Source organism: Periplaneta americana, chromosome 13 (genome assembly GCF_040183065.1).
Source record: "Periplaneta americana isolate PAMFEO1 chromosome 13, P.americana_PAMFEO1_priV1, whole genome shotgun sequence".
NCBI classification, from domain to species: domain Eukaryota; kingdom Metazoa; phylum Arthropoda; class Insecta; order Blattodea; family Blattidae; genus Periplaneta; species Periplaneta americana.
Genome location: NC_091129.1, coordinates 46,238,891 through 46,299,838, shown reverse-complemented (window position 1 = coordinate 46,299,838; position 60,948 = coordinate 46,238,891). Strand labels below are relative to the sequence as shown.

At 32.0% G+C, this 60,948-nt stretch overlaps 1 protein-coding gene and 1 non-coding gene across 2 annotated transcripts; both read left to right on the top strand.

Annotated features, from left to right (window-relative positions):
* Positions 1-4,073: 4,073 nt before the first annotated feature.
* Positions 4,074-45,838, top strand: LOC138711845 (uncharacterized). Its single transcript, XM_069843106.1, has 3 exons — positions 4,074-4,330; positions 23,650-23,693; positions 39,620-45,838. The coding sequence occupies exons 1-3, from the start codon at positions 4,276-4,278 to the stop codon at positions 40,784-40,786; spliced, it is 1,266 nt and encodes a 421-aa protein (XP_069699207.1). The 5' UTR covers positions 4,074-4,275; the 3' UTR covers positions 40,787-45,838.
* TRNAT-CGU (transfer RNA threonine (anticodon CGU)) lies at positions 23,139-23,210 on the top strand. Its single transcript has one exon. It is a non-coding gene; the product is annotated as a tRNA-Thr (tRNA).
* Positions 45,839-60,948: the final 15,110 nt, after the last annotated feature.

The following is a 60,948-nucleotide window of genomic DNA, read 5'->3' as shown; positions in this document are numbered from 1 at the left end:
ACTGTATAACCGAAACGTCTCCTGTTTTTTTTAACGCTTTATAGTATATAGTAGGCCTACATAAATATTATTGACAACTTAAAAATTCAAGAGTTTGCAAAAAATACTGCAATTCGTTATTTAACATATGCATTTCAGAATTAGTATTAATAATCTAATTAGTCAATAACTGCAACAGTGCTTCTTCATTCAATCATAACATGAATAAAACTGAACGCACATTATATTAAACACAATTGCAAACACGTAGATAAAATAGTTAAAATCAAATGAAGCTGTGAGAATAAAATAGTCCAAAGCCGCACTTTTAATAAAAATTGTTTTGTGCGAGTGCATTTCTTACACATATGGGAAAGTTACTAATAAAATATTGTAATAATTACTCAACAAATGGCATAAGCCTAAGGACTCTGAACTTCTGGAAAAGTTTGTCTGTGTGGCTTAGGAATACTTTTTTAATTTCATTCCAATTGTTAGTTTTTAATATATATATATATATATATATATATATATATATATATATATATACTGTATATATATATTGTATATATATGCTGTAAATTCACTCATTAGATTGACGTTCATAATATTATAATTTGTAATTTTGTATTGTTTGCGATCATTAACATTTAATCTCAGGACTCTGTAAAACTCCATTTCAACGTTATTTAGACAAACAAAATCGTTGTGTAGAATAAGAATCGAACTCGCACGCTTCCACACAACACGCAGAAGTTTTAGCGCCTGAGCTATTGAAACGACACGAAAGCTGTACTTTCTGTGCGGAGTGTCGATCTAGTCATGAAGGTCCAACGCCGATTTAACTATATGATATAATATATATTCATTTATTTATCTATTATTTACATCATATTACCATATTTTTGCAGTTGATTTTGAAGTTAATTTCGGAACGATGCTAGTAACAAACCAAATAGCCTGAATTTAAGTAACTCAATATTCGTTATCTTGTGTATCAGTGCTGTGGTCTCCGATCATACGCAGTGTCATACATCTGAGACTTAGGAATATTCAATCGTCTCATTCTTTCCTAGGGAAACTGTACTTGACATGATGGCATTGACATTCAACAACCCAGGTGGAGGGGTTTGTTCAGATCAACACAACTGCCGCTGGTTGTAGGGCGCAGCGTTGTAAGTTCTCATAATTAATGTATTTTAAAATGCACATTTCTCTGGAAAGCTATTCAAAACATAGCAAAAAGTTATTTGACTTTTTTGTTGCTCTTTACTGAAGGAATCATCCACCAGAATTATTTGCATTACTTACGGTTCACTCTGTATATATAAGGTGATGAACAAATTCTGTATACATAAAATCAATTTAAATATAATTTATAAACAGATATTTACTGATGTTATGTTAAGTTGTTGCAATTAATAAATGACGACTTCAGTGTGTTTACACTATAAATCAGCGGTCGTCAGCACACTGCACTCTCGGGCTAGCGTATCTTACCCTCAGGTCTCTTAAAGCACCAGCGTGCAACCGTGGCTGCTGACGAGTATGCTGTCTCCCTATGCTTTCTGCACGACTAATTTCGATATTGTTTTGCATCATCCTCTGAATCCTAGTGATTTCTTGCGCTATCTTCTGGTTTCTTATTGTGGTGAGTTGTGTTCATGATTGTATCGAAAAGGGTGTGTGTTCTGAAATTCAAATGATTGAATACAAATTTCCGCAAGAAAATAATTCTGTTCGATAAAAATGTTTCTAAGTAAAGTGAAATTTAAGGATTTCAGACTCCGCCTACTTCTGATTTCCTGTGGCAACAAATTCCAGGAACGGGCTGTGTACATTATGGAGGAAGCATTGCAGAGGAATATTTTATCGTCTGGTATTGATGGTACAATAGTATTGTATGAATATGGGTTACCGATCATTTTTCCGAAAAAGTACTTTTTCCCGAAGGCCGAAAGTTTCTATGTCAAGTTTTCCTAACACACATTTTCCGAAGTTTATTTTATTCGAATATCATTAGTTCCGAAATTTCAAATTAATTTAATAAAACACTAAGGAACATATCTTGTAAACTGTGATTTATTGAACGGAAAATTAAAAGGGAAATGAGTTCATAGTAGCAGTACCAGTACAGTAAAGGTTCATAAAGTGAAGTTATGGGCTAGATGACGAAGGTAATCCAACCGATGTCTTTTTTCCTTGTAAACCATGTACTTTACAGCAGTTGTTTTTATTCTCTTCTGATCAGTCAACCATTTATTCCTCGGCAGTACTTTGACTCGTCGTCCCATTCGGAATTCATTTATCATAACTTCACAATCGCCCTGTTCTTTTTGCAATTCTGACAGAGGAGAGTTTAAGTCAGGATGGTGTCTTCCAACCACTTGTTGCAACCTATTGTGGAAGCCTTCACTTAGATTGTTGGTCCCATGCTTATTTTGAATCGTGGCCTGATACTGATTCCATAAGTGCGGTGGTACTGCACGTTTTCTGCCAGAGCTGTTATGCCTGTAACGTAAGTGATGTCAAAGAAAGGCAGAATGGGTAGAATTTCATCGCAAGTGTGTTCTCGTAATTCTTCAAAGGTTTCGGAGAAATCTTCACATGGCACTAAGGCTAGGGATAGCATCATATGTATATGTATTTTCAGTTGCCTAATTTCAGGATAGTTACAGAGTTCTTACAATCCTTCTGCCTGAATGCGTCTATACACCAATTGTCCAATATGGAAGAAACAACAGGAAACAGATACAGCTGGTACAATTGCAGTGATACTGTTAATAATATTAGTCTAAAAACACCGTGAGATTTTTTGTGCTGCACTAGAATTTTGTATGCCGAATGTAACATGGCAACAACTCTTTATTGTGTTTAGTTATATTGTGCGATATGTATCTAAGCGACACGATTCGGAAAATCGGGTTTCGGAATATATGTATATTCGGAAAAATCGCTTCGGAAAAACAGAATTGGAAAATTTGTTTTCGGAACGTAGGAACATTCGGAATAAATGCTATTCGGAATATTCGATTCGGAAAAATAGATTAGAAAAAAAGGACCGCAAGGGAGAATATGAATTAAGGTCATTGTGGGATGATAAAAGTTTTAAGCGAGGAACCAGATAAATAAATGTGCAATGAAATTATTTAAAATTTGACACAACAGACAGAGTGAATGGAGTGAGTGGCTCTTTCGTCAAAGAAGCCAAGAAAATGTAAGATATATTCGGAGACATTACCACAACAGCGACTGTTAAAAATGAAGCGGACATTATGTATTATGAACACGATGAAGCTCAATGAAAATTTAAACTAAGATAACTATACAGAACATCGAAGTACCCAAAATAAAGCATTACCAGGGTCTTTACCAATATCCGTTTGATTTTAGAAGGATGTTTCTTCAGTCTTCTCAGTGAATGTAACCTTGAGAAAACTTTCTCTCAGAAATATTTTACCTGTACATAGTAGTTCAGATTTGAGTTAAAATGGAAGCCCGATTTTTAACAGTTGCAATGAATAGTATAGCGTAAAAACATTATTTAAAATAAATGGCAACAATTTATTCATGCTAATAGAGGATAGTCATATTTAATGTCAAAGTAAAATTACTTGCGTTTTATCTTTTTTAAACATTAGCCGGAATTTTCAATCCCAACTATTAACTCAAATAAGATTATTACTCAATTTTAAAGAAGAAAAGGATTGTGATAATACTGAGGTAGTCGTATTCAATATATTGTCTTAGAGTCAGTTATTTGCTTTGCCACATTTGCAAAAACGATGTGCTTTTGAGACGTTTCGTTAAACATTTCGTATATACTAATATGAGTTGCATATTTAAAATTATATTTTTTACACTTAGTTACGAAATGAACTTGATTGCATTAATATGTGAAAATACTCGTATATAACAAAATGGCCATTAATTCTTCACTAGAACTCCTAGAGCGTGAAGGTAATAATATTTTTGCGAGTTTCTGTTTTCTGGTACGTTCCGACTAGATAGATATACCAAGCATGCATAAATAATGCGTCAGCTGAAGCATAGTGACATTATAATCAAATTTCCTTCTACTGTAGAGAGATAATACGTTTACCGGTTGCAGCCATCTTACTTGTTTTTAAAAGTTTTAACACAAATGACCTCTACCACAAGTTTCAATGTTGAAGCACGTGAAGGATACTAGTCTTTAAACACTCGAGAAAGTAATTTTATAAAATGACACATTTTTGAAAGATCAAAAAATGTTACTGATTTTTCCTTCGTGATAGCAAAGTTTCACCAGTTACAATGCGAATTTGGAGCTTGTTTCTTTTGCTATTCGTATCAACTCTTGGACCCAAAGGTAAGTAATGATTAGTTCATTCAAGCTACTACTTAGTTCTTATGTTATTATTACAACTTAAATATTTAATTATAACCGAAGTTAATTTTACTAAAATGTTAGACCTTTGTTCTTAGTAAATTGTACTGTAATTTGAGTGTCTAAATATTCTTCATTAATAACCAATGCAAGTGACTATTCGAAAAATTTAAACTGTGTTATTATTGTTTATATGTTTGCATTTTCTTCAGTATACTTATAAAATATTTCACAATATCTTTCACTCTGGTTTTTGATTAATTTATATGATATGCAGAAATTGATGATTACTGCATAATGAATCTCTTTCTAAGAAGTTACACGGTTATTACAACACTCTTAAGAAAGGTTTAAGGATGTGCAAGAAATGAAATTCAAAATTATGTAGCTCTATCGCAATACAGTACTCATTAAAAACCAAATAGCTCCTGAATTTGCCTTTTATCTTGAGAGATTACTGAAAAATTAATTCTAGAAACCTGTTGACTTTAGTTATTTCTAGCTTGTTAAGAACAAGTTATTGTGGTAACTTAATTGCGAAAGCCTTAAAAGGAATTAATAATTTTTTAACATATATTCTATTTATTTATTTATTATTTACTGATTTAATGAGTTATTTATTATTTATTTATTTCATTATTCACTTAATTATTTGTTTATATATATATCTCAAGAAATGGACTAAGATTTATTTTAGATTTTGCAATATTTTCTGTTTCAAATGTACACCTACTTTTAACTTCATTATTTTCGCATACCTAAGAAATCATTTCGATATCGATTGTGTCTGCTTCAGTTCAACATACCTTGTAGGTCTATTGATATAAAACTCAAGAAGTTCCTTAAAATACTTTCCTTCATCAACTATGCTTTCAAAAAAATGTATTTAGGCTTTCAATATTGTAAATATTTTTAATCTTAAATAGGACAGAATTAATTAGTTCACCTGAATTTCGTTATTAAAATAATATCCTTAGAATCACTATCATAATCATTATCACTTTTATTTTTGAAGGTAAGAAATATATGGTCAGTCACATCCTTGTTTACGTGAAATATAACCAACGCTACTGAAACACATTAATATCACAAATCTCTCGTTACATTTTATGCAAAATGTAAAGACCTCATGTAAGTTAAGGGGAATAACATATAGGAAATCTCTTTTCTCATATTATTTTAAGTATAGCCTCTATTTCTCTAACATAGTTTCATATCAATGTATGAAGCCTTTTAAATAAAACATTTTCACTTTTGCCCTTTATAGTACAGTCGCAGAGATAAAAAAATTAAAAATGCAGTATTATAAAGAAAAATATATACAGTAGATCGCAAAAGTATTTTGTAGAAAGCATATATATCACAGTTACATAAAGATAAATATTGCATAGAGATAAATGCCAGTGGATAATTTAAAAGTTTGTATTTTTAATGCATTTAATACGAAAACATATTTAGTTTAACCTGAGTTATCTTGCGTAAAATAATACTGTAATTGAAAATTCTTCTACATCACAAGTAATTTGCCAGTCCAAGTATATAATAATAATAATAATAATAATAATAATAATAATAATAATAATAATAATAATAAGAATAATAATAATAATAATAATAATAATAATAATAATAATAATAATAATAATAATAGTAAAATAAAATTATTCTAGCTCTCAGAAAAAATCAGTATTTTCTTGCATACCTCCAAGCTTTGATTATAGCAACACATCTGTTTGGCACTGAATCCACAAGATTTTGCAATTTCTCGAGTAGAAGTTGTGACCATTCTTCCAATAAGGCAGCAAAGAACTGATCCTAATTTGAGTAACTTCTACGACGAACACGTCGATAAGATTAAGATCCGGACTCTGGCTTGGCCAGTCCAAAAGCTTGAAGTTTTATCTGGAAAGCATTTTTTTAAATGGCTGGAAGTGTATTTTGTATCATTGTCTTGCTGAAATTCCAATTACGTGGCATATTCTTCCTCCCATGTGGAACCATATTCTTTTCTAAAATGTCACTATGCAAGAAACGATCCATATTCCTTCTATTTAGACAAGAGGACTACACTTCTAGAAAAACATCCGCACATCAAAATGCTATCACCAACGTGGTTAATAGTCGATGCCTGGTATTTTTGTCGTCTCTTTGGTTTTTTGGTCGACATACACTTAACGACGTAAAGAATGGGCCGCCGACAAATTTTAAGATCCAGAGACATAACATTGCGCATGATCGTCTCGTCAAAGCCGTAGTTCACCAGGTAACACATAATAAAACCATTTAAATTTGCTGTATTTTGTTTAAGAGTCTAAATATGTTATACGTAAAATAGAAGGAAGGTTGTTAATAGTAGTAGCTCAAGGCTCGAATCTCCCAAAATCAGCTTCTTTTAATTACAAATTTACCATCATATAATGTCTCCCAAAGTTATATTTATGTGGCGGCATCTCTTAGAATATGTCCAAACTCTAACGAATAATAAACATCCCTCTATTTTCAAAGCAATACTCCTGTCTGTTAATGAACCGTTCTTTCTCGTCATTACGCTTAAAGATGGCAGAGAGACAATAACTCCGTCAACAAGTCATTGCCTGGTTCGCGTAGGTTATACTGCGTCGATGGCGGCCAGAGAGATTGGCGTTCCATTGTCATCTGCTAAGCGATGGCCTATAATTTTATCGAGAATGGTAAAGTTGTGAATCGTCCAATTCCTGGTTGGCCACGCATCTCTACAAGGAAAGAGGACGCCATGATATTAAGAGAAGTTGAGAACCACCCCTTTAGAACTGCCTCTCAACTCAAGATGGCGTTCAACTTTCCACGTTCCCCATATACCATGAGGAGACGTTTTACAGAGTGTGCCATACGGTGTCGTCGAGCTGTGAGGATAGAACATTTGACGATGGAGCGTGCTGTGGGTCGTGTAGCGCAGCCGTGGCGAAAATGTGACTAGCGAGCACATTGTGTACGAATAATGCGGTTAGATCTTCAATTTAAACGTACAGATTTACAATGTGATGTTAATTGAAAGCTAGATGTAAGGACTTGAAAAATGTTGAACTTTTCAAATCTTTGCCAAAAAATAAATATCCAAAGCTTCGTTCTTTCGTTTGCTCTATTGAAGCCATGTTCGCTACAACTTACTTTTGTGAAAAATTATTTTCAACAATGAACATAGTAAAAACCAAATTTAGATCTCGGCTGACAGACAAATATCTTTGCGATCACCTACGACTGGCAATAAGTGACATAATTCCTGATTTTGAAACTCTGTCGGAGAGACTTTCTTAAGACAGTGTTGATAGGTTGTGATAATGTGTCCTATGTTTCTTATTCATTTCTTTCTTCGTTACGCGTACTGAACATTAGTTTCTAATCTTATACTGTATAAAATTATATTTAAGTCCTTGACGCAAGGAATATGAAAATCCGTTAATAAGACAGACAGTTGCTTCACTTGCACGAACACATTTTCGCCACGTCTGGTGTAGCGTATATTACTCTCCGACAGGACTTCGATTGGCATTTTCTTCATTTATAGTGATTTAGCAATTATACAATTTAGTTAAATAATGTTATATTGTCAAGAGTCAAGATAGACTGAATAATCAATACTTTTTAATGCAACCCAAATGTTATATTAAGCTACTATCCTCTGTCATTTTCTCCTCCGAGGTAATTGTCTCCAGTAGCAACGATGGTCCTGCCCTAGTTTATCGTATGGATGGCTACCGATACGATGAACACTTCGTGAAACGACTTAACAGATCGGGTCGCGTGACTGTCGCGTGTTGGGAGTGGATGTCATACGATGGGGCAGGACTTCTGGAACGCATCCACTGTCGGTTTACGGCAGAAGTTTACAAACACATTTTGGAAAATGTAATGATCCTTCCGTCCGAGAACGATATCCAGAAGGAACACTTTTCCTCTAGCAGGATAATCACCCTGCACACACCGCCAACTGGATTCAGAGATGGTTTACGAGAAGACCTGATATCGACCTGGTCGATTGGCCTCCAAAATCACCAGATATGAATTCGATTGAAAATTTGTGAGCTACAGTCAAACGGATCCTACGCTCTAATTGGGCAGAACAATCACCCGTTCGGACAGCTGACGAGGTGTGGTACAGAGTTCCAGATGCGTGGGAGGAGGTGGCCATGAATTCAGACCTGTTCCATAATCTTGTGGACTCCATGTCGCGTAGAATGAGGGTAGTTGTTGACGCAGGTGGTTTGTGGACGAATACTAGTCCCCCACCATAGGCCTTTTTTCTTAATATATTAACAAATTGTTTATTTTTTGTTTATTTAATTATTTATTTATATTTGATATGCGTCTGGATTTTTAGTATTCAGTAGTATTTTAGTAGTATTTATTTATTTAACCTGATAGAGATAAGGCCGTCAGGCTTCCTCTGCCCATCTACCAGTGGATTACAACTATAATATGAAGAATAATATTACACTTAATATTAAATGTACAATTACAATTACAATAAAAGTCAAAGTACGAAAAAATTACCTGGTTAATGAAAGCTAGACAATTTATCATAGAAGTTATGAACATGGTATATTTTTTTGTACTTGATGAATTACAAATTAAACCTAGAGTAATACAATTGTATAGTGATGAAATTACAGGATATTGAACTATTCTGTGATAGATTAAGAGAACTATTTACAAGAAACCATGTCTGAACGAGTCTCAATTACTGACCAATCCCTAGTATGATTGCGTTTGAATTCAATTTTATTTCGACAGTCCCTCATGCTAGCAGGTAGCGAATCCCAGAGTCTTTTTTTTATTTTATTGAGTTATTTTACGACGCTGTATCAACATCTCAGGTTATTTAGCGTCTGAATGATATGACGGTGATAATGCCGGTGAAATGAGTCCGGGGTACAACACCGAAAGTTACTCAGCATTTGCTCGTATTGGGTTGAGGGAAAACCCCGGAAAAAACCTCAACCAGATAACTTGTCCCGATCGGGATTCGAACCCAGGCCACCTGGTTTCGCGGCCAGACGCGCTGACCGTTACTCCACAAGTGTGGACTCCCAGAGTCTTGGCGGGACTATTATGAAAGATGAGTATGAGGAGGTGCGGTGAGATGGTATTGTTAGTATTGTTTCACTGCGAGAGCGTGTGTTCAGATTAAAGTGTGAAGGAAGGCAAGTGCAGCGAGATGACAGGTACGAAGGAATAGAAGAGTTCAAGATTTCGAAGAGAAAGAGAAGTGAGTTTTTTAGGATGTGAAATAAATATTTTTGTTTACACAGGCCAAATCTCGTCTATTAATAGCCCACAGGTGACGGGCAAAAATAGTTTTACAATGCACGCCTAACGAAGTTTATGAACAAATGCCATTTTACATTTAAACTAATAAATTAATTAAAAACAAAAATAAATATAAATAATTTTACCGTGACGGTAGGCGAACTCACAACATATAACACAGATGTCAGACATCTTACCACTGGTCCATACACAACACGCAAGGTTGCAAAGGTTTGTTTATATCAGATCCAGCAAAAAAAAAAAAAAAAAAAACATGGGCACACCCCCAAACAAACCAAAGCTTGTGAGAACCAAATACCCATAAACAAAGAAAAGATTTTTTTTATTCTGATTTTGAAGTTGAAGTACCGAGACAGTCTCCAAAATCAAAAGCAGAACTCTTCATTCTACAATTTTTTTGCTGAAGAATTTGAGAATTGGTACGTATTGCGCAGATATCAGGAAATAAGACATGTTTTTTTTTAATACAACACTCCACTATCTTCTTGTGGGCCAGTGGAAAGAATGTTTTCGTATGCTACCATGATCAATCTTCCTAAATTTGAACTGCGTGTTACACTGAAGGCAAATCTAACAAGCAATTTGCAAGAAGATAAATCTAATTAAACATGTGATTCAGTTCTGTAACGTATGGAATAAAAGTTCTTCTTTTCTAGATTTGAAATCTTGTGTTTATTTGGTCATTTATTAATTACAAAAATTAATGCAATTACAGTTAACAATTAACACTTTTATACAAGCAATTAACAAATAATATTTTAATTGATAATTGTAACTGAAAAGGTAAAATGAAATTCAATTGTTAATTGTTAATACAATTAAATTTTGCCCAACACTACTGTGAATTGAAGTTGATTATGTCATCCCATCCTTTTAAAATTTTCAGACTATTAGATCGCAATAAGACACGAACAATCTAGAAGTGTGTAATAAAAGCGAAAAGTGTCATATCTGGGAAAGTGTCCACAGACATTTCTCAAAAGTACAACAAATCGGCATTGCGCACTGACACAATACCAATGGCTACTACAACGGTGTAAGGGGTTTGGAAAAAATAAAGACAAAAGATGCTTGTGAGAACCATGGAAAACACAATGATATTAGGCACATGATGAAAACCGTCGGCAGCCTTTGACGACTAGTAAACTCTGGGATCTGTATCGGCGCGGCGAGTAGCTAAGGAACACGTGAAAACATTATATGTGTAAAGTGGAACGACGATGGCGATAGGAGTTAGGGATAGAGCCATCCACCCGTCGGACAATCGCACGTATTCATGGTAAGTTCGAAATGGATGGCACCGTGAGTGATGTACACAAGGAACGACCTAGGAGACGTCGCTTAGCAACAGACCCTGTGTCCTCTAATGAGGTAGCCTATTACAACGATTCACACGACCACCGCAGAAGTCTGTCAACCATTGTGCACATGAGACGGGAGTTAGCCAATCGAGCATATAACGAATTCTGAAGAAAGCGAAATGGAAAGTGTTTAACCCACGATTGTGACACACCATAAATGAGGATGATCCTAATCCACTCATGCAGTACTGCGAGTGTTTTCGAAACAAGGTACGTGAAGATGCGTATTTTGGGGGACAGTTTGTGTGGTCCAATGAAGCTCAGTTTAAACGGTACAACCAACCGTCATACCATATTGTGTCCACTGGGCTCCGAACAACCCGCACGTTTATATGGAAAAGCATTCAACTTAGCAGAGATTAATGTCTGTGCGGACTGACATGCAGGGAATAATTGGACCATTATTTTTTTTTATTTTTTTTTTTTGTATAGTCACTGGTCTCGCGTACCACGACATGCTGTATTAATCCACTTTACAGGCCATCCGTGAGCTTTATGCCATCCGTGAGCTTTATACAAATGAGGAATTTTACTTCCAGCACAATGGCGCACCACAACGCTCTCACTGCAATCTACGTGCCTATTTAGATGACGTGCTACCAGGACATTGGGTAGGACGAAGGGGTGCTGTTGAACTTCCACCACATTCCCCAGACTTAATCCCCCCTCGATTTCTACCTGTGAGAAACAATGAAGGATGTGATGTACAGCAGAAAACCAGCTACACTGCCTGCACTAGGTGAAGAAACTGAGACGGCTTGTAAAGAAAACCCTATGAATACTTTAGCTGCTGTTGTTCGTGCAGTGGTTCACTGTAACGAATGCTAATGGTGGGCATTTTGAGCACCTAAATTGAATCCAGTAGTTAAAATTATATGTAATATATCCATAAATCTAGTAATATAACTGCATGCCAATATCGTGCATATAATATTCATGCTGAAGAATATAGAAGTTTAGCCTACTAGACACTATCCCGAAATTAATAGTGAAATAATTCCAAATTTTCGTATTTTATTAATCTATTACAAAGGGAACAAGGACATATAATCCGATACTGGAAAAATATATCTTAGGCTTCGTTATAAATAATGTTCTCAGCGGTGATAGTATTTGGATATCAGTTTCAGGAGCCATTCTAAATATCACAACGACTGCATACAACAATTTTCCTAAACCACTTGTCACTTGTGATATAATCAAACTGTGCTACAAATGTTGGAGATATTTTAATGTTAATTATTTCTACTTCACCCAATAACTTTAACTCACAAATATTGTTGATACATACATTTTGTGACAAAACAAGTCGCTTCATATGTGGAATGTGTGCAGTTATACAAATTTATATAGACGAAAATAATGAGTTAACCACTTTGAACAGTAGGTTAAGGAAAGGTACGAATATTTTCGTAATAATTTTAATATCATTGCTAGTTTTCCCCATTTTCGGAATGATACTATATTTTCTATTTCTATGGCATTATTGTAACAAAATATATAACAGGGAGGTGTATTTTCCATTTTTATTAATTTTAATTATTAATTGAAAATGGGATTGAAAATGTGCGTGTTTGGTAGGTAATTTCGTGATAGGGGTACCTAATTTCGTGATAGTGGTAAGGCAATTTCGTGAATGAAAGGAATACATAGTTATTTCATATTAGGCTTACTGTATATTTATATAAATTCACAATAGGGTTTATAAACACTAACTATTTGATGACCTCTTATTTATGCAAGCCTATAAATGTATTTCAATGATATAGAATATTTCATAAACTTTAACAATGTATAGGATTGTTCATGAAAAAAAAATATATCCCAGACTACTGTCTTTGATCTATATTAGGCTCAATAAAGAACAACAATGAAACAAAGAATAAAATATGAAACATAAACACATTGATGACAGTTATTTAGAGATAGCCCTATTTTGATTAATTTGAAATTTTACAGGAACTGTTGATGTAAAAATAAGAATCGTCTGGACAGCAGTCTCTCAAACATCTTAGAGCTAATAAAGTTAAAAACATTAAACAAAGAACAAAACATGAAACAAACACATTTACGACTCTTTTGAGTTCTTGGCAGCAAGATTTTCAGGAGCCCTTATTGTGAGATTGTACATCCGTTTAAAATGAAACTACAATCATTTTCTGGCACTTTCGCTATCTGCATTCAACAAATATCCTCGCCTGTCACTCCTGGTCATCTGGTGTACCGCTTTTATAATTGGAACCGTCAAGCCAAATCCCAACTCTCGCATTTACATAGGCCTAATAAGAAGGGGATCGGAAAGTAACGCACAATAATTTTTTTCTGCGTTGGCACTGAGGCTGGAATGTTGACATTTCACCCAGATATAATTTCAAGTTTTCACTACAGACCATTTGTTTTGCATGTGCAGCTCTAGAGCGAGAGAAGCGTGTGTGTGAACTACGCAACAAAGATGGCGCGCATGTTACTGTCGTCAACTTGTGAAGAGCAGCGAAGTGATGTGCGATTTTTGTGGGCTAAAGGACATAACCCGAGTGAAATTTACAGGAACATGTGTGGCTGTACGGGGAAGACTGTATGGACGGTAGCAATATCTCCTGGTGGTGCGCATTCTTCGCAGACGGCCGTGAGAACCTCTGTGATTCGCCACGTTCCGGGAGGCCGATAACAGCTGCAACCCACAGTCTATGCAGCGGAATGTCACAGGTATTGAGGCGGCAATTTTGAACGAAGGCGGATCCAACTGCGAAACTTATGTCAGCAGTTCAACATTTCATACGATATCGTGCATGACGCATTGAAATTTCATAAAGTTAATGTCCGCTGGGTGCCTAAGAACCTGACAGGCGACCACAAGGGCTAGTGAGACCACTTAAGGCATTACGCTGCAGAACGAAAACATGCTGCTTCCCCAGTAAAGAAAAAATTTAAAGTGATGCAATCTGCTAAAAAAGTGCTTGTGACATGAGATGTGCATGGTGTTTTGTTGATGGACGGGGCCACTGTGAATGCGGCAGTCTATATTCAAGTGCGTCATGTCCTTCGTGACAAACGCCGTAACATTAATGCTGAACATGTCAAACTTCTTCATGACAATGTTCGCCCCCATGTTGCCGCTTCTGTTTGTGAGAAAATCGACACATTTAGTTGGGAGGTGCTCCAGCATTCACCATACAGTCCAGACCTTGCACCGTCGGATTTTCATCTGTCTGGTCCCATGAAGAAATTCCCGGCCAGCTATCGCTTTGCGACCGATGCAGAAGTGCAATGAACTGTCTGCAGATAGCTATACTCCAACCGAAAGGACTTCTATGAACAGAATATACTGAAACTGGTACCATGGTGGGAGAAATGTGTTGAGAAACGTGGAGCTTATGTAGAAAAGTAGCTGAAAGATATTTGGGTATTTTTTTTATTTTTGTTTACCTATTAAACGTTTTCTGTATTATTGTGCGTTACTTTCCGATCCACCCTCATGTAATTAACATACAACCATACTTCTAGATCAGACGTAAGAGCAAAAAGCCTTCCTAATTTAGGAATCTGATTTCCATTACTATCATTTCTGCTCATGAAATCTTTGAGTGACCTCCATGACACATCCATTTTTTTTTTTGTAGCGTTATAGCTAGATAGTTTCTGCTCCCTCGCCATTTTGGCGGCTTCAGTAAGTTGATTGCACCATATTTAATGTATTTAATTCTCTTTTCCCATGTTACACCTAAAATCAAAATAGGGTAGGTAATTTCGTGATAGCTACTAAAAGATAGAATTAAAGTACGTTTTACGGGTAATAATTTTCTTCAAATAAGTTTTTCTGGCGAAGGAACAGAAACCTTGCTATGGGCCGAAATAAGGAGGCTTGCTCGCCCGCCATCACTTTCACGAGAAGAAAGCTAAGAAATCGCATCCATTTCCTAAGCTTTAATTGACGCCATTAACTTCAGTAATATAATCTAAATATATGTACAGTTAGAGGAATTCAAGTACTATAGTATATGGGTAGTTCAAGTATGGACTTCTTACTTTAAATATGTGCTCAGTAATCACTGTAAAATTACAAAAAGTTCAGAAACTACCGAAATTCTTAAGAAAATCAGCGCACAATACAACTTTCTGTCATGGCCAACACAGCAAACTAAGATCGAATCGATCATGTTTCGCCATCCATGACACAATGCAGTATTACTACCAGACGCTAGAACTATTTCCTACAGTAGGCATGTTCTTGAAAGCTTTTAAAAAATTATCACGAATATAGCTATATCACGAAAATACCTTTGCTTACCCCATAGGCATATTTGAAATGTTCATAACCATAGTGGGCCAAGCGCCATTTACTAAAACCGTAGAAAACAAGGGCTAAAATGAAGTTATTACCATAATTCAATGGAAACATGTAGCAAGTAATATGAAGTATACACATTAAAACTAAATGATATGTCAATCTTCATTAAACTATGGTATTCACTTAAATTTAACCCTTGCTTTCTCCGTGTTTAATAAGTGGCGCTTGGCCCACTATGGCTCTGAACCCTGAATTTAATTTTTCAATCATCTGACTGTGGCAAACTGATGTGGTTCCTGCTTTTGGAGTGTCTCCGAGCGTTATGAGCAGGCTGCAAGACTTTGGACCCGATACAAGAAGTTTACTGTGCATGCACTATAGGTTGTTGACTCGTTGCAGGTAGATAGAGATCTGTTGAAATAACAACGTTGATATTTAGAGTAGATACGGTAGCATGGGGAAACACACATATGTACATTCTGAAAGTAAATATACATTACATAATGATAATGCCAAAATAATGTGAAAAGCATTTATTCTCCTGTCTTTTATAAGCATTTGTGTTTAATTATAATGGTGCAAATAAGCATGTAGCAATTTTATTTTTTTCATTTATCCTATTGGTCGTCTTTAGGAAGTGCAGTTACATTACCGAATTACAATGTAACTACTACAAGATACATTCTCAGTGTCTCAAACGTAAATCATTTCAGTTATCTGCCAAAGTTTGTACTGTACAAAGCTGCGCTCTACGTCGCATGACGTGATAGGAGCAAAACGAAAAAACCTAACATCATTACAGTCTCTAAGAGACATTCCTTTATTCTCGGGTGACTCTATGTCCACTAATTTGCTGTGTATGTTACACAATGTTCCATATTCGTTATTTCTACATAAAATTGATTTCCACTTCTGTTTTACAAGTTCAGTAACCGGTGTACTTGATGTCTCATTAATTCTCTGCATTATTTTCTAAATTAATTTGAGGGCTTCCGACATCTCTTGCTCTGACTTCTCTAACCGTGTAATAGTTTCAGACACAGTTTGTATGAAAACCAAATTATTCGTCAGAACCTTCAAATCCAGAGCGTTTTCCTTTGCGTATTTGTTGGCATTCATTCTACAGTACCCCCACCCACTGTACGCTTTATCACTGTAACTTACTCAGTACGCAGTTATGCGGATTTCCCACTGAACTGCTCTATCGGGTCCGAAGTCTCGAAGCCTGGTTATGAGTAACCATTCTAAGCGAGAAAGGGAACAGGGAAGGTGAAATAAACACCAAGAACTAGAAGACCGAAGAAGAGTCCGTACGCCAGTCTTGGGACTGTCCAGACCTCTATAATGACGACTATCAGTTAAAAATCTAACTAAATACTTACAGTACGTAAACGTGTTCATAATGTGTGTATTTAAGACGTATGTGCAATGTCCGACGATACGATCATAATTCACCATTTTTCGAATCTTTATATTAGCACCGACTCAACGATCGCAGAAATTTACATTGTCTTTCTCTTCTAGTTCAAATTCTGCGCACCTCAATCCCAAGTTATCTGTCGTCTTGTATATTTATGCACCAATAACTTAAATACTCGATCTCAGATTACCGGTACATTGAGTATACCTCATCATAACACTTCCCGATGCTCATCATTCACAGTTTCAATTTATCGTCATTGGAACTCCTTACCTCAGTTTAAATGGCTGTCAGACACTTACTAATTTCAAAACTCGGTTGTTAAATAGGTAACTTAGACTGTGAGCTTTCCTAAAATATATTTTTTTTATAATATATGATTTTTATTTTTAACATGTAAGTTTATTTTATTATTTTAACAATTACTTCGATTCACATTACTGTAATTGTTTGAGTCTTAGAATTATATGTAACTAAACTTGTTTTCATTTTGATATTATTATTGTTATTATTATTATTATTATTATTATTATTATTATTATTATAAACCTATATGTTCCTATATTTCTTCCATTTTTATATTTGCTATTGTTCTAATACTGGTTGACTGGAAGGCTTTATGCTCTAAACCCTGTCAGTAGAAATAAATCTACTAAATAAATAAATAAATAAATAAATAAATAAATAAATAAATAAATAGCATAGTACGTCATTTCTGTTGCCAATCCATGCTACTGTGGCGAACTAAGAACCATAAGGGCGTCTAGAACATATTATATGCTCGCCTCTAGCAAACGTCTTGCAGTATAGCGGCTTATATTGACGGAGGTAGCATATTGAAGTTTACTAGCTAGTTGCCGTGTCTTGTAAAATGGATGTTTTCTGCCTGAAGGTTCAGGTAGCTGTCTTCTCCATCTTTCGTGGAAGTGGTTTCGCTCAAGCAGGGGCGGCCCGTCCTTATATGCTACAGTGCTACAGCACAATGATAATTTTTGCTCAAATAATGTATTTGCAATACCATAGTATTTGATCTGCCATTTGACAATTTCCCGTGGTTATGTTCACGACGCGTTATAGAGTGTTTAATCTTCGCTCTTTGCTGCCTCAGGCGGTACGTTGTGCTACTCAAAACTCTACATGAGAATGTAGACAACTAATGCGCATGTGCGAAGCTGAAATCACTGCTCTGATTGACTATTTTTACGCGGGGAAGTGCTGTAGTCAGCTTCAGCACAACGCAGCTTGGAGATTACAAAAGTAAAGCGTAACGAAAGAATGCTTGTTTGTGGAAGCACTCGGAACTATGTACAATGTGTTTGGTAATTCAAGTGTCCGACCGCTGCTGCCATCTACCTGGTTTTTGAGGTTCCTCCTGAATCAGTCTAGAAAATTGAAGCCAAGGAATTATGTGACAGTATAATTCAGGAAACTACTTATCGTTTCAGTCTTTAACCTACCTAGACGCAACAAAATTATTAAACAGCAAATTTTTTTGACAATTTTTCGCATAATTTTTCTGAACGCGAACTTGAAGTTGCTGTCAACAGCTATACTGCACTGAACAAAAGAGTGTTAAAGATACAACTTGGAGTTCTATACGAAAGACTCGACTTCCGGAATATAGATGGAGCTGTTCAATAGTTACAATACATAACACAGCCTCCAACAATTCACAGGATTCATTCTGTGAAGTAACGAAGTTGTTAAATATTTTGGTCACAATACCAATGACCACTGCTGAGCCAGAAAGATGTTTTTCTTTCTTTAAACGCATAAAAACGTTTTTAAGGAACACTATGTCCCAGGATCGCCTCACTGCTCTTGCAATACTGTCAATAGAAAAGAGTATGATGTCCAAGATGGAGGGGTTTAACTCCAGGGTAATTGACAAGTTCTGAAGTAGGAAGGAACGCCGTATGGACTTCATATTTCGTCACTAGGCGAGTCTCAAATTTAGATAAATACATATAAGTGTATACAATAGGCCGATATAGAGATTGTAGCACACTCATTATTTTGACCAACTGCCGCTACTGCGCTCAAGTGTAGGCCTACAAAGAGGATACTGTTAAGGCTGCATCAAAGTTCTTTGACAAAGAAAATGATAAAATATTTTATCAAAGATTATTTATTAAAAATAGGATTTGGGGTATATTACACTACATAAAATCTTTTGTAAAATCTTTCATCAAAGATAACCTAAAATTATGAACAAAACTCAACTAACACTTGTTCCACAACAGTGAACACGTGTTCCGAGGATTTGTTGATACTAATATTTACGCGTAAAGTTTATTATTTGTTAATACTAATATTTACGCGTTAAATTTATGATTTGTTGATACTAATATTTACGCGTTAAATTGGTAACGCCATGAATGAAGAACAGTAGTATACTTGTTCAGCTGCGACTAGTTCAATATTATTACATAATCATTTTACTGAAAAATAAACAGAAAAACAAAAGCCTGCGGGTTAAACCGTGAATTGCAAAACTTGATAAGAGAGGTATCCACCAGAACTTACTGAAAGAGCTACAATGCGAGGACTTGAAAAGTTATACAAATTAATGTAAATTATTATTATTATTATTATTATTATTATTATTATTATTATTATTATTATTATTATTATTATTATTATTATACAAAACATTTATTTACAACATTTAATTTCCTTCTCACTCCGATATCAGAATTTTTGTGGTAGCAACAGTCCAGTTATATTTGCGTTCCGTCATATTTGTTTCAAAATATAGAAATCTTTTATCAAAGATAACTTTTATAAAAGAAAACCCATTACAATGTTATGTATTTTATAAAAGATCTTTATCAAATAACTTTGATAGTGTAATAGCAGCCTAAATGCGTTGTGTTCCATAGAGCCATAGATTGACATTTTAAATTTGTGGACGACAGTGCCAGACACCACTGGGCTAACATCTTGCTCGAAAGAGTTGATGAACTCGGCTTATATTCCACTTCCACCTCGGTAACTTGTTCCACTTCCACCTCGGTAACTTGATCAAAACCCTATCGAGCAAGCTTGGAGAAAACTGCAGAGAGCCCTGGAGATCTATTTCCCAACTCCACGGACAGTAGCAGAATATTAGTCAATGTTCTTCGTTGTTTATGACAAAACATACCCATAGGAGAGCTGAAGGACCTTTTTTTTAGTAGGTTATTTACGACGTTGCGTCAACATCTTAGGTTATTTGGCGTCTGAATGAGATGAAAGTGATAATGCCGATGAAATGAGTCCGGAGTCCAGCACCGATAATTACCCAGCATTTGCTCACATTGGGTTGGGGGAAAACCCCGGAAAAACCTCAAGCAGGTAACTTGCCCCAACCAGGAATCGAACCCGGGCCACCTGGTTTCGCGGCCAGACGCGCTAACCGTTACTCCACAGGTGTGGATTAAAGAACCTTGTAGAGAGTATGTCAAGAGAGATAAAAGCAGTCATCCAGGCAAGGGATATGTGGACACTGTACTAGAAACAGAAAATAACCTTTCTTTCTTCTTGCAGCTGTGATGTGTTTTCGTGTTTAGTGTTGCAACCTTAAAAATTCTATATTAAAAGCGTATTTTCTTAATATCATAATGCAATAATGAGAAGGTAATATGAATAAAAGAATTACATGAAAAATTCATTTTACACAGGAAGTGTGCAGTATTAGGAGTGTAGAATTTTACTTTCATTAAAATGTTTCGGGGCACGCGGTAACGTCGCTATAAAGGCGTTGTGCTGCGTGCTGGAAAGTCGCGGCTAATATTTTAGATGGTATCATTTTGAGCCTAAACTCCTACTACAAAAAAAGGATAAAAGAATATAATTTACCTGCTGTCTTCCTCCGACGAGTTTAGTGCTGGGATCTGAGGTATTCTTGCCATCGATGCGGGAGGGTTGCAGGTAGACTCTTTTGTTGCTACAGACAAGCCGAGCCGAGCGGAGTGGGAAGTATTAATCGTCCAAAAATATGCAGTCTTCAGTTTGTAGTAATGTGTGAATATTTCATATACATATTGTTTACTTAGGCTATGTGATTTTGTTATAAATATATTAAATATACTGTTGCAATTTTTGCTCAAACATCGCCCTGATGTTAGCTATGTTAATATTAACTTATATAAATTACTCATATTAAATATTTCACCGTTACAAGTCATTTTTAAGGAAACATGCTGTGGAAAGTGGGTTAACGAGACGAGTAGATATTTTAGCGTACAATGCTGACACTAAACAGGACATCATTGTGGACCCCACGATACGTTTTCAAGTAGAATGGTCATCAGTCAGCCGAGGTCCACCTTGAGAAGAAGTCGATCTATGAGCCTACAGTCAACTATTTCAAGCTGAAATATGCCTTAATTCACGTTGAGGTATTCGGCTTGCTCATAGGTACTTGAGGGACTATACCAGCTTCTTTCGAAGAATTTCGACGGCAGTTTGCTCTGCCAACATCTCTGAGAGATGACATTGTGATAACTATGTTAAAAAAATCCTGCCAAATCCTAATTAATCACATGGTGCCACATTAATAGCAATTGTAATATTTCACGCCCTTTTCTTTGTTTCCCTTTTTTAAAACTTAATATCTATGTTTACATATGTATAATAATTTTTTTGAGGATATACTGAGTCCGTAAGGGCTCCCTCAATGGGGGGAAGTTTAATAATAATAATAATAATAATAATAATAATAATAATAATAATAATAATAATATTATTATTATTATTATTATTATTATTATTTTAAATTGATTACTTTACAAATTTAATTAAATTCTACTAATCTCTCAATTTTATAGTACGATTCTTCTTTTCATTTATATTATTGTAGTTTTATTATGATTTTATGTTTATTTATTTTATTCTATTTGTATTTCTGATGGTGTAATGGCCTTAACTTCACCAGAATAAATAAATAAATAATTGACTAAATAAATAAATAAATAAATAAATAAATAAATAAATAAATAAATAAAATGTTCTACAATACTTTCCTTCTCTGAACACGTAAGTACGAATGGTTGTATCTCTATGTCGCCAAAAATAGTTAGAAAACTAATAGGCATACTGCTCTCGTAAATCGGGCGAATGTTTTCAGTATGATTGTACTTCCTTCCAGACTGGCGATGTCACTGTTCCCTCCCACTCCAGTACCGCGCTAGACTAGTCGGAACCGCATTCCTCTCAGCCCTAAACTCCTCAGAGGATGACTAGTAATTCTAAAGTTATTTTTCACTATTGCGCAATTTAGTAGTTCTTCAAAAATAGAAACATACAATCCAGACGATGTTAATGTGTCTATTCTAAACTCATTATAAAGTATATTCCTACAATATTCATTACAGCAGAAGACAGTTGATCCAATCGGACAAATACTTGTGTATCAGGGTTTATTAGATTATATAGTGCTCCAGGGAAGTCTCTCCGCACTGGAGACAGCGGAGTGTATGCGCTTGCAACTGCAGTTATGTTGGTAGCATCAGCCGGGCCGGGTCATTGCCACATCCTTGAGTGGGGGCTGCTTAGCTAACGGTATCAATTGAGGCCAGACTAGGTGTACTGCAGTCTAATTGTGAATGAGTGGTGGCTAAAGACTACTAGTGACAATGCTTTCTACTGAAGAAAGAGCGTTTTTCGCTAAGGTGGTAAGTTTACGGAAAATGTGAAACAGAAATTTCGTTTGCGTTTTCCTAATTCCAAATCACGATACTGTACGTGATTTGAATTCCGTGGAACCGGGCCAGTTCTCGATGCATCAAGAAGTGGCAGGCCTACAATTTTAACGACAGAAAAACCTTGATGAAATCTCGGATATAATGTTGCGGAGTGTTACAAAATCAACACGCAAATTAACAAAAGATGCCGGAATATCTAAGTGGACAGCGCATAAAGCTGTAAGAAGCGAACTTCAATTCTGCCCCTATAAAATTACAGTGGTTCATGAATTAAAATAAAGTGATTACGAAAAAATTAGGCATTGGGCTGCGGCAAAATCTGCGGTATATAGTAATAATCCTAAAACAATCAATGAATTTAGGATGAATATAATTAATTATGTGCAGTTGATTACGCAAGAAAAATTAGTGAAAATGTTTGCAAATTAGTGTAAAAGAGTCGAACTGTGTCTTCAAGAATAGCATCCGTTACGATTGTGGTGAGTACAAAGTTTACGTCTTGTTTCTAGTGTAAGTTCCAGCTACTACCAACATAACTGCAGTTAATATTTTAGGAGAAAAATTCGCTCCGGTGTCGGGGATCGAACCCGGGTCCTTGGTTCTACGTACCAAGCGCTCTGACCACTGAGCTACGTCGAATTCAATCTACAACAACGGATCGAACTTTCCTCCTTTCAATTCAATCCACATCGAAGGAGGAAAGTTCGATCCGGTGCTATGGATTGAATTCGGCGTAGCTCAGTGGTCAGAGCGCTTGGTACGTAGACCAAGGACCCGGGTTCGATCCCCGGCGCCGGAGCGAATTTTTCTCCTAAAATATTAAGTTTCAATATTACAGATAAATTCTGTAGGACAAATTAATATATCTACAATATAACTGTAGTTGCTAGCGCATACATTCCGCTGTCTTCAGTGCGGAGAGACTTCCCTGGCGCACTGTATTATATATTTTTTGTTTCGCCATTTTGAAGGATTCCACCAAAATGTGTTACATAAAATAATTGGTAAATTTCTTTCGCAGTAGGCCTACTTTCTTTTCACCAACCATTTATTTTTCATCTCATTAGCGACATCATGTAAGAAAGCAGCTATCATTGACACTGAAACCGGACACGTAATGTCAATAGAGGGATTGGGTTAATGTATCTGCCTTGTTACTGGATTATACACATGAATAAATAATGAATATTGTATGTAGGATGACAAATTTATAATGCTTTAAATTTTTCTTGTTTCAGATAATCAATGCCATGGATTGCAATTACTCAAGAGTATTATTGAGGTAATATATTTAGTATGTCACTTACCAGAGTTTAATATTTTTAAATTAACACGAATAAAAAAATGGATTCAGAAATAGCAAGACAATTATTATCTTTAATACTATTTTATTTTGATTATATAGGCCTAAATAAATGTCTTAATTTTATGCCGATGAACAGAGCGGAAATACTACATATAATTGTGCAGATTTTAATATCTTATTTCTTAGATAACGTACAATAAAAAAATCTATACATCTTGATTACACAACTTTTAACACTATATCACTTCGGAATATGTATTATATGTCTTTTTCCTGTTAAATTTTACCATACATGGTTAGCATGTTTCAGTCTGTTATGGGCCATCTTCATAACTGGTTGGTGCTGGTCTTGGTGCCTTTTGTTTGTTTTTACTGTGGGGATGTGTTTGTGTAGTGTAATGTGGAATCAAAGAATGTGTGTGTTCTGAAATTGAGTTGTGTGTTGAGAATTTCTTTGACTCCAAATGTCACTACACAAACATACCCCCAAGAAACACAAACGAAAGGCGCCAAGACCAGCACCAACCATTTCTGAAGATGACCCATAACACGCTGAAACATGTCACCCAGGTACAGCAAAACTTAACAAGAGAAAGACATATAATACATATTCCGAAAAAAATCTGTCTTTAAAGAATTCCTTTCAGAAAAAAAATCCCCTAAATCTTGTAAATATTATCCTCGATAAAACACTGTCTTTCGTTCTTATCATTAGAGAAAATTATAAGGAATGAGTTATCCCTTTGCAGTATTTAAATAAAATTGACGGTCTTCTTGCAAATTAAAAATCCATATTAACACGTATCGTTATTTCCTGCCATTAGGAAGTCAGAATTTAATTTGAATTGAATTAAATTTATTGAATTTCATTTACAGTCTGTGAACACAAATATGTGCAAGAAACGAAGTCAGTAATAAGCTACATATAATAATATTTAAAAATTAAACATACAACACAAAAGACAATAAAATCACAACAAAACACAAAACAAAATTAGTATATTAAAAACTCATTCATATCATAAAAAGTTTTGTTCATCAACCAATCAGAGATAAGTCTGTTAAAAGACATAATTTCCAGATTAAAAATATGAGAAGTAAATATTTTTTTGCAATTTTTAAGACAAAATAAAATAATTATTAATTGTTTTAGTCATCCTATAATTGTGTATGACAAAAAGGTCACAGTTTATGATATTATGTAGATGTACAGTACACCACCCTTACGTGGCAATATATGTAAATTGCCTATCTATTAAAAATGTTAGGCTTGATAAATGTACTGTGATGATACAGTCATTAATTTATCTTTCACGAATAGCGGTTTGGAAAGTGCATTTGTTGTAAATGTTCAAATAGCTTTTCTTTGTAACATGAAGACTCTATGAATGTGAGTATTAATGTCCCATAAGAAGGTATACTATGAAAGTAAGAAAAATCAGCAATTCTAATTTTACTTCGGAACATAAATATTAAGTTATTATCCATGGCTATACTAATAAATAGAAGAGACGCAATTTTACTTCCTGTAAGAAGAAATTAATTTGAACTAGACCCTCTAATTTTGCTAATATGACATCATGTGAACAAAAGTCAAAAGCTTTAAATCGGTTTTGAAATAATGAAGAACCTAACCTATAAAACTAATGACAGCTTTGGTTGTTTTAGAACTAGATTTCAATTCATATTGAGAATTAGAAAACATGTAATTAGATTACAAAAATCACAAATTTGATTTAAATACACTTTCAAATATTATAGTGAAAATAAGAATAAGTTAAATTGCCTATAGCTACCAGGTTCCGTATCACTGTCTTTTTAAAAATAGGAATCACCTTGAAAATGTTTAAAGTATCAGGAAATACACCACTACAAAAAGTCATCTGTACAAGCAGTCAACGTAACTACAATAAACTGAATATGTTTCATAAACTTACTTAGTTATTAGGCTACATGACCCAACAAGCAACTGTTTGTATGGGCCATACAATAAAATTATGGCCAGGTCATACTTGTTCGTAGTTAGACGGGGAAATGGAAGCAGTCAATGAATTACATGTCCTGATTGTACTGACACGCCTTCATTATTATACAAAAAAAATAATAATAATTTCTGTACAAGCCTCTGGTTTTAAAGTACGTGCTTTCGTCAGTGACATGGGTCCTCAAAATCAGAAACTACGGAAAACATAGGAATTAATGTAAGTCAGAACACATATTTCAAATGATGTGACATCTGGGCGCAGAATATGAGGTTTTTATGATATATCGCACGCGCTGAAACTAATGAGGAATCATTTGACCATATTACACCCCCGTTCAAATCTTTATCCTGGCTGCAACTTAATAACCGTAGAACACTTCATTCTCTGTCTCTTCTATTTCGAGTTCTCCACACTTCTACTCCAAATTATCTTTGTTCCCGGTTTAACTACTTATCCTCCAGTCACAATCTAAACACCAGGTCACAGGAGAGCCAAACCCTAGAATTCCTGTCCATAGACCATCCCACTATTCATCCTCTTTTACTATCTCAGTCCCCCGTGAATGGAATTCTGTACCTCAGAAGATTAGGGGCTGCTAGACAATACCCACTTTCAAGAAAAGGCTAAACGATTTCTTACGGGCGCAGTCAAATTGAAGTTATAATTGTGATCGAGTTTAATAATTTAATTTAATGTAGGTATGACTTTTATTATTATTATTATTATTATTATTATTATTATTATTATTATTATTATTATTACATTATTATTTTATTGTTGTTATGAAGATAACAAGATTTTTCATTGTATTAATTATGTTATATTCATAGCAAATGTAGTAATTTTCTATCATAATGTTTGAATGGAAGAGAAGGCTGAATGGCCTTAACTCTGCCAGTTAAAATAAAACATTATTATTATTATTATTATTATTATTATTATTATTATTATTATTATTTATTATACACTGGATCTGTTTCGGAGACTGTAAAAAATGTTATGCCAGCAGTAGCAGAAGATTTAAAACATACAGGCAAGGTTAACAATGACAGTTAAATCGAAGTCTTAAAGTAAATAATTATGAAAAAAGTGAATTGACTGAAATATTAGCCGGTTATCTTTCGTACCGATTGAAGAAGAAATATCGACGTGTGTATATTGCAAACAAACTCTTCTATAGTGAAGGAAAAAACTGTGAAAGTAAGAAATCCGATTGGATACAATGTGTTTCACGGATAACTATTAGAGAAATATTCGTTCTTAGTGTGGTTTACAAATTTGAAAAGTGTTTTGAGGAGTAGCATGGGACTACATTAAACAAGTTCAGAAACTTAGCACAAACATTTGCTAATATACTGAACGAAAAGATCTCTAGTTGGCCTATAGACCCATTCGTTATTGAATGATACTCCACAACTCGATCATGAAAGCTCTCAACAAACGCCGACAAAGGCTGAAAAGTAACTCGTCTACAACTAGCCGTAAAATAGCGAAGAAAATAAAGGAAATCATCAACTATGTAATGTGGGCACAATAACATAATATTCTTCTCAGAGAGTTATTCTGTATTATTTTCATATCTTCGTTGTAAAGAAATGTTTTAACAATGCCTAAAGAGCCCACAATAATTGAAAAATTGTTTGGGATCACAATGGTCTTTTTATGAATGCCATAAATATCTTCGGTGCATTGCTTTCCATAGTACGAGGCATGTTAAAGGCCAATTCTTAACGGCAGATAACGTCACGAGTAGTGCGGGAGGGGTCTATTGGCCACTACCTTCCATTCTATTTTCCTTGCACCAACGTGCTTGCTTGTTAGAGATGCTTGCACGAGAGCGCACTGTTCTGATGACCGCTGACTTACGTTTAGATATTAAACGGTTGTATGGAGTTCACAGCCATTTTTGTAAATTTTATTTCATAAAGGCTGCTCATTCTAACTTGAATTGTCATAAAAATGTGAATTTAAATTTAAAAATAATTCGAATTGTTGTATAAAAATGGATATATAATGTTTGTAAATAAATTCTTATTTTTATTAATTAATAAGATTTCTGTTTGTAAAAATTGTTTTATTCCTCATGCACTCGTTGTTTCGCAGGATTTAATAGATTAAAGAGAAATAGTAGGTCGGTTTTTATGGGAATTTCTTTTATTTTGTGTGATTTATATATTTTTTTCTCAAAATGTTGCGATATTTATAATTTTAAAAGTCTCAAAATTTTTAGTTCATTTTAAGGTCGTGATACGGTACCCCTTTTTCCATTTACTTTTACCACTATTATAATTATAGTCATATTCATTATTGCCATTAACAAATTCAGACACACTGCTGTCACCGTTACTAGTATTATCCATGTTATTTTGTACTTTGTAGTCGTAGATATCGTAAGAGCACCGTCATGGTTAATGACAATGTTTCATCGTTATCATCTTTACTAGTTTGGTCAAAATAATGAAGAACATAGTTATAGTTATTGTTACTGCCATAATGAACATTCGGCGTTGGACCTCGGACTCATTTCGCCGTCAGTAATCAACATATTATCCATACCATCCGTCCGGGTTCAGTTCGCGGTGCGGCGAGCTGTACTTGCACAAGAGCGCGGTCGTTAGACTACAAATATCATACACAGACTAGAAGTGGGAAGATAAATAAGCCTAAGGGTGCAGTGTAAGTCTTCGAGTATGTCCTACGTAAAAAGAGAAAATAACTTCACCATTACATCATTGTCATGATAGCATAATATACGAAAACATTTAGAACTTTACTGAAATATTTGTAACATATTCTTTTACAGAAAACTATTTACAAGAATGTTATTGCAAATAAATAGAGCACAATTTATTACGAATGTGTGTTTCAGAGAAATATTATGTTCCTATAGACTATATAGATTATAGAAAAATAATATTACGGTATTCTAGAAGACAGCTCAAGTAAAGTTTTACATATATGTATTCTCCAGTAAATGTTGTATATATTTTAAATTAAAAAAATTTTTCATCACAAGATCATGTGTATATAATAAGAACTATTATTTGGAGAAGAGAATCGCCAAAAATAGGGATGTATTCCTGGCCTTTCTTGACTTGAAAGCTGCTTTTGACTCGGTTCTTCGACAGCAGGTATGGGAAACACTGGAAACAAAGAAAGTTCCAACAAGATTGCTCAATGCGGTGAAAACTGTATATCGTAGTCCTGTGGGAGTAGTCCGAATTAATGAAGAACTCTCAGGAGAGTTCAACATTCAGAGAGGCATGAAGCAGGGAAACAATCTTTACTTAATCCTGGTCAATGTCTTCTTAAACGAAATTGCTAAAATGTATAGGCGACGAACCCATAGATCGAAATTAGGTATGTGGAGGTTACGACGAACATAGCTTCAAATTCTTCTATATGCTGATGATATTGCTTTAATATCAGACACACACAAAAGCCTCAAACAGGCAGTGGAGGTGTGGAATGAAGAGTTAAAAAGAAAAGGCATGAAGGTTAATAACGAAAAGATTAAAGTAATGTGGGTGACTAAAGAGGACAAGCAAAATAAAGACCCAAATATAACATGTGATGGAAAGCAATTAGAGAGAGTTAAAACATATGAATATCTAGGCACTATATTATGCAGTGATGGGAGAATAGAACAGGAAGTAATGAATCGGACAAAGAAAGCAGCCTCAGCATTTTATCAAATAAGCAACACATTGTGTGTAAGAGATAAATCAGCATAAAAATTAAAATGCAGCTTTACAACTCCATTCTTTGCACCATCATGTTGCTCGACACAGAAAGCTCACCACTCCAGGTTAAACATCTCAGCAAATTTCAAGCTATAGAGATGAAAGAATAATAGGAGAACTAGAAGAGAGAATACGCAATGAGAGAATACGAGAAGAAGTAAAACAAAAAAGACAATTTGTAACATAGAGGAGCATAAGTTGAAGTGATTTGGACATGTGACTAGAACAAGTGAGGACAGGAAAGTAAAGCAAGTGATGGAAATGTGGATGGAGAGTAGAGTAGGAAGTGGACGGCCGAGGAACAAATGGGAGGATAGAATAGAAAAAGTTGGACTGAAGCGTGGGAAAATTAAGATGGAGATGAAGAGAAGAGAATGAGCCAAGATCGAGAGGAGTGGATGAAATGGATAAAATGAGGTGCGCCGACGCTTAGAGGAATAAGGGGCTAATGAAGAAGAAGAAGAAGAAATGTTTTATTATATTATGTGAATGTATTTAAAATGTTCACCTGGCAACTAATAAACAAATTGCAATATAATTGAATCGGTATTTGTTAAAACAATGTTAGTAATGAAAGCCAAAATTTTCGGTAACTTAAAAAAAAACTGATTACAAGAAAGACTACTTGTTAAATATTGCTTCTAGTTTGTTCATAGGTTTACTACAACCATTTCAATGTTGTGATATAACATTTTACGAAAATTAACTACTGTTGTGGTATTTATTCAATGTTTAATTTTCATGACCAACGTTCCTTTAACAAACTTCATCTTCAAATGAATGTCTACATTTTAATAAATCTCTTTTAATGCCTCAGTTTTTAGCAATGTATAGGTGTGATCATTTAATTGTACTGACATACAAACTACAGTAAATATTTAGAATTGTAAAATCAAAGAAATTGAAAGAACTTGAATATAAACTGAACATTATTCTTCCTATTCAATAGATGTCTTACATTAATTTTCCAACTTCTAATTCGTCATCATCAAGAGTCTCTGGAACAGTTCATTGGAGTAAATCGCTATAAAACTCCTTGTGCTCCTCTGGTCGATATTTTCTTGGTTTTTCAAAATCTTTCAGTTTTGCTGCTTTTATTGAAACTCTTCCGATAGAATAAGTTGGAATTCCTGGTGGTATTATCGTGACCCGAATTTAGTCATGAAAGAATGTATTACAGATGATGCCACTGATATTGTTGTAGGCTCTTAAGTACCCTTTTCTCTCACTATTATATTCAAAATGAAACATACTGGCCACAGAAAATACGACTGTTTCATTTCTAAATCTGTTCTTTGTTTCTTCTGATATTATCAACTTTTTATAGAATGGTTTCCACCACTCCTTAAAGTCAATAATACCAGACCCTACTATTCTCTTCACCATAAATTTCCCGCATTTAGAAATACTTATGATATGCTTAGTGGTTTGATGAATACTGAAGTATAGTCGGACCATCGGATCTGTGCCCCCGTAAGATATGCGAAATGAACTCTAATTCCTTCTCAGCCTCCGTAATTCATTTCTCTCCCTGCATTCCTATCTCTCTCTTTTCTATCTCTCTCCATTTCTGTCCCCCACTATTCACAATTTTGGCCTTCTTGCGGAACAGTTTACAATATTTGCACTTGCAGTCCTGTGTTGTCAACTCAACATGAATACTGTAGCAAGGAGTGGCGAAAGAAATATTATTAAGCAAGTACGTAATAGCATTTTGCGATTTAGAGAAACAAACAGGTCAATATCTGTTTCTTATAAATGAGGCAACGAAAAGAGCAACTGATATCACAGGTGAGGCTTATTTTATTTCAATTGATTATGTATTAAATTTACTTACTTAACTAATACTAATAATACAACATTTTATATAATTTATACAGATAGGTCAGAACTCCTAATAAAGAAAATCAGGAGAAAGGGAGTCTGCGCAGGAGATGAAAAGCTAGAATCACCAGAGAAGAACAGACCAAGGGAACTTTTAATTATTGTAGATGATGTGAACCGATGTATTTTAAGAAGAAAGATATAAAAATTTTATACCGTTCAGAAAGAAGTTTCAACATTGAAGGAATTACTGAAACGTGCGTGAGAAGCAATAATTTCCAAGGTTGGAGAAAAAAACTACGGAAAGTGATTCGAGGCATGAGATTTAGGTTTAAAAAATGTAGAAATATAAGATGTATTTCGATTGAAAAAAATAATATTATAGTATGGAGGACCAGTTATTTATGACACCGTTCGACGGAAATTTGGCAACATCCCTATTCGGTAAGGTTCGTGACCTGCTGTTCAAAGTGGTGGGAGGAAAGCGGGTGCAATGGAATGAGTACAGGCGTTAACTTTTCCAAGAACAACGACAGCGCTAAAGGGCACAGATCCAAGGGTCCGACAATAATTGCCATGCCAATTTTAGTCTTCGACTTATTACTACAATGTCTCTATCGCACGGCAGAAAATTATACCCCCTTAATGGGAATAATGACTGAATATTTTTTAATCTATCAGTATCAGTCAAGGGCAAGAGATATCTGCATAAAGTCTGATTTTTGTTCTCACTGGGCAGCTGTCTGAAAACAAGCGAAGGGCAGTTATAATTCCTGGTATGTGTTTTAAATAATCGTTAAGAAATGAGCATATTTCATTGGGCCCTTTACGCCCATGCCCTTTATGATAAACATACAGGGTACTTTTGTTTTACTTAATATTGGTTATGCAAAAGACGTTTACTGTAAACTTACTGAGGTAAAATAATTTTAAGAATGAAACACCAGCTTCTAGCTATCTGATTCACTGCATACAGAATGACGCAAATCTGCAATTACTAATCACAACAATAAGCTGCAAGCATTTCCATTGGAACCAATGTACCAAGGTATTGTAATAGGTCTACTTACTGTATGTTTTGTTATAAGAGCGTCAGCACTTGACTGACGTTGTTTAAAAAAATTCAAGTATTTTAATTCTCAATAGCTTCGTTATGGATACATAAAATCACGTAACATCAAACGGTCGGTCTATCTGCATAGATTGCGAAATAACGAAAAAGTGAAAATAACAAAAATTGTGACTAACGTTGTTTTAACAAATACCGATTCAAATAGAAAACGCTTTAAAATATCTACAAATAATTCTCGAAATGAGAAGCGTGCATGATTAATCAATGTCTCTTTCAGTCATGAAAATTGCACATAGTTTTTCTCAACTGAATAAAATTGAATTGTTGCATCTCATCTCCAATCTATTCTTTAGTGTTTCGATTTAATTCTATTATTATTTGTTTGGTATACTACGGACTTGAAGTAGCCTCATAGAAACAAATGTAAAGGCTCAATCCAAGTTATCTAACCGGCCGATGACTATGTTCTCTTACTCCAATCAACATACTAGGAATGATTTCGTTCAGAATACACGTTGCGCAGAAGCACAATTTTGCTGAATCTTCATGTTACCTTAACATCGGGAAATAACTGACGACTATCTTGGATGGATATATAAACTATGTCCTGAATGAACGAACGACAGAACGAATGGATATTTTTATTTTATTGGGTTATTTTACGACGCTGTATCAACATCTAGGTTATTTAGCGCCTGAATGAAATGAAGTTGATAATGCCAGTGAAATGAGTCCGGGATCCAGCACCGAAAGTTACCCAGCATTTTCTCCTGAATGAATATTACATAGTGTTCTGCCAAATGGTAGGTGTTTTACTGCAAATCCAGCATTCTTCTATCTTTCCTATTTTCTGCCTTCCTCTCACAAGCAAACATTCTGATGGAGGCAGAGAAGAAAGTTATTTTTTTTTTTTTGCAATATGTTAATAATGTCAAAAGAAGTGCTTATAAAAAATTTAGGCCACTCGACTGCAATTACAAGGGTCATAAAAAAATAAGTTCGCCAGAAGCCGTTAAAGCAAAGAAAACACAATTTTATTGGAACAATTTACTATTCACATCTGTCTTTCAGCTCCAGTAGCATAACCCTTAGTATCGTCTCTTCAATAAATAAATAAATAAATAAATAAATAAATAAATAAATAAATAAATAAATAAATAAATAAATAAATAAATAAATAAATAAATAAATAAATAAATAAATAAATAAATAAATAAATAAATAAATAAATAAATAAATAAATAAATAAATAAATAAATAAATAAATAAATAAATAAATAAATAAATAAATAAATAAATAAATAAATAAATAAATAAATAAATAAATAAATAAATAAATAAATAAATAAATAAATAAATAAATAAATAAATAAATAAATAAATAAATAAATAAATAAATAAATAAATAAATAAATAAATAAATAAATAAATAAATAAATAAATAAATAAATAAATAAATAAATAAATAAATAAATAAATAAATAAATAAATAAATAAATAAATAAATAAATAAATAAATAAATAAATAAATAAATAAATAAATAAATAAATAAATAAATAAATAAATAAATAAATAAATAAATAAATAAATAAATAAATAAATAAATAAATAAATAAATAAATAAATAAATAAATAAATAAATAAATAAATAAATAAATAAATAAATAAATAAATAAATAAATAAATAAATAAATAAATAAATAAATAAATAAATAAATAAATAAATAAATAAATAAATAAATAAATAAATAAATAAATAAATAAATAAATAAATAAATAAATAAATAAATAAATAAATAAATAAATAAATAAATAAATAAATAAATAAATAAATAAATAAATAAATAAATAAATAAATAAATAAATAAATAAATAAATAAATAAATAAATAAATAAATAAATAAATAAATAAATAAATAAATAAATAAATAAATAAATAAATAAATAAATAAATAAATAAATAAATAAATAAATAAATAAATAAATAAATAAATAAATAAATAAATAAATAAATAAATAAATAAATAAATAAATAAATAAATAAATAAATAAATAAATAAATAAATAAATAAATAAATAAATAAATAAATAAATAAATAAATAAATAAATAAATAAATAAATAAATAAATAAATAAATAAATAAATAAATAAATAAATAAATAAATAAATAAATAAATAAATAAATAAATAAATAAATAAATAAATAAATAAATAAATAAATAAATAAATAAATAAATAAATAAATAAATAAATAAATAAATAAATAAATAAATAAATAAATAAATAAATAAATAAATAAATAAATAAATAAATAAATAAATAAATAAATAAATAAATAAATAAATAAATAAATAAATAAATAAATAAATAAATAAATAAATAAATAAATAAATAAATAAATAAATAAATAAATAAATAAATAAATAAATAAATAAATAAATAAATAAATAAATAAATAAATAAATAAATAAATAAATAAATAAATAAATAAATAAATAAATAAATAAATAAATAAATAAATAAATAAATAAATAAATAAATAAATAAATAAATAAATAAATAAATAAATAAATAAATAAATAAATAAATAAATAAATAAATAAATAAATAAATAAATAAATAAATAAATAAATAAATAAATAAATAAATAAATAAATAAATAAATAAATAAATAAATAAATAAATAAATAAATAAATAAATAAATAAATAAATAAATAAATAAATAAATAAATAAATAAATAAATAAATAAATAAATAAATAAATAAATAAATAAATAAATAAATAAATAAATAAATAAATAAATAAATAAATAAATAAATAAATAAATAAATAAATAAATAAATAAATAAATAAATAAATAAATAAATAAATAAATAAATAAATAAATAAATAAATAAATAAATAAATAAATAAATAAATAAATAAATAAATAAATAAATAAATAAATAAATAAATAAATAAATAAATAAATAAATAAATAAATAAATAAATAAATAAATAAATAAATAAATAAATAAATAAATAAATAAATAAATAAATAAATAAATAAATAAATAAATAAATAAATAAATAAATAAATAAATAAATAAATAAATAAATAAATAAATAAATAAATAAATAAATAAATAAATAAATAAATAAATAAATAAATAAATAAATAAATAAATAAATAAATAAATAAATAAATAAATAAATAAATAAATAAATAAATAAATAAATAAATAAATAAATAAATAAATAAATAAATAAATAAATAAATAAATAAATAAATAAATAAATAAATAAATAAATAAATAAATAAATAAATAAATAAATAAATAAATAAATAAATAAATAAATAAATAAATAAATAAATAAATAAATAAATAAATAAATAAATAAATAAATAAATAAATAAATAAATAAATAAATAAATAAATAAATAAATAAATAAATAAATAAATAAATAAATAAATAAATAAATAAATAAATAAATAAATAAATAAATAAATAAATAAATAAATAAATAAATAAATAAATAAATAAATAAATAAATAAATAAATAAATAAATAAATAAATAAATAAATAAATAAATAAATAAATAAATAAATAAATAAATAAATAAATAAATAAATAAATAAATAAATAAATAAATAAATAAATAAATAAATAAATAAATAAATAAATAAATAAATAAATAAATAAATAAATAAATAAATAAATAAATAAATAAATAAATAAATAAATAAATAAATAAATAAATAAATAAATAAATAAATAAATAAATAAATAAATAAATAAATAAATAAATAAATAAATAAATAAATAAATAAATAAATAAATAAATAAATAAATAAATAAATAAATAAATAAATAAATAAATAAATAAATAAATAAATAAATAAATAAATAAATAAATAAATAAATAAATAAATAAATAAATAAATAAATAAATAAATAAATAAATAAATAAATAAATAAATAAATAAATAAATAAATAAATAAATAAATAAATAAATAAATAAATAAATAAATAAATAAATAAATAAATAAATAAATAAATAAATAAATAAATAAATAAATAAATAAATAAATAAATAAATAAATAAATAAATAAATAAATAAATAAATAAATAAATAAATAAATAAATAAATAAATAAATAAATAAATAAATAAATAAATAAATAAATAAATAAATAAATAAATAAATAAATAAATAAATAAATAAATAAATAAATAAATAAATAAATAAATAAATAAATAAATAAATAAATAAATAAATAAATAAATAAATAAATAAATAAATAAATAAATAAATAAATAAATAAATAAATAAATAAATAAATAAATAAATAAATAAATAAATAAATAAATAAATAAATAAATAAATAAATAAATAAATAAATAAATAAATAAATAAATAAATAAATAAATAAATAAATAAATAAATAAATAAATAAATAAATAAATAAATAAATAAATAAATAAATAAATAAATAAATAAATAAATAAATAAATAAATAAATAAATAAATAAATAAATAAATAAATAAATAAATAAATAAATAAATAAATAAATAAATAAATAAATAAATAAATAAATAAATAAATAAATAAATAAATAAATAAATAAATAAATAAATAAATAAATAAATAAATAAATAAATAAATAAATAAATAAATAAATAAATAAATAAATAAATAAATAAATAAATAAATAAATAAATAAATAAATAAATAAATAAATAAATAAATAAATAAATAAATAAATAAATAAATAAATAAATAAATAAATAAATAAATAAATAAATAAATAAATAAATAAATAAATAAATAAATAAATAAATAAATAAATAAATAAATAAATAAATAAATAAATAAATAAATAAATAAATAAATAAATAAATAAATAAATAAATAAATAAATAAATAAATAAATAAATAAATAAATAAATAAATAAATAAATAAATAAATAAATAAATAAATAAATAAATAAATAAATAAATAAATAAATAAATAAATAAATAAATAAATAAATAAATAAATAAATAAATAAATAAATAAATAAATAAATAAATAAATAAATAAATAAATAAATAAATAAATAAATAAATAAATAAATAAATAAATAAATAAATAAATAAATAAATAAATAAATAAATAAATAAATAAATAAATAAATAAATAAATAAATAAATAAATAAATAAATAAATAAATAAATAAATAAATAAATAAATAAATAAATAAATAAATAAATAAATAAATAAATAAATAAATAAATAAATAAATAAATAAATAAATAAATAAATAAATAAATAAATAAATAAATAAATAAATAAATAAATAAATAAATAAATAAATAAATAAATAAATAAATAAATAAATAAATAAATAAATAAATAAATAAATAAATAAATAAATAAATAAATAAATAAATAAATAAATAAATAAATAAATAAATAAATAAATAAATAAATAAATAAATAAATAAATAAATAAATAAATAAATAAATAAATAAATAAATAAATAAATAAATAAATAAATAAATAAATAAATAAATAAATAAATAAATAAATAAATAAATAAATAAATAAATAAATAAATAAATAAATAAATAAATAAATAAATAAATAAATAAATAAATAAATAAATAAATAAATAAATAAATAAATAAATAAATAAATAAATAAATAAATAAATAAATAAATAAATAAATAAATAAATAAATAAATAAATAAATAAATAAATAAATAAATAAATAAATAAATAAATAAATAAATAAATAAATAAATAAATAAATAAATAAATAAATAAATAAATAAATAAATAAATAAATAAAATAAATATAAATAAAATAAGTAAACTCAGAAGATAGACCGGCAAAATTCAGCACACATTCTGAAGTCTTGATTACTTTCAGTTATGTAGAATACACACAAGATTTAATATAGACGCAGAAATGTGCCTCAAGTTCAAGATTCGCTTGCATATTAAACATGGCGTTAATGTCAGATAATAAAAATTTGTCTTTAAGATATACTTAGAGTTGAATTTGCAGTGTGTTACCATTTACTTTACATTTTAAAAATTAACTCTTTCTTTGCTTATTTGCTTCGATACAATGTTCATAGAGAACATAGATATATATGCGCCAATTGTACCCGTAGATCACTGGACACTGTTGAGGTCGTATTTACTCCCCTCCCCCATTATACACCATACCAGAACTCTTGCGTTATGCAATAAGTATTATAGACTGGTTCGGTGCCCGGTCTTCACTGCTGTAAACAATTCATTCATTCATTAAGCGAAACAATTTCAAAACATTTCACCGATTCCACTCACAACCGTCCTCGCTGACAAACGTAGTTCTACGTTCATAAACTCTCTATTCACTTCAATAGTGAACCACTGCTGTTTATTTCACTAAGTTTATTTCCGTCACTATTCTAATATTCCGCTGATCCAATGTAGGAAAGTCACTCCTGAATAACACTAACAAACAGAACAGTCGTCCTCAGTGGCCTAGTGTTTACTATGCTATTCAATGGAACGTATGCACTTGGGTTCAAATCCAGCTGAGTTGGATTTCAAATTGCAAAATAAACTTTAACATTTGAATTTACACAAGTAAGGTCAAATTCAACAGTGTTCATAAATTATTTCTCTGTATACTAAGCTTTAACATGTATTCCTCCGGAAAAAATAAAGCTGCAAATACGTCCCCGTTATAGTTTGTTAAAAAATTCCTGTCCCTGAACAAAACTGTAGACAATTTTCTCCAGAGTTGAATTTAAACAATACCACAACTACTGCTATACCTTATTTTATTTCAAGGAGTGCAGTTCGGTGGCTCCTTTGAACACTCATTTACAGATTTATGACTTTCTACACAACAGCTCTGACAATTCCATCCTATCCCCTCGTCCAAACATTGCACAGTTGTCACAATCCTGATGACCTTCGAAATTATGCAGTGAAACTGACGGGATTCTTGGAATTCGGAAAAGATGCGGCAACTCTGCCTCCACGTGGATTTGACGGGCACCTGTCAATTCTTCTGAACGAGGGTTGTGATTGGTTACTAACAAGAGAAGACAAGATTTCCGTCATAGTAAGGAAGACAATTATTTATGACAACCAATTAGTAGGGGGCAGTAGAAGGTCTGTCGGCAAATTCCTTTCTATGAAACTGCACTCCATGAAAAAAAAAAAAAATAGAGTATACTACGACTATTACTACTACTATTACAACTACAATCTTTATAGATGAGTGTCTTTTATGTTGCAGAAAGAACAAGAAATTAGCAACCGTTTGGAAGCCGGTCGTCAGGTGGCAAATGGACTCTCTCTTGCTGTCTCTGGAACCAACCTGGCACTCGGCAGAACCGCGAACCGACTAGGAGTAGCGAACAACATCGTGGTGCAAGGGCCTCTATTGTTCATCTTGAACGCCATTGATGGATTTCTGGGGCGTTATGTTGAACCTCTCATAAATATAATTGAGTCAATATACCAAGCCGTGGCCCCTCTTGGAAATGCAGTGGTTCATATTTTCCTAAATATATGGAGAAGTATAAATCAATTCATTGCGGACAAAATAAGAAACTTCAACCCACTGAGAAGATTTTTTAAACCGAAGTCACAGTCCTCCAATGACAAAGACAGAAGCAATCCATTGAGCAAAATTTTTAAAAGGGGCGAAAAATTACAGGCACGTACTCCGTTCCTTTATCAATTTCTTCTCGATCTCATTTCAACTGTAATACGTCAAGTTATTTTAGAAAAAGTAAGCAAATTTGTTGCCAATCTACCAGACATCAATCCTCTGCGGAATATCGGGAACAAAATCCAGCAGCTCAATCCGTTCGCAAAGAAAGACAAATCTCAAAATATCATAACAAATGTCGTAAGTGCGTTAATAAATATAATTCCTAAATGGCTCCTATTACGAATATTAAAAGCTCTTAACTTGTTTTTGAAATTATTTCGCAGACGGCCGAGTACAATACAGCTCGCTCTAATATTTTATCTCCAATGGAGAATTGCACGCTCACTAGCTGGAATTTATTACGGAGTAAGAAATATAATTCAGAATATTATTGGTATCATAATGAGTATAAAAAGAATTCTGTCACGATATAGCCCTATTAATATAATAGGGAACGTCGTATCAAGACTGAACCCTATTAATATTATATCAAGTTTTTTATCACGAATCAATCCTATCAATATTATAATTAATTTCATCCGAAGAATATTACAATATTTTGGCTTTGGAAATCGACGGGGACAATTCTTATTTCCAATTCTGTCAAGAATATTCAGATTTATAGGAACAATCTATAGCGTGGTTGCAACTGTTCTCAGACTTCCTCGAATTGGTGGGACTTTGGGACTAATTATTAGAAACATTGTTGATATAATCAACGTTTTAATACGTAGAGTCATGGGATAGGATATTAATGAATTAATAAATTCACTGCCACGATATTTCTTTTCTATTTACAGGGTTACTGCAGTTATACAGGGACATCATTTTATTTTTACTAACATTTTTAATATTAACCTGGCTATACCTTAGAGAACCGGAAACACAGATTGCTACTCCCTTCCCCGACTGTAGTTCGATGATACTGGCGTAAAACACAAACAAATCACTCTACTAGATATAGGAGGGAAGAAAAGTAATTCACCCATTTACGTAAACTAGGAAATATCGCGATTTTGAGTTCGATAATTTTCATTAGGTTTTGTTTAATCTTAATACAGTACTGTATTAACAATAAGTGTTTTTACTCACGAACTGAGTTAGCCATGCTAACGTATTCATTATGCAGTGTATATTATACTGTCTACAGCACATTAGCGTAGAATATAGAGAATGAAGTTAAATTGAAAAATAATCATAATATGGATATTTAAACACATTTTTGAAAATGGTGGCCGTTCATTTCTATATAGGCTTCAGTTCTTTTGTGCGTATTATCGCACTATAGACTATTGCATCTAATTCCAATTGCCAGTTTCGTCCTTCGTACTAGTAATTCATGTTGAAATAATTTTGTACCTAGTCTATAAAAGAGTACCTTACGTACTGTAAATTCAATCTTCACTTCTGCCCGACCCGCACAGATAAAATTACTCAGACATGCTATCTACTGTCCGTCCAAGTGGTTATGCCGCAGGATCGTAGAAAGGGGGGAAATCACGTGACAGTTAATTACTTAACGAGGCCCTTTTATTTAAGTTATTTTAAACAGTTGTATAAGATTACATAAATGTCCAATTCCTAACAGAAATTAATGTTTTCAGAAAAGAGCTAAGGCAGCCCAGCCTTTACAGAGGGGTGAACAGAAGCAGGTGGGGGAAATCGGGATGCGACGTAGGCAAACGAACAGTACCTGTGCGAAGATATGATTCAATATTGAAAGCTCTTTCGTCACTGGAAAACGCGAACATATTTCTAGAACGTACTATACTAACTCAGTGCTGTTTACTATATGCAGTCTTGGATCTGTGTGTAGAGGACAGTGGAACTTCATTAGTAGAAGGGGTGGGAGTGAAATACATTCAAAGACTCAGGTACAATAAAAATTGAAGTAAAAATAAAATGATGTCCCTGTATAAACTTGTAGCTTCCAAAGTTCTCAATCTTCTTTTTTCGGCAAATTAGAAAGTTTATTTCTCTAACGCCTGAGTCAGAACTCAGATTCAATTAATATTTTGTTTTCAGTTTATATAATATTTCTAAGTCCTCTTTCTGTCTGTAGATAAGTAGACCTATTTAATAAACAATTACCTTTATTTCAGTTTTTTCATTTCAGCCAATATGCTAGGCATCATATTAGTTTAATGTTTCTATTTCGTGTCGAATATTCACTTTACATCGCACGCAATTTTATTTTCTTAAGACACCAAGGGAATAACTATGTGCTGCTCTTTGAAGATCGTGTTTTTAGTCGAAATATGTTTCATGGTGAACAAGAAATAACATCTGAATGCGAAATCTACATTGCCAATCCGAGGAAGAAATACAATAGGCCTATCAAAATTAATAGTAACCTCTTTACTATTATGATTAATGCTACTATTATTAACTTCTTTTCCTTGAGCTCCGTAACCTGTTTTCACGCGGGAAATGCTCATTTACACATTACCTATGTTTCTCTCTTTCGCTTTATTTGTAGATATGATAATGCCATTTTAATCGCTTAGATATCTATTCCCAGCCTTCGGTTGGTAGCATTTTACAAATCTTCTGGCCTAATCAGAGGTTCTCAAGAAATTACAGTTTGTTTTCCTCGAGTTTTCGGTACCAAATAAAATAATAATGGATTTCGAACTAATATCTATACTATTTGAAATTGAGTATTATTTAACTGTGTGTTTTATTTGGACGAGAGTTCGGAGCAGTTGAAAGTCTTAACACAAAAAGACATGCTCTGTCTAAAGTATTTCCACTGTTCTCATAACTAGCTTTGAGAAAATAACTGTGAATACTCTTTACAATTCTAAAGAGACTAAAAAAAAACAATGTAATCAAGTGTAAAAGACAATAATGACACCATTTCACTCTATATTTGTATATATTCTATGTATACATGTGTAATTATTTTGCAATTGATAGTGTTGAAATATTGAAATAAAGTTTATATAAAAATAAATTACAACAGTTACATTCCCAACGAATGAAAATTAGAACGAAGGTATTTCTGATTAAATTATTTTGAAAAATATGAACTAATAAATTAAAAATATTTGAATATATCACAAGCAAATGCTTAAATAAATGACCGAAAATTGGGTTGAAGAATTTTCTTAACGTCTGTAATACACTAGTCAAAAATAGAGTATAATGCAGAGATCTGTGGTATAGGCATCGCCACAATTCTAGAAGGATGAAAGTATTAAATGAAAACATAGATGAGCGTTTCTTACCTTAAGCTTATGTTATCGAATCCGCTGAATGATGATGTCACCAGTAACACGTGCACATTGAAACAGTAAGAGAAACAGTCAATACTAAACATAATGGACACTTTTCTGGTTCACATGCAATATCACACACTGTAGACCTAACAGTACATACGTTTACTTACACCAAAAATTAATCGTTCTCTATTTCTTCCATACCTGACTTATGTCTTCTGTTGTGCCCTCTCATGTTCTATTATCTTCTTCACTTCTTTCATTACATTGTATTTTATTATGATTCTTTCCATTTTTTCTTCCACAATATCGTCTTTTTCATAATAATTTTGTTCATTTTTTTCAACGTGAGTGATAAGTCTTCTCATTCTTTCTGGCCGATTTGCTGGAACCTTTGCCTACATAGGTATTCGACGTCTTTTATTTTAAATGTCACATTCCTATTACCAACCCACTGTTTGACGTCTCCCGAAATTATGCCTAATTCAATGGGATTCAAGTCTGGATGGTAAACTGCAAGACTTAAGATAGGGGTGCCGAACTGACGCTCCAGGCAGAGCCGCTAGTGTTTTAGTTGCTGTCAAGGACTTAGACCAGGCATGTCAGAAATCAGACTCTAAATGTGTAGTTATGTGCGCGGATCGCCGGTCTGTGCGGACTGCATCAAACAAGCGTTGTTCTTAGAGTTCTTAGCAGGAGGGGTGTACAATAATCTGTTCTGCGCTTCTAGGGTTGGATTAAATAGGCATTTGGACATTATAAACACACTTAGCAGAAGGAAAAAAAAACAGTTATTATCAGTGTCTATATTTGACAATTGTAATAAATTTAGGCTTACTCAGTTATACTTCACAAAGTAGTGGCAGTAAAGCATAATTCATTAATATGATTTTTATATAGTATGTGAAGAAAAAAATATTGCAGTAATTTCTAAACAACAAAAAACGAACAAGTATTTCATTTTACGTAGTAGGTAGTAATTATTTTAAAGTAATAGACCCTACTCTTTCATTGTTCGTCAAGCATTATTATTTATTGGGGCCATTGGTATACAAATGTTGAAGAAAATATTATACTCTCAATTAATTACATAGGTACCGTAGGATATAGTGAAGTTTTTACACTGAAATCACTTCCTTGCTGTATGTCAATATAAATTAACATTAATATTAATAAATAATATAAATTAAGCTTAGAATTTAAATTCACATATAGTTTATTTGGAAAACGTTGATAACAAGTACCGACGAGTTGGGAACGTTACTGAAAGAAATTAAAAGTGTAATTCACAAGCTGTGGAGCGACTATATTCTCTTTATGTCAGGTTTAAAGACTTATTAATGTAAGTATATTAAATTAATATAGTGACGTGAGATGAAAAATTTTATGTTATATGATTCTTAATTCCTCTTCTTCGTTATCTTTGAACTCCTCACTTTATTTATCATAACTCATTCACAGACGTAGCCAAATCAGCACCCGTACTGAAACTGTGTTACTGAAACAAAAGATGATACAGTAGAATCTCTATTATCCGTGGTAATGAAGGGGATGAACTCAACAGTTAATCGAAAAAATAGGAAAATCCGTAAATAAAAGATTTTCATAAATTAAGCTACAATTTCGTAATTTCCTCCGTGGTGTTGTGATTAACATGCTAGGTAACCGAGCAGAATTTCAGTAATTTAAGTACGGTTGTCAACGACGACTTAAGGACCAAGGATGGTGGCTGCCTGCAGAAAGATAGGAAAAGTAGAAGTCTCGTGTTGTAGATTTACATAGGCCTACTCGTATTTTATAGTTTTATCTCTGGTTCTTTAATACGAGTAAATAGCACATAGTTGTAACACTAATCTCGTATTCTGATGCGAAATGAGCCACAGGTTCTTTCTCAAACCTCTCAATTATTTGAATTTTTTTCGATAATTAGCACAACACGTTTTCTTTTGACACCCGTGGAAGACATTCTGCATAGTAGCACACAGTACGGCCACTCGAATAGTAAGAATAAGGTCTGAATGGTACATGGGATGGAAGTTCTTGGGGTCATTTCTTTGAAAGTATGTAGTGACTATTTTACACGTTGGGAAGAACACCCCCTGCCACATGTAACTATTTCTGTTGTCAGTAACGAAAGCATTCATACTACATACTTTGTAAGGGTAAAGGCCTGTAATTAATAACTCTCTGTAGAACAAATATGTACTAACATAACGTACAGCACTTCATTTTTTTCTGCAATTTTAAAAAGGAGCTAGAGAAAGATAGTCGGATAATCCGCCAATCGGTTGGATAATCGGGGTTCTACTGTATGCTCTGCAGGTACTGTATAGCCCTGTCGCGCTGCCTCCAAGGCGATTCTCTCCCTCCAGGTAGGAGAATAGCAGGGGCGTATACTGGTTAAAGGGTTTGGGCTACCGCTGACCCTATTATTACACAAAATATATCTAACAATTACTTTAATTTTAATTACTATGGTAAAACTAATAATACAAAATTATTACATTATGTTATATTATAAACTTTTTCTTTTGTAATTTCCTTGGGCTACCGCCTGTAGCCCCGGTAGCCCGCAAAATACGCCCCTGGAGAATAGAAAGTGCACATCGCACAGAGACAGATGCACAATGTGCAGGGTTTTGGCATGCCTGACTTAGACGCTTTGACCGAACGTAGCCGAATGGTTCTCACCAGCGTGAGAGTAGGGGAAGCCTGCGAACGAGTGATATTGAGAGACTAGTTAGCACTGTATCAACAAGCGCTCTTTTTGTTCAGGAATGAATTATGTAAGAGAAATCCAATGAGCGTTTTCTGTTAAAGAGAAAAATCTTATTGGAATAATAAACGCATTCCTTTGCGTCAAATAGATTTATTTACATCCTACATTTTGGAGGAACAAACTGCTTTCGTAGAAAGCTGACAACGCGTTCTCTTCACAAGTTCATGAATATTTGTGTTAATTTTCTTAGCCGTCATTAACCGAAAATAATTAGATAGGCCTAAGTGTTTATCCGACATTCTGCTACGAATTATGTAACTTTGTGAATTTTATTAATTAAAATGCAGCTTCGCAAACGTAAGTTGTAGCGAACAATGAAAACACATTCGCAACACGAACACCTAACGTAGGAAATCGTCGCGTTCTTGCAGCAGCTTCCAAAAATTCATCAATCGTTGATGTCTTTTGCTTATCTTCCAACGCAGAGTCACACTGTAATTCGATAAATTCGGAAGCAATATCTTCCGAATAATCCTGGAACAATGGATCTGCTATATAAGGGGAAGTGGATAGTAAAATTGTCTTTGCCATTCGATCAAAGTCAGAGAAACGTTGTTTAAATTCCACAGACAGGCTGTGCAAATGACTAATAAAATTTTCCTTTCTGTTAGGATCCAAAGACGAACAAAATAATCGAAGTATCGAGAAATTTGCACTTATCTACATACGGTACAAGGACAGTTTAAAACTAAATGCTTTGATTCTGTGACGTAAATGTGGTACCAGCAAAACTTTCCCTGAAGACTTACTTTAAGGTCATTTAATTTGGTAGACATGTCGGACAGGAATTCAAGGTCTTGCCGCGAAATGTTTTCTTCCAATTCAGGTACTTCGAATTTTTTCTCCTTTAAAACATATTTAAATTTCTTTTCGTCGCAAATCTCGCCAATATCTCGCATTTACATGGTCTGCGTTCTGTTCGCTAAAAGAACTGAAGACACTCACCTTTCGTTACGAGGCTCCCGGGAGAGCCTCGAATCTGATTTTCGTAGCTTCGAGCACCGAAGAAGACTCAGTTCGGTACCCCTGACTTAAGGCTATGTAATTATCAGCTAATATCCGATCAATTAAATGTGTTTTATGCTCGTTTGTTCATTTTAATTAAATTGTATAATTTTATTTGAGTAGTATGTGATGTCTTGTTAACCAGGCTTTCATATTTTTTTTAAGGAATTTGATGTTGGGTTTTTTTCTGCTTGTATGTTATGATTTGCAACTAGAATGGCATTAGGACACAGTCTAGTATATACAGTCATGAAGCTCAATACGTAGTAAATATGCATCCATAGATATTTGCTAACCACTAGGATCGCTACTATCGCCTCATTACAGGCAATGCGAAATAGTACCTGCACAGACTATTGTTCCTAGAACTCTCATAAACTCAAGCTTCGTGACTGTATATACTAGACTGTGATTAGGATGTGAATTAGGCATTAGCATGGTACGGAGTCATTTAGTGTAATTTTCGGCGTTCATTTGTTTATGAAAATATCCTGTTTTCATATTAAATCTATATATAAAGAGAACATTCGGTATGAAACTTTGCTTTTCACTTGCATGGTCTATTATAAGACGTTCTCCTTTCGCTATTGGTGCCATCAATACGGAAGTACTATCTTCAATCTAACCTTTGAAGACGATATGACTACGGTATATGCAGATTTCGTCTGTGTATATTATTGGCCGTCCCTGACCTTTGTAACTTCGAAGACATGTCAGGTATTTTTCGCGTTGTGAACAAATTTCATGTCGTTTAATCAGAACGCTTCGATTTGATCTTGTTTTTTTTTTTTTCTATTTGAAAGCTTGATAATTCTAGGAAGACTCGCAGCACTCCCTTTGAAATGAATATCTTTCTTTATCTTCAGTCTTACTACTGTCGGTATACACTTTTCTGTCATGTAAAAATTTTTAATGGCTCGAAGAATGACGCATGCATTGAAAACGTCTATTTCTGTTATCCTTTTGGGGACACTGTGTTTCTTACAAGGGGTGGTGTACGTCCCTTCCTCTGCGTACTTCTTCACACACCGTAAAATTTTATAAACAGAACTTAGTGACACTCCGGTGGCTGCTGCAACTCGTTCTTGGACTTTCTGAATTTCTTTGAACACTTCGGTCTCTTTGTTTTGCCTCTTCTGTAATACAATCATATATATTAGCAATAATTTTCCGACTTTGGCTATGTAATGTTTTTCCCTTCAATTTCGAAATGGCAGGAGAAAATAATGACAAAATTAATCGCACAATAGCAGATTACCGTCAGTAGGGCACTCGCGACACACAACGATCTAACTCAGACTATATTACGTGAAGTGGAATTTAACTCAGAGAGCGGTGTTTGTTTTCGTAGCATCATGTGGAAATGAATGGAGATTTGTTGCAACGAAGTCGATAAGCTAAAGAGACTCGCTATTTGAGGAGCTGACGTACATGTCCTTGTTAACATAGTTTTCAGGAAGATAGAAAAATTGATAAAGCCTATATACAACAATTTGTAACCTGTTTTATGTGCTCTTCACATTAAAAAGTAATTGCATAGGCCTATAATGAACATAAAATATTCAGTATATTTATGGGCACTGTTTGCATTTATATCTTGGACATGTTGCATTTTGAATGGATGTTTTGGTCACAGTACAATAAAATTGAACAACTACAGTAAAAATAGATGTAATCTTGAACACAATAATATATAACACGAAAAATGTATTTCAGGATGAATTTTCAATGTAGTAGAGTTCTAATCTATCACTAGAAAGTAACTGATACATATTATAGACCTCATTAATGTCAGACAAAATCGATGGAAACGTTTTTTTGCAAAACAACTACTTATTTTTCATTATAATACAAGAAAATGAAAATAAGAGTGCTGAAAAATAAGTATAAGACTAATGTTTATATGTTAACAGCAACAGAAACACTTTGTAATAGCCACATCTTTACCGTATTGCATGATGAGACGCTCTGTTGTGATAACTATTGACAGTTCCGGACATGTGACGATGTAAATGGACACAACTGTCAAACATGTTGCGTTTTGAATGAACACATGTTTTCTTTTTCGCTGAACGGATGTAATGTCAAGAATAGACGCAGAATTAAATTAAGCATCCGCGTCATCTATTATATCTGTTTTGAAATTTTACGGACATGTTGCTTTCTGTAAGCCAGTTTCTCATTTTGACAGTGCATTAAATATCATACTTCAAGAACGATGGCAATAACTATAGTACGTTGTCTAGCAGATATTAAGAGTTAAAATTTACCAAAACCTTTTGGACATTAATGGAGAGTGCTTCAAATCTGGCAGCGATACTAAAGATTGAAATCGATACTAGTCTGGACATTATTATGTAGAGAAAAATAAAATATTTACGTAATACTTTGTTGAAGAAATATTCAGCGATCGTGTAGAAATGTGTCATACTGGAAGCCGCTAATTGCAAGTCGAATTGGTTAAGGAGCTAGAGTTTCAGATAAACGGAATAGGTCTAAATTGGTTATTGAGAGACCTATGGACATTAAACATAAGGATTATTGGAAGAACGGTAAAAGAGAGGACAAACGAAATTTCGAGATAGGATATATTTTGTAATATTAAAGACTTAGGATCACTAAAATACTACAGGGAGATTAAAACGTTTTGGAAGAGGAAGAATGTATTAGAATAAATTCAGGGGAAAAGAGAATAGGAATGGCATGGTAGAGATTAGGTATCTGGAGGCTCAAGAATAAGAGAGGAAACTTAGAGAAAAAGAAATATCCGTTATGCGGAGAAGCAGAAGACGAAATACAATTAGCTTTAAGTTGTGCTGCAGCCAATGATTTGAGAAAGAGAAGGGTATTTCAAACGGGATTATAAAAGTTGAATATTCGGAACCGATATAAAGCTCTGAAAAGTATACAATTAAAATATCGAAAGGAATTATGTAGAATATTGAAATAATTTTTAATTTTATTATGGAAGCAGGGGTTTACCATATAAATAGACTAGACACTAGATAGAAGTATAGAGTAGATTGTAATATGAAAAGTATAAGTAATTAATTTAATATTGAGAAAAATGAGTTAAAGTTAATGGCTTCAACTAAAAGGATTCAATATTTTTATTCTGTGATAATGGAGAGTTGTATAAGTTATTTAGGAAAATAATCGTATTAGATTAGTAAATGAAGAATTAATAATAGTCTATTATACTTTAATTTAAAGAAATATTAATCAGATAATTAATTTGTAATAATTTAATATTGGGTAATGGCGAATTAAGAACTACACTGCATCTAATCCGCCATGATCATGCGTGCAGAATGATTAAGTAATAAATAAATCAATAGTAAATAAGTGAGTGAACGAACAAGGACATAAATAAGTAGTAATAAATAAATATCACGAGCGAAAAAATGTTAAAAACAATTACACAAGTAAATAAACATTTTACCATTGTCCTCTATTTTAAAAAATTCTATAATCTTTGAAGCGATGTCGTAAATACCGGTATATTTTGTTAATTATACATCAAGAAGAAAATAAAAAAGCAGCATAAAGTAAGAACGTAACGAACAAATGTCAAGTTAGTATTATGAGCTCGAATTTTAAAGTAAAATAAAAGTTTGAATTCCAAACTAATTTCATGAATATCCTAATATACGAGATCTATTACGTATAAATAATGTAATATGAAATGAAAACATTAAAAGATAGCCGAAACAAATTTTAAATAAACAAACAAATTTATATTAATATTCATAATAGAAAATTGACTGGGAATTTTATCGTCCTCAATCTCTTTACGTATTAGCCCTCATGACCTGTTACGGCTTCGAAGAAATCTGTCCAACGTTTCTTTAGACGTCCAACTTTCCTTTTCCCTATAGGTATAAAATGTAACTTGTGTGCTAGTCTTTGAGGTTCCATTCTTGTGACGTGGTCTTTCCATCTGCTTCTGTATTTTTCTATTGTGGAGTGTATGCTTGAATTTGCAATTCATATCAGACATCTTCACTGTATTTATGACCCAGTAATATGTAGCCTGTTATTGATCTGAAAAATCTAATTTCTGCTGCTTCGATGCTTGATATGCATCTACTGAGGATTTTATTTGACATAAATACTGTATATGTATTCAAATCTACATAAAAAAAACTCAAATGGGACCACATTTTGTTATATTTCAAACGAAGCACAAAACATTAAAATACTTTCCAACAAAACTCATACTCTACTTGGCATAAACTTCTTACTCATACTAAAATATGACGTAAAATAATTTCATTGATATGGGAACTACGAAATTCTATTGAATATTTAAAATAAGCCATATTTAAAAATCAGCAATAATAATAATCATCATCATCATAAAAAAGATCATGGACGTTTACAATAGGGGCATTGTCGACATAATTACTCAAAATTCCGCATAATCTGAGGTAAGTATAAATATAACGGAGAAAATTGAGTGCAATTACTTCACTCTGGAGAAAATAAAAATTTTAATCTTTATAAACATAAATAAGAAAAGAGGAAGGACGAGATAAATACGAAAACATAGACTGACTATAGGAAACATCGAAATAAAATATACTCACGTGGTAATGAATTAACACACTTTGTGGAAAAATATACAATTTATCAATATTGAGAAAGGTAGGATGTTATTCACAAAAATGAAAAGAGCTCTCATCAGTTTCAAACCCATATATTCAAGGAGTGAGAACTGAGTGTTAATAAGTACTTCCTAGGCATCTGAAAATCCACTTTTCTTAAGTGAAATTCACGTAGTTTCAACACACAATACAGTGTTATTTTATAATGATTTTAATCTTATTTTAATCGTTTAATGAAAGGCACTGTAGGTCTACTAATACAAAATAATGAGAAGTGAAAGCTATACTCATAATGTTGTTGTATATCCGCAATATACACCAACTTAGGATATAGTACAGGGTGAAAGTGATATACCTGTATAACTGTGAAGATTGAAATGGGCAATGGAATAAGTGAAATAGATAAAAATGTATTCTTAATTAACTAAATTAGAAAATTCGGCTGAAATTCTGTGTAATTTAGCAAAATTGTACAGCCGTCCCAACCCTCTTCCTCTGGTGATGATTTAAGTGTAACTTACCAAGGAAGTATACAAACTTTACTTCCACGTCGCTAATATTTCATATTTGCGTAATTACATTACTTACTTGATAACTGAAATTAAATTAAACAATGAAAACTATCGAAATAATATTATAAAGTTTGAATGGGCCGTCAATGCTTATCTGTTTTTATATAAAAGTATTACAATTTATTATTTACATAAACGTTTTCGGCAGTTGTGTGTGCCATCTTCAGATGTTAGAAAAGATACTACATATTAATATATTAACACTGCCACAATGAAAACACGTAATGTAGACATAACCATTATATATGTGTACATAAATGACCTTATTGTAATAAACCCATTGTCGGTTAAAATGATTGTGACATAAAATACTTAATAAAACACTTAAAAACAGTTAATTAAAACATTATCCCTTCGTAATGGAATGTAGTTTACATAGTTAATTTCTAAAAATTATGAATAAATAAAAGGTTTCAGTTGTGACGATATCAGATAGAATACACTAGTTTCGAGAATCTAGTGTTACTTGGTTGCACTATGATGCAGGTAAGGTGGATCCTTTTACTATAACAAGTAGAAGACGAGCCATGAATTACGTTTGTTAATGGGTGATGTTCACTGATTGCTTAATATCATTCACTGTCACATATAATAAAACAATTGGAGAAGTTGAACATGGCGTGTGAGATATTTGCGTAATATGGATCCCAGTAATTAATTGTTATAATAGGCCTACCTTAATATTGTTTTCATTTGCCGACTTGGATTTTACAATTTCTTACAATGTCGTGTTGTCACTGTCCGATTTTCAGAATGGCCTGGCATAGTGTAACAACTGGTTGTGATGTGCATTCGACGATGGCTTGTCTCAGACTGTTAATTACTTAATTACTGGGATCCATATTACGCAAATATCTCACACGCCATGTTCAACTTCTCCAAGTGTTTTATTATATGTGACAGTGAATGACATTAAGCAGTCAGTGAACATCACCCATTAACAAACGTAATTCATGGCTCGTCTTCTACTTGTTATAGTAAAAGGATCCACCTTACCTGCATCATAGTGCAACCAAGTAATTACTAGAGTCTCGAAACTGTTTATTCTATCTGATATCGTCACAACTGAAAGCTTTTATTTATTCATAATATTTAGAAATTAACTATGTAAACTACATTCCATTACGAATGGACGTTTTAATTAACTGTTTTAAGTGTTTTTATTACGTATTTTATGTCACAATCATTTTAACCGACAATGGGTTCATTACAATAAGGTCATTTATGTACACAAATATAATGGTTATGTCAACATTACGTGTTTCCGTTGTGGCAGTGTTAATATATTAATATGTAGTATCTTTTCTAACATCTGAAGATGGCACACACAAGTGTCGAAAACGTTTATGTAAATAATAAATTGTAATACTTTTATATAAAAACAGATAAGCATTGATGGCCCATTCAAACTTTATTATATTGTAACTTACTTATCGGACAAACTCGTAACAAAATGAAATTATCGAAATAATGTTTTACATCTAACATTCGTTAGCCTGTACACAGGAACATTAGTGAAGGAAGTTGTTGTGAGTGCTAAAATGTTTGTTCCAGCAAGCAATTCAGAATGCGTTCCGAACTAATACTGAATTTCTTTCGACGCATGCGCCAGTTATGTACGGTATCAGAACTAGTCCGAGATTTTACGTTTTTTAAACGTTTCTTGAACTGTTTTTCCACTGCCTTCAGAGTTTCTTCTCGCATTAAAATTATGTTCGTCTTCCGAACATAATTCGTCATTAAATATATCACTATCATCTTCCAAATCATTCATGACGTCATGACCGACTATTTGCTTTTATTTTAACCTGCCTAGTCTAAGCATTTTAACCATAACTTCGGATTAAACCTTCTTCGCATGCGTCAACATTTATGATTTCCAGTTCCTGCTCTTATTCTAGAACCAGTTTCACTCGTCTCGAACGAGTTCTAAAACACGTTGGAACAGGGAAATGGGAAATTTGAAAGGCATGGTGAGGACCGATAAGCTAATACTTAGAAATTAGGAATAGTCAGAGTCCGTCTGTGCTTATCTGCTTAACAAATTAATATTAATTGTTAGAATACTTGTCATATTAATTCATTCAGTTTAACGTTTTCAGAAAAAGTTTTATGCCTAATTACATGAATGGAATTGGTACATGTGTATATAGTACAATATAGATAAATTAGTTAATTATAAGTCTCTGCCGTGAGAATATTGAACATAAATTGATTAAAATGTTAAAACAAGGGCTATATGAGCCATGGTCATAGATTATTAAAATACTAAAATGTTAAAACATGTGCAATATTGTTACAAATGCAATATGTTGGACCATCTGTGGCATTTCCAATGCTGACTAGAGTGAAGATGATTCAACTGTAAAGCGGAAAGAAAATATGCATCAAAATGTGGCCTATATAACAAACATGAGGAGGTTACATGCAAGAACAAAGAAATCTACATATATGAATCTTAATACTGTTAATACTTTTTCTGAAGATGGCTTATTTAAGCCGAAAACGTTTACCGCAGCAAGCTTTCTTTTATAAGCCAAATGGAAGACGAGATATAGGACGGCCGAGAACCAGATGGAAAGACCAGTTTCAAGAATAAATGTCTTTGGCGCGGAACGGGATAAACCCCAATCCTTGGAAAGGCAGAAGAAGAAGAAGAAGTATTCTAACAATTAATATTAATTTGTTAAACAGATAAGCACAGACGAACCCTGACTATTCCTAATTTCTAGGGAATTGGGAGTTCAGAATTGGTTCGAAATCAGTTCTAGTCTTGCTGAAACGCACATTGAGCTACTGCGCATAAGAAGGCAGTACAGAATAGAGTCTTAACCGTGCTGGAACAAACTTATTGCTCGTCCAGCGTCATTATAACCCAGTCGGTAAACAGCAATCCAGTCATATAACCTTTGCCTGTTGAACTGAATATATATCTACAGATGTCTAACTGTATACATAATTATCTATTTTTATATCAGCCTATCTGTTTACTGCATTTTTCTATTTTGTTTTATTCTTTCTGTCTACATGGCTACGTCCTATCTATATGTTATCTACCAATTTCCATATCTACCTGTCCGTCTGTCACTCTGTCCACCCACTCACCCATCCATCCACCCACCCGCCCGTCTACATGTCTGACTACCTATTTACCTGCCTACCTACAAGTCTATCCCAATAACTACCTTTATAATCCTTTGCATATGCATATATATAAATATATATATATAATTATATCTCTGCTTATGGGTGTCGGTCACTACCAAGGCTCATACATACAGATTGTCCAACTCCGATAAGCGCTGTGTATTCAATGGATGAGGTTTGTGTGACGTCATGGACAGTCCTGGACTGTCCTCACTCTGCCCGGCATTGACCAACTGACAATCAGCTGGGGTACTATTCTATCAATATGTACATGTTTCTGTCACCATACAATAATTAAATTGAATACAAAAAAGAAGGTTCTTCTTTCCACACAGTAACAAAATATTATTTTTAAAGTGAAAAGGAAGGAGAAAGAACAAAAGGAGAAAAGATTAAGGCAATACACTTAAACCTGTTATTTCATTCTGCATTTACAGATTTCAGCATTATTGTTTTCCTGACATGATGTTCCCCGAAGACTTACTGTATAACCACGATGCTAATAAGTAATAACAGTAATTCTAGGTATCAATAACATGCAGTAGTTGTTGAATGAAAGCAGGTGTCTTAACTTGTTATTTTTTCATCTTCTTACATTTTTTCTTCCTTCTTCCAGCACATCACAGACGGATAGTGATCTCTTGGGGGTGACAGTTCGGGATTGTAATCCTTCGTTTAGGAATGTCTTTATAACTTCAGTTGGGTCATTGGGATATTTTCGATATACAGACGTGGACAAATTATTAACAAAATTGACGATTTTTATGATAATTCTGTTTACAACATTTGATTTTTCAATTTAGACTACAGTTGACAATTTTACATATTTCTATCATTACAATAGACAGAAATATGCAAAAATGTCAACTGTAGTTTGAATTGAAGAGTTAAATTTTGTAAAAAATATATAATAAAAATCTTCAATTTTGTTAATAATTTGTAAATTAGCAAAAATGTCAACTGCAGTCTAAATTGAAGAGTCAAATTTTGTAAAACTATAAAATAAAAATCTTCAGCTTTGCTAATAATTTGGAAATATCCAAAATGTCAACTGTATTCCAAATTGAAGAATCGAATTTTGTAAAAATATATAATAAAAACCTTCAGTTTTGCTAATAATTTGTAAATATGCAAAAATATCGAATGTAGTCCAAATTGAAGAGTTAAGTTTTCTAAAAATATACAATACAAATCTTCAATTTTGCTAATAATTTGGAAATACGCAAAAATGTCAACTGTAGTCTAAATTGAAGAATCATATTTTGTAAAAATATATAATAAAAATCTTCAATTTTGCTAATAATTTGTCCACGTCTGTAGAATCTCCTGCAAGTTTTTCACCACATCCGCTCCTTTCACAATGTTTTCTCCGTGATGATTCTGGAAGCCTTCATTTAGTTTTATTGCCTGTGTAAACCATTCAGATAAGGGAATACACAATCGTCCGTATAACAGATGCTTTGTCCAAGAAAACTCAGCTGTTCCTGGCGTAGTATTTACTTTGCTCCTTTCATCTTCCTTGTTTTCAACCAAATACGGGAAATCGTCTTTCAACTTCTTCGCCATCCATCCGGCTAAATAGTCTAGGGCATGCATTCTCATGTCATTGACCGTTGATTTCAAGTCTGTGTCGTCTGGTCCTTCTTCGAATCCCTTTAGAGGCACAATATCAGTGGAAGTGCTACTCAACTTTGTTTCTTCATGAGCACAAATCACACTAATTATTCTGCAAGATAGAAACTCGGAATCATCTGCAGAATTATTCGTGTTAGTGTTATCTTGTAATATTCCTTGAGTTTTTCCTAATATAAGCATCTTCATTCGGTACAATGTATCGAAAGGCGAGGGATGATCATTCAATCCACCTCGTAGACTAATTTGCGAAAAACAATTTTCGAGGGCATCTTAGTTTAGTAGGCTAGTTAAAATAAATTGTATGCCCAAAGACCTTTTTAAATCTTCAAACAGGAACTGCAGAGATTTAATTGAAATTATGGAGCCTTTTTGAAACAGCTGAACTGTACTTTTACCGCAACATCTCATGTCCTTCATAGTTTCCAACATTTAATTGAGAATATGATCTCTTTCTCCAAGTTTTTCCCTTAAGATTTGGTTGAAGGGTCTCCTAAATTACGCCGGATGGATGAGTTCATCAAGTCAAACCATTTATCTACTAATTAAAAATTAGGTATACCTGTATGTTTGACAAGTTCAGCATTCTTTCCTGGTAAAAATGTCTTCAGAACTTCGGCTGAGGTACGGGACATTAATTGGGTTGCCTTTCACACATTCTGGCGTTGAGTCCTCTCCACTGTTAAGTGCGCCTTGGTTATCTTGTGACATACTTTTATTTCAGGATCTTCAGAGTCGATTAAAGCCTCTAAAGGACCTTTATTAATGGAGACATGTCCAGGTAATACAAATCTCGTGTCTAGAAACCAGTTTCGGATAAGTTTTAGCACATGTGGCACATCTGTAAACACATAAACGTTTTCAGATGAAAGAGATGGGTGTGGAAAAAACGTTTTCTCTGTTGATATATTCAGTTCTTTCCATAGTCCAACGTTGTCTCCTCCGAGACCACTTACAATGGCTTTAACCAAATAACCTGCCTTATTCAATTTACTAGTTATTGAATTGATTATAGCTGGTGTCATTTTCGTATCGAAATTGACATATACGGGCTGTTTCCAATTGGAGAATAAACCACGAACCATGTCAACTTGCATGTAATTCGATGGGGCGACAACTTATTCATTCTTCACATCATATTCGAAAGTTTGTTTCACTTTCATCTCCTCAAACATCAGAGTAGCTATACGTTCCGTCGTACTTAGTTTCGTTCCTGCAACTTTCAAGAATGGAACGTTTGTTCTAGTAATCCTCCCCTCATGTTACATGATGACGCCCACTTTTGCAATGCTGAAGTTACAGATAGCGATATTTTAAGCTGTATTTTAAGAAATATATAACATCGTTTATTGAGTCCACACCTGTGGAGTAACGTCTGGCCGCGAAACCAGGTGGCCCGGATTCGATTTCCGATCGGGCAAGTTACCTGGTTGAGGTTTTTTCCGGGGTTTTCCCTCAACCCATTACGAGCAAATGCTGGATAGCTATCGGTGCTGGACCCCGGACTCATTTCACCGGCATTATCACCTTCAACTCATTCAGACGTTAAATAACCTAAGCTGTTGATAAAGCGTCGTAAAATAACCTACCAAAATTTAAAAAATCATTTACTGAGGTAACGTAAAGTGAAAGCCAAGTTCAGCTCTTCGGGTGTCCATCTTACCTGTCTTTTTCTTGCGAGGAGCAGTTGGATTTGATTTTCCGTGAACAAAGATGACAAAATCTTGACATATTTCTCAGCTTTGTTATTCAACTCTTGATGTTTTTCTTCAGAAAAAGAATTTCTTTTCTCATCTTCCTCATATTTTTTCTGTCTGATTCAACTCGATTTTTTAGAAGTGACAACTGTTTTCTCAATCTCTCGTTCTCCTCCCTCACACTATTTTCGTCTTCTTTTCTTCCTTGCTCAATACCTAAGCTTTCTTTTTCTTCTAGTATTTCTGCTACTTACTTCCTGTTCTCTCGTGTTTGGTGTCTCGAATGTCTAGAAGAGCTAGGTTCTCCATCAGACTGCAATTTATGACTTTGCAGTTTAACTGAAGGTACTGCTGATTTCTTTAAACATATTTTAGGTTCTGTCTTTAGCAACTCTGCCATCAAATCTCTCTCGTGATCCTGCGGTAGAAAATGATCTGAACAGACATAAGATGTGTTTGGATTGAATTTATCCTCTCTCTCTTGCATCCCTGCACCAACTGATTTCTACGAGAAATATCCGTGGGAAATCTATGATATATATAACATTGTTAGACCTCGTTTTATCTCGACTGTTATTACATACAGCGACAGTACATCGAGTTCCGGGCATTTCCAAAAGAAACCTCTTTGCCTGAAAAGAAAATTGAGATATGAAGGAAGACTGAAACTTTGACAAAGCGGGTAATGAATATGACAAAAAAATACGAGGAAACAATTTTTTGTAAAATTCAATGTAATGGATTGCTGCACACACTCCGAATTCAATCACTTAGAATAGTAATAAAATTTACTGTACCTGACAAGATATCTCAGGAAAAATATGTTCTGAAACTAAACACAATACACGCTTCACAATAGTTAGGAGTTAAGAAGCGGAGGACTGCCTGTGACGTCACTCACCATGCGGTGCAGAACCGTGCGCGTTGGAAGTAGACAACCTGTATGTATGAGCCTTGGGTCACTACAACACTCGCTATGGTTGCTGCATAGGGCATAAACAAATGGCCACAACACGCACGAGATTTATTTCCAACACAAGTCATTTGACAGCTATTTTTCTAACTCTTTTTGACCGTGATTACTTTGTCATTATTATCTATGTATACAAATTATAAATTAAATAATTCATACATACTGATATTTTTGTAATTAATATTAACTAATAAATCATTATAATATTGCTTTGGCTTTTCTTCGAAGTATGTTCACCCCTTGATTTACATCAGAAAACTGTGCATAGCCTGTTCCATGCGCTCGTGTTGAAGGTCAAGCTCATCAGCTCGGTTTGTGAGCTTATATCATAGCATCCCCGGCTTACGATGATACTCTAATTCTCGACCGTTGGGTTCGGAAATGCGTTCTCCATCCTCAAAGCCACTGCGGTACTTCCTCTTCAGGACAGACACATTTCAGAATGTAACTTTTCTGAAATTTATTTTTAAACTATTGTTACTAATAGTCAGTTACCGTTTGAACTCATATTTGTTATATAACGTCTGAATTATTTTATCCTGTGTCATATCTAATGTTTCTGCAAGTGAAGACTCGGCGTCCTGCTACCGCCACGTAACCTTTCTCTCGTAATTTGCTCTTATGAAGGTCTAAGTTTAAACCTTAAATTGAAATGAAGATATTCGACACATAAATAATTTTATTCTTTATTATAATCACATTCAAAGTCGCCACACTTTCCCTCAAAGGACTGAGCACTTCAGTTAGTTCCGTCCTCAATACCGTAAGAATTTTGATTAGTACTTCGGTTAGTGTCCAAAAATCTAGGATGACCTCATGTGACTATTAACCACGATGCAAGCGAATTTGCTGCATTTAAAAGTAGTAGGAGTGTATAATCTTGTGGTCAGTACGGAACAAAGATGTTGCTTAAGATATCTGAGGGCAAATCAAGAGAAGTGATCTCTGTGAGCATCATAATAGATTCGCTGGATTTGAACCCTTTCTGCTCCGTATATTTTAACAAATGAGGCACTCAGAAGCAAAGTGATACAAGTGACATTTAGTAAGTTTTGAGATAAATGACTTTGAAGTTGAAATGGAAATTAAAAAATCTCTTACAGGACTATGTTGCTGCAAATTTACAGGTTTATATGTTGGTACCCATATTTTTTAACTTCTAAATAGAAATTATCTATTCTGAAACAGTTTAGGTAAAATAGGGTCCTAGATTCACTTGTATTATTTTGCTACAAAATTGTTTTTGTCGAGAAGTAATATAAGTGCAACGGTTTTC

Excerpts from the sequence above, each read along its gene's own strand:
- LOC138711845 (XM_069843106.1), top strand. The coding sequence starts at position 4,276 with ATGCGAATTTGGAGCTTGTTTCTTTTGCTATTCGTATCAACTCTTGGA. Across the intron at positions 4,331-23,649 it reads ATCAACTCTTGGACCCAAAG|ATAATCAATGCCATGGATTG; the intron begins GTAAGTAATGAT and ends TTCTTGTTTCAG. Across the intron at positions 23,694-39,619 it reads TACTCAAGAGTATTATTGAG|AAAGAACAAGAAATTAGCAA; the intron begins GTAATATATTTA and ends TTTATGTTGCAG.